The sequence below is a fragment of the Spea bombifrons genome, chromosome 9 (genome assembly GCF_027358695.1).
Source record: "Spea bombifrons isolate aSpeBom1 chromosome 9, aSpeBom1.2.pri, whole genome shotgun sequence".
Lineage (NCBI taxonomy): Eukaryota > Metazoa > Chordata > Amphibia > Anura > Pelobatidae > Spea > Spea bombifrons.
In genome coordinates, this window is record NC_071095.1 from 41,436,073 (window position 1) to 41,497,020 (window position 60,948).

General features: G+C 42.5%; 3 protein-coding genes and 1 long non-coding RNA gene across 4 annotated transcripts; 2 read left to right on the plus strand and 2 right to left on the minus strand.

Moving 5' to 3' along the window:
- Positions 1-531: 531 nt before the first annotated feature.
- WDHD1 (WD repeat and HMG-box DNA binding protein 1) lies at positions 532-36,241 on the minus strand. The gene is made up of 26 exons (XM_053475564.1): positions 35,966-36,241; positions 35,056-35,132; positions 27,033-27,144; positions 23,981-24,132; positions 23,622-23,733; positions 21,966-22,016; positions 21,660-21,755; positions 21,466-21,558; positions 19,267-19,373; positions 16,609-16,750; positions 15,009-15,198; positions 14,366-14,547; positions 14,044-14,228; positions 13,530-13,771; positions 13,056-13,193; positions 9,292-9,448; positions 9,060-9,174; positions 8,775-8,906; positions 8,158-8,390; positions 7,166-7,302; positions 6,571-6,624; positions 4,978-5,021; positions 4,714-4,887; positions 3,914-4,038; positions 1,732-1,867; positions 532-1,207 (listed from the first exon to the last, which is right to left on the minus strand). The coding sequence occupies exons 2-26, from the start codon at positions 35,130-35,132 to the stop codon at positions 1,004-1,006; spliced, it is 3,390 nt and encodes a 1,129-aa protein (XP_053331539.1). The 5' UTR covers positions 35,966-36,241; the 3' UTR covers positions 532-1,003.
- Positions 36,242-38,905: 2,664 nt separating this feature from the next.
- SOCS4 (suppressor of cytokine signaling 4) lies at positions 38,906-46,926 on the plus strand. The gene is made up of 2 exons (XM_053475562.1): positions 38,906-39,214; positions 45,549-46,926. Exon 2 carries the CDS (start codon positions 45,608-45,610, stop codon positions 46,910-46,912), a length of 1,305 nt encoding a protein of 434 aa, XP_053331537.1. The 5' UTR covers positions 38,906-39,214; positions 45,549-45,607; the 3' UTR covers positions 46,913-46,926.
- Positions 46,927-50,825: 3,899 nt separating this feature from the next.
- On the minus strand, positions 50,826-51,032 carry LOC128505255 (uncharacterized). Its single transcript, XR_008355556.1, has 2 exons — positions 50,909-51,032; positions 50,826-50,878 (listed from the first exon to the last, which is right to left on the minus strand). It is a non-coding gene; the product is annotated as an uncharacterized LOC128505255 (long non-coding RNA).
- A 7,415-nt stretch (positions 51,033-58,447) lies between these two features.
- Positions 58,448-59,965, plus strand: LOC128504430 (uncharacterized). Its single transcript, XM_053474457.1, has 2 exons — positions 58,448-59,289; positions 59,858-59,965. Exons 1-2 carry the CDS (start codon positions 58,448-58,450, stop codon positions 59,916-59,918), a joined length of 903 nt encoding a protein of 300 aa, XP_053330432.1. The 3' UTR covers positions 59,919-59,965.
- Positions 59,966-60,948: the final 983 nt, after the last annotated feature.

A 60,948-nucleotide genomic window follows, 5' to 3' on the forward strand; every position in this document is an offset into this window, starting at 1 on the left:
TCACTCAGGAAGGACCAGGCCTTTTGGATTTCTCCAGCAAGAGGAGCAGAGAATACAATATATAATTCAACGGGTGAAGAGACTCACTCCTTTAACTATACATTATACAGGGCTACCCTAGATCTTCTTGCATCAGAAGCTCACTGGGGTTGGACCTTCATAACGCGTAGCAAAGTCAAGGAGCTGAAGCCACAACTTTCTTGTCAACTCCTGGTTTAGTGAATAATGCTGAGCAGAACGAGGCTTGTATGCATATGTTCTGGCCACATGAGAAGGGGCTATACGGATTGCCAGCGTCAAGCTTAACATGTGAGAATGGAGCAGAGGGCTGCCAACCGTGGAGCATATAAGTACCTACTTTACATGTCAAAATGTACCATAACCTTCAGTGTGCTTTCACTGTATTCTTGAGTAATATTTGCAGTCGCTTGCATAGTTAACACGAGTTGCTGTGTTTTAAACGTAGCTAAATGTACTAACCAGATGAACAAGAAAGTGTCACACTCACAATGAGAAAGCTTGCAGAACGTACAATTCTTAAGTTTATTTACAACAGTTACATTTTCTCTAGAGAAGAAAAAAAAAAACTCACAACAGTAGAAGAAATACACACATGAACCTCAGACACGTATATGAGAACATTTTACAAGGGTAAAAAAAGATAACCAAGCCGTGAGGCAGATACTCAGACAATGTCCATCTTTAGTATCAGCTGGAACATCATATTTGGGGGAATTCTGTAGGCAACTAGAATGGATTGAACCCATTGTTTTAATAAGCGGTGGCATTTAACATATCGAATGAAATTCCCAACTTCCTCTGTAGTCAAGTTTGACTGTGGCCAGGGATGTCAGCTTCCATGCCAGGTTTAAAGCACCTTTCCAAAAGCACAGAGCATAACCAACGCGTGTTAACAGGTGGAGAAGCGTGTTAGAGCAAATAGCTGTTCCATGTTACACATCCATTTAATGCAGCACGATGGACCTTCCTCACAAACCTTCTCTCAATCCTTCTTAAACGCAAACGCAGAGAGTTTATTTGTTGATTGCGCAAAAGGTTTGCGCTTCTTTGAAGCTCCTGTGGCGTCCTCTGAACCTCCTTTAACACTTCCATTTAACTCGTGACCCTCTTGTTCTGGACGTTTTCGTTTTTTCCCATCAACAGCGTCTCCGCCAGCAGCATCTCCTTTGGCCTTCTCAGTCCACAGCTTATGACATTTTGGAGCAAGTGATTAGACAAAATATAAAATAAAATATGTACAGTATAATATAAAGTTAAAATGAAAGTAAAATGAAAAACATAACTTAAAGATAATACTTTTGTCTCGATGATATGCACGGAACTGAACACTTGAAGCATAGGAACCAGTAATTCTCATTTCTCAATATAGCATACTTTAGTAAACAGGTTTATATGTATATAGCGTTTTCCACAACCAGTATACATGGAAGAATAGACTCAAGTAAATTCGTTAACTTGCCCTGATTTCAAGATTGCCCTGTAGTAGAGAGAGAAAACTAAATGCAAACGTAAATTCAGAGATCTCTGCTTCGTTTTGTTGGGGGTCCTGTCTCAATTTCAAACATTTGTACAAATTAACAACATTGGCAAATTCTTCAAATTTAAATTCGTACAAATCCAAATGCACATATCCAAAGGCTAACACATCGGTAAAAAGTTAGGATGAGTTTAAAAGCTAGAGTTAATATCCCAGTAAAAATGTCTACTTACCATTCGCTCTTCAGATGCAAGGGTGCGAAACCTGCTCATCCCCTCTTTTATTATTTCAGACTCATCAAATTCCGGATTTTCTGACAATATACTTTCCCGGCTCTCATCGAGCCAAAGCTGAAAGCCAGTTTTAGGTCTGATAAGGTAAGGGGAAAAAAAGCAACGCAAGATGAGTATCTAAAAATGTAGGCATCGCGTTGTGTACACGGTGTGACCCTCTAGTAGTGTTTTTCATGGCATATGACCAATCTAAACAGGTCAAAGTTCCAACTTTACCCAGATTTCGCATCTTAAATGAAAACACATAACCCTATAGGAAAGAGGAAAGATCTATGGGTTGCGCTATGTAAAATTAAGCATAAAGTAAAACAACATTTTGCTTCTGTAGAACGAGGCAAAGGTACAAATAATCAGTGTATGATTGCCGAGAATAGACAGTCTGACTTCTTGGTTTGATTTAGCTTTTTTTTGGTTTCTCCTCAGAAGCCTACACAAATAAATCATGCTCATATTTTATCTGTCAATATGGTTTTACATAAACAAATTTATTTTAGAAATAATTCCGTTCCCACAAGTCGTTTTATATACATAAGCAAATGCATTTTGTCTATTATTCTGTTCCCAGACTTAAAGTGATTTCACTGTATCGACCCGGTCCCCCCCCCCACGCTAACTTCAGCCTTTTGATGTGACAACATTGAAAACATTTTTATGTAACCGCTCAGAAGTTTCCTTCTATTTGCTACACATGTTTACCAGGGGGAAAGCCTGGCTCTCATTACGAACAGACAAACCTAGACCTAAAAGGACTACAAGATGATTAGTTTAAGCAGGAAAAGCCAAACGTGACCAGTAATAAGATACAAAAGGCTTCCTCTCTGCAGCATAGACCATGATGCGCTGTAATGAAGAACGTCGCGTGTTCTACGCCGGTCCTTGCTATAGAGGAGTTATGACTCTAGATGTTACAGCGAGAGAGCTGTAAGAAGAAGAGTACAGGATTCCTAACAACTCAATAGAAGGTCTGCTGCCAAAACTTTATATTGGAGGAAGGTTTCAGATAGGTCAACACGAAGAGAAAGTTCCAGGGACACGTCCCCAAACGTTCTGTCTTCCTCTCAAGAGCCTTGAAGGGGGCTTAGCAATGGTAGGTGCGTAGGGAGATCTTACCACCTTAGAAATCAAAAGCTTTACAAAAATGGCACAGAGCCTTCCGGGTAAAGCCAGCAAATTGCCTAAATCACCTAAACCAAAAATAAAAATCCATTTATACAGAAACTACACAAAACACGTTAGAGTCAGCCGCAAGGTATCAAATCATGGCCAACTCCGTCCCGGATAGCCGCAGGCCTGCTACAGTTTTGGTATTTCACAAACTAGCCCATTAGCAATTTACCCCATGCGCCATGAAATGTGTTCTAGTTACATTACATTAACAATATTGTAGACAAAAGAACCAAATTCCAATATATATATATATATATATATGAATATGAAAATGCATCAAAACATTTTTATGCCTTAATTTGGATTTTGTGTATTTTCAATACAAGGTGGGCACTATACGGCAGCACACAATAAAAATGCGGCAAAATAAAGGTTAATTCCTGCTGAACTGTCATAAGTGAAAGGTAAGAGAGGCGGGTCATTTGGGGGAGTTGTTCAGCCAATAGGAAGGCAGAGTTTATGTTCAGATGCTTAAAACAAAACATTCCATGATTTAAAGCGGCTTAGATCACATACTGGCCATGTGGAAACAATAAGTGTTTGAGGCATCTCGCTCAACTATTAACTCTATCTGTATGACAGCAACAGAAAAGAGACAGAATAGTCAAGAATTAAAAATGGAAATAACAGCAATTTATAAAATCCTTAACTATTGTATGCCTAGACATTTTTTTTTACATTTTTGATATCTATTTGTTCAACTATAAATTTGCCCCAATTATATGTATCTATATAGATATATAGACATACTCACACGTATGTGCATATAATATAATTTAAAAAAAATACGGAACAAAAAAACACACAACATTGTTTAGAACTAAACGCTACGTCATGTACTACCCTGTATAAAATAAATAAAAAATAAGAAGGTTTGTTATCAGCTGAGGACTGAAATTACTCAATGCCGAAGAGTGAGGTAGAATAGAGAACCCATTACACTGGCTGCACTCACTTCTTGTTTTCCACATTGCCTGCAGCAGGGCTTGAGGAGCAATTCAAAGCAGATTTTTCCTCTCTTTCTTCGCTTTTGTTGGGCTTGGGTTTCATTTGGATAGAATGAAATAAGGAAACCTGGCCCTGGAGGAAACAAATAAAAATCAGGCTATAAAAACGTCAATAGCATAACTGAACGCTTTTGAACAGATTTAAAGAGACATTCAAGTCATCAAATGCACTTTAATGTATAGGATAGCTTATGGTTGTTTTTTTTGTTTTTTTTTACATTTTGTTACCTTGCAAATGAAAGGGGTGTACTTGTGGGCAGATTTTAACAGGCGTGCTTTCCTGCCACGTTATTCGTTTCTACAGTGTGGTAACTGCACTAAATGTTGGAACACAGAATTTGGCGGAAGAAAAACGAACGTATCCATCACGAGCCAAGAAGAATTTACAAGTCAGCCGCTGCTTATTGTGAAGGTCGGTCCGAGACCCGGTCTCTCAAAGTTTATTCAAAGAAATAATACGCTGTTATACGCTTTATTTTAGTTTCTTGTTCCCGTGCCTTTGTATGTTCGATTGAGTTTAAATTTGTTGAAAAAGCACTCAATCTTCTGACACTTGAAATAAATAGGTTGTTTTCTCCCCAATCCCCATTACTAAATGCATGCAGTATTTGTATCTCGATGATAAAGCTGTATCAAGTTCATGTTTTTTGTTGGGGAAATCAAATGGTTAAAACCCACCAGCTAATTCTGTGGACCTGAGAACACAATAAGACCTTTAAACCAAATTAGAGAGCACTGTGCCGATTACCTGCTTCGCTTTAGCCTTAGGAACCAGAGGCTTTATCACTGCAGAATCAGATTTATTTGGAACGTGACTTCCAGCAGGTGCTGGCTTCCTAGAAAATTTACTCATGTTGTCCAAGATATTGGCAGAACGCGAGAAAGTGCCAGAAACTGCGGGACTTTTCTGACTGCTCGACACCTTTGGAGAAAAGTAGAAAAAAAAATTAAGCTTCTGGGAAGGGGGGTTGACACCACATTTTTCTTCTTTTAATATATAAAGATACAATACCTTAAAAGGGTTGACTCGCCCTTGGTTACCGAGTACTATTGCCCCTAAAACAGAAAATGCGAATCTCTTAAACATAAAGCAATATTTTCATGGTTTCACAGCAAATAAAAGGCTGCGCCTGTGACAGAGTGACAGAATGACCTGTCATACAGGGCCCCAAGGTAGTCCAGCCTGGCTGTCCAACAAAGATAGCACTGGCAGGAACTCCATTGTTTAATTAATCCCATCAATAGGATTGCTGCCTGGAGATTAAAGGTTGGGTTGTCTACATGCACCTATTTATCAATGTTAATTTATGTTAATGCAGTTCTCTGGATATACGAGTCTGTTTTACATCAATAAACTGTATAAATAAAATAAAATCAATAAACTGTACTCAGTTCAAGGTTGTTGTGTCTACTTATTGGGTACACATAGCAGGGTTCCAAGGTGCACATGCTGGCTGGTGCTGGAAGTGATTCCGGGGACAACAGGAGGATACATGTGGGTGATCTCTGGGAGTTACTACAGCTCTCTTGGGGAACCCGTTACAGCGCCAATCTACAGTTTAAGTTTCTGATAACGTAAGTCTACTGTAATATTAGATAAAAAGTACAGTGTTTGCTCGATTATAAGACGACCCAACAAAATTTTAATATTTAGATGAAAAAAAAAAAAAAGCCTGAATCTAAGACTATCCTATAAGAAAAAAAGTTTAGTAAATATTAATTTACATGTAAGGTATTTTTATATTTAATAAAAACTATGATTGAGAAAAAAAAAAGCATTTTTTGTTTTTATTTCCTTTTATTTGCCAACCTGCCCCCCTGTTATGCAAATCTGCCCCACAGCCTGCTATTCTGGCACATAGGGGGTATAAGGCATATCTGGGGGGGCACTCTGCCCCCCAGATATGCCTTATACCCCTATATGCCCCATACTCCCTAAAAGCTCCCCTATATGCTACTCTGCCTCCCTGATATGGCTTTCCCACTCCGCCCCCAAGATATGCCTTATTCCCCCCTATTTGCCAATCTGCCCCCTAATATGCCCACCCCTGGACCCAACGATACATCCGTAGACTTGCCCCCCATGCTCCAGACTTTCTGGTGTTAAGTGGGGGAAGCCGGTGGACGCCTTCGCCATGCGCACAGACAACCTCCGTGGCTACCAGGGACTAGCCGGACAGCCGGCGTGACATGACCTTCCGGTGCGCCGGCGTAGAAGCCCCGGCGGGTAGCAGTGGAGGTTGCGTACACGCATCCTGCAGACGTTCACCGGCTGCCAGAGAGGAGGATCCAGGTCTCCTGCAAGCCTTGAATATAAAACGAGGGGTATTTTTCAGAGCATTTGCTCTGGAAAAAACATTGTCTTATAATCAAGCAAATACGGTATTCAGTGATAACGGAGTGGAGGTTCTTGTTCTAGGCAGGCAGAGCCTGGGGGGGGGGGGTTCCAACCACGGACAGCAAGCTCACCATGCCACACGCAAGCCTACCAAGTGTTTTTATCCACCAATTTAGCAGCACGGTACATCACAAAAGGAAGTACACATAAAGAAATGGCTGTTTGCTAAAGGAGAATCGTGCAATTCATTAAAAGTAAATAATTTACCAGATTTTGCTGCAGATTGTTCTGGCGATTTTACTTTGTTGAAAGGATTCAGCGCTGTAAAAGAAGAAGAAAAAAAAACATGAACTTTGAGGGGGGAAAAAAGGAAATTAGAACCAAATGCAAATAGTTTTATAGCATGCATACTTCATGTATTCGTACCGTCTTGCAAACAGCTCTACAGAAGGAGGTAAACATGAAACTAAAGCTGACCAGAGTAAGGAATAAGTAAATAATTAAATGAATTGGATCCAAAGCCTTGAGTTATACCTGCGCAGGCATCACTCCTACCCATGCATAGGATTCATGGCATAATATACGGGTGTCCAACCTGCGGCCCTCCAGCTGCTGCGGGACTACATCTCCCATACTACTCAGCCAGCCCCTTAGCTGAAAGAGCATTATGGGAGATGTAGTCCTGCAGCAGGTGGAGGGCCGCAGGTTGGACGCCCCTGGGCCATAACACAAGACGTGTAGAGACTTAGATCTCCCCAACTTGAAAACAAAACCTCCGCTGAACAGAAGCTGGCCACATTTATATACTGTTATATATCATGAACAGCAAACAGGTGATTCCAGCTTGCATTAAATAAATTACTTTTGCTCTTATTCGGTTTGGGAATTTCTGGAGAGCCCTCGGGTGCTGGCTGTTCGGTCTCCTCCTCCTCGTCGTTCAGTTCAGGTGCATTCGATTCGGCTCGTGCTTCTCCCCACTCGGTGGCACTCCTGCTGTAGGTAAAAGGAAACATCCCTTAACACATCTACGAGGATAAGGACTTCCAAAAGCAACTTAAACAGCCATAAAAATATTTTACTTATGGTTTAAAATCATCCCACTGAAGACAATTTTAACCCCTTAAGGACAATGGGCGGTCCCTAAACCCATTGAAAACAATGCATTTTGAGCCTGTACATGTTTGGGCTTTGTCATTAAAGGGTTAATTTAGCATTTGTAATTGAGTAATATGAGACATATATATTTACATTTTAGACATATATACATACATAGTGGCCAATACCTATTAACAGAACTATGAATTTGGAATAATCTATTTACACTAACAATACTGGTGTGCATTTTCTTCTACTGAGCCAATTAGCACTTGTCCACTTCTGTATATTGTTTTGATTAGTGATCACAGAGTACAGATTAGCACTAATCTCAAAATCTTTTCAGAGCCAGACCCTTAGCTGCTGTGATTAAACACATCTAATTAGGGATATGGGGATCTAATTTTCTAGATTAGGTCTTCCGTATTAAAATAACCAATCTGCGCAGATGACTTGCATGGTGCAAAAATAAAGCAAAAAGACGCTATTCCACATATAGCCCGCAGATCTACAGGATTCCTGCACGGCGTTCATTCCACATTGACAATCTATTAATCTCTGAGAATCTGTCATATGTATGCATTGGAATGCTGTATGCAAACATGTGAAACAGGTTAGGTTCCATTACAACCGTTCATGGGAAGCAATATAGATCTTCACCAAAAATCAAATCCACATTTGCTTTATTCTTCCTTTAAACAATGAATTTGGGGACACGCATGTATCCAAACTAGTAATTTGAAGTGGTCAGGGTATTACCCAGCATTCAGCCGGCTGCGGAAATCTTCCTCCTCCTCTTCTTCTTCTTCTTCCTCCTGTTGCATTGCAGACGCCAACTCGACTGCCTTCTCTAGAGCCATTTCACTGAGCCGCTGGGCCAGTGTTAGTCTCTTGGAGCGCGAGGCATACTTAATAGCCAGGTTCATCACATTTTGAGTCATGAACTCGGCAAGCTCCATACACCGGAATTCACGCTCTAGTTTGCAAGATAACTGTAGGTGAAAGAGAGAGAGAAACAGTTTAACCCTACGCACACCTGAGTGTTATCGCTAGCACCATTGCCAATGTAATAACTAAAATCAATCCTATCAGTGCCTTGGAATCAGCTTTATCTCTTGGAAACTACAAATTGATCATGTTTTTGGTTAACAACCACCACTTGTTAGAAGAAGTAAAAAAGCAGGCAGCCTGAAGGAGCGCTGGATAATAGTTATAAATATTCTGAAATTGTTGACTGTTGCTAGAGGCGCAGACACTTTTTGTTGTGAGATCAGGCCAATTCCAACGTGACTGGTACTAATAGCACAGTTCAAACAAAAGAACTGAAATGTAAAATGTGTTCCTAGAAATACATCAAGTAACAACATTCCACTTACTGCAAACATCTTCATTAGCAGTTCCTGCTGCTCTTTTTCAGCCTCTGTCTTAACATTTTCATTACATTCATAGCCATTTTTAGACAAGTAGTCGATGTGATTGGTGAAGAGAATAGACCGCCAATATTGTTCCTGAGCGGGGGAAAAAAATACCAACGATTACAGTACGCTATGGCAAAAACACAACACATGCTGATCTGTACTGCAACTGAAAGTATACGGCGACCCCCTAAGCGATTTCCTCAGATCTTTCACCATTCTCACTGCTTTGAAAGAAAATCATACCTCCATCTGCCCCTTCTCTGTAGTAATTTGACAGTAAGGAAGATTAAAGGGGAGAACAGCCACCGCTGGACGAGGAAGCGTTGGAGGGAAACGTGAACCTTTGCAGGGAATACATCTGCCAACAGAAGTAGAAGAAAGAGATAAATCAAACCAACAGCAACAGACAATTCAGGCGCATATCATTTGGGACGTACTTGTCCTGTCCTTCCTACGTTGAGCATGGGTTACTTACCGCAATTGTTGGGGGCTCTCGTGGACACCCACCACCCAGTAATGATCCGACTTCCCCTTGCAGTGCTCCCTGGTGTTACATACAGGAACCCACGTATTTCCGAGGCCGCGGTTTAGGAGTCTCACAACACCCTCAGAATCAACATAGCACGGTGTACCTAACACAAAAAAAAGCAATGCTGTGAAAATTACCATTAGTGATTAACATACGGCATAGGGGCGGCAAACCACCTCCACCGCTAAATGGAAATTACCGTATTGGCTCGGATATAGGCCGCCCCCGTATATAGGCCGCACCCTAAAAGTTTGGTGCTTTTTTAAAGAAAAAGTTTTTTTTCTTTAAAAAAGCACCAAAAAAAACATGCTGCCACTGTCCTCCCTCCCCGAGATATGCTACCACTGTCCTCCCCCCCGAGATACGCTGCCACTGTCCTCCCTCCCCGCGATATGCTACCACTGTCCTCCCTCCCCGAGATACGCTGCCGCTGTCCTCCCTCCCCGCGATCCGCTGCGCTCCCTCCCCGCGCTCCCTCCCCGAGATCCGCTGCCCTCCCTCCCCGAGATCCGCTGCCCTCCCTCCCCGCGATCCGCTGCCCTCCCTCCCCGCGATCCGCTGCCCTCCCTCCCCGCGATCCGCTGCCGCTGTCCTCCCTCCCCGCGATCCGCTGCTGCTGTCCTCCCTCCCCGCGATCCGCTGCTGCTGTCCTCCCTCCCCGCGATCCGCTGCCGCTGTCCTCCTCTGCCCCCCCTCCTCGACTTACCGGAGCAGACTCCCGGGTGTCTTCAGGGCCGGCGAGGGACATCTACGCAATACGCGTATGCAACTTCCGGTACCGTTACCGGAAGTTGCATTTGCGTATTGCGTAAATGTCTCCCGCCGGCCCCGCAAGACACCCGGGAGTCTGCTCCGGTAAGTCGGGGGTGGGCAGAGGTAAAACGCTTAGATAACCTCCCGTGCCGGCACCCCCCCCCCCCCGTGGGAAGTGCTGGCAGGGGAGGCTGTCTGAGCGTATCGGGGAGAAGGATGCAGGTCCCCTGCACCGCTGCGGGGGATCTGTATCTTAACCCCGCTGCCTGCCCGGCGCCCGGGACTGCATGTCCCGGGCGTCGGGCGCTAGACCCCGAATATAGGCCGCACCCCCACTTTAAAAACTTAAAGTGGGGGAAAAAAGTGCGGCCTATATTCGAGCCAATACGGTAATCAGTGCCGGGCAGACGTAATGTCCATTACACAGGGACCCCTATTATTCAAATACAAATGACACGCGACATGTCTGCCACTGGCCCCACACTAATTATACAAGTAACCGTTTCTTTTTTTTTTTTTTATTAAAGCCAGACAATTCTGCAAATATCCCCATCAAGGTCGTGTATCAAGAGAGCGCATCAGCCTCACAGGGGCAACAAATGGAAAGTAACCTCCACCACACAACATTAAGACATAATATCAGCAACAAGCACCACAAACTTATCAATCATAGACTCTAAAATCACTTTAGTCATTAGCCTTCAACTATTTCACATAATGTTACTTTTATTTTATTGAATAATTTCCACAGATGAGTTTAGTCGGTTCCCATAACTAATAGAAGGCTGCATTTGGCAGGATTTAAAAGAGCACTTGCTGCCTGCATCTGTGTTCTACTGAATTGCAGGATACAAATCAGAAAGCATCCCTTCCCATGTTTATTTTATTGCCAGTATTGCACAATCCCAAGTTTGCTTTCCTGGAATGCAGAAAACTGTTTGCCGCTTACAGGCTGTTAATTACATATAATAATTATTGAAAACACAATACAATGCCAAAAGCTTAACAAGCTCTCCCAGCATCATGTCTTTTGATCAGTGGTGCCCCCTTGTGGTAATCTGTATGTAGTAACACACGTGTTCCCAGTTCTAAAAAGGACACACCAGCCATAACATGCACTTTAACGCAGGGCTCGTTGACCCCGCAGTTGATCCCAAGGACAGGCGCAAAGAAGGTAAGTAGTGTATATGTCAGAGTCAGTGTGTATTTGTGTAGTGCTAGAGTCAGTGTGTGTATACATGTATAGCGCAAGAGTCAGAGCGTTTACTGCATCGCAGTGTCATATTCAGAGCGTATAGTGTTAGATTAAGCGTGTATATTTTATGTATGTATATTGTTAGTGAGTGTGTGTTGTTGGATAGTGTTTGCATGTGTATAAGGGTGTGGCATTAGCGCATATGGTGTGTGTTATACGACATTAGTATGAGTGTGTGTCAGCATATAGCGTTAGAGGGCGAGTGTTAGTGTTAAGTGTTAGAATTTGTGTATATTAGCATACAGTGTTAGTGGGTGAGTGTTTCTGTAAGCGTCTTTTAGTGTATGGAGTTAACATGTATGTGTATTCGTATGGTGTCCAGCGTATGCTGTTGGCATGTAGAGTGTTAGCATACAGTGTTAGCAGGAGCGTGAGCGGATGTCTGTGTATGGTGTTATCGCGAGTGTGTCAGGGGTGAGCCTAAAGTTAGTGGCACCTGGGAGATGGAGAGAAGGGGCAGGAGACTGCTCGACACGCGTATTTAAAGAACACATTTTAAAAGTACTCATTAAGTACCTTAATATACATTATTTTTGACTGGGGCCGTCAGGGACATTACACTGTCCAATTAACATAACAGGATTAGACAGAGCTGACCAGGCTGTGGCCATCTAGGTTAGGTGAGCAATACAGCTACCGTATATTCCGGCGTATAAGACGACTGGGCGTATAAGACGACCCCCAACTTTTACAGTCCAAATATAGAGTTTGGACTATACTCGCCGTATAAGACTACCACTCTACCCAGCGTACAACAACCAGCCAATCACGGCAAGCGATGTACCTTACCGGTGATTTGCTGGTTGATTTGCTGACATATACATACATGCACTGCCCTTACACACACACATATATATATAATATATATATCTATATATATATCTACACATATGCCTGTCCATACATACACATTTATACACTGCCCTCACCACACACATGTATATGTATATATATATATACACACGTGTGTGTGTGTGTGTGTGTGTATATATATTTCTCCCCCCTTTGTCCCTTTCTCCCCATCTCTTACCTTATCTTCTGTCTTCTTTCTTCCATCCAATTGTGGGAGCCCGAGGTCTGGCACTTGAGACCTCGGCTTCCCTGCTCTCTAATCACTACGCGCCGGCTATTGATGCCGGGCGCCGGGACATGACGTCATCCCTGCTCTCGGCATCAGTAGCCGGCGCCTAGTGATTAGAGAGCAGGGAAGCCGAGGTCTCAAGTGCCAGACCTCGGGCTTCCCTGCTCCCTCATCACTACGCGCCGGCAATTGATGCCGGGCGCCGGGACATGACGGCATCCCTGCGCTCGGCATCAATAGCCGGCGCGTAGTGATTAGAGAGATTGGTGGCTTCGTGGGAACCTCCGGCTTGGTAAGTACCCGGCGTATAAGACGACCCCCCTCTTATAAGAAGATTTTTTGGGGTTAAAAAGTCGTCTTATACGCCGGAATATACGGTATATCTAGGACACTAATTGTTTTTGTATGGAGGAGCGAAGAAAAAAAATCTAACACCGTAAAGACATTTTCAGAACAATTTTGATTCTATTAAAAAAGGCAGGGAGGTGTACACTATTATTTGTTAACCCTAAAGGCGAAAAAAATCTTTAAACCTGTAAAAATAAATTATAGCGTTTTAGCGTCTCTTTCTTTCAGGAAACTATTCAGATATCGGAAGAACTGCCCGTGGCGAGCACTTACCTTCAGCTGTGAACCCAAGCCAGGAAAGGCAACTTTTTCTTGAAAGAGGCAGAGGGTCACCATGCAAGACCTGTCGCTTTTTCTTTCCTACTTCTAGCAGCTGCACCCCCAGACACTGATTGCCATCAAAGCCTGTCCCTGAAGTGAAATGCATTTAGGATAGATTACCGACGATGATAAAGTAACACAAGATGCATTACATGAAATGACCTAAAACGCTAATTAAGGTCTTACAGTAATACAAATGAATTAAACCTGGAACAGCATTTAACGATAAATGTAAACATAGCAAAGAGTGAACAACAATAAAATTATTTATTAGTCTATCCCCTCTTTTGCCAAGATTTGCTATGTATCTGTGCCAGGGGATGACAACTGGGAAGCCACTGTGTGTAAAATTGCTATTCCTTGTAAACACATTGCTGGCACCTATCTGGATTTAAAACTTTACAGATGTTTTGTGAGTCTACTAACCTCCGTGATAAACTATAAGTAGCTGTTCTCCATGACCCGCCAAGCAAACGACCGGACCAAGAAGGCTTAGGATTTCCTTCTGTACACCACCGACTGAGAATATCCGAAGCACTTGGGTGCTTGTGGCACACGCCACCCACCCTTGCCCAAGGCATATAGCCTCAACATCTTCACCTTTGGGCAAATCCACTATCCATTCTTTGCTGGTATCCCAGGAGCTAAAGTGCAGACACTGAAGTTTGCTGGATAAAAGAGGAAAGAAACACAATATAATAACTTCTGAAATGTAATGTAAGTAAGGTAGCACTTTGAAGAACAGGAAAATCATCTCTAAATTCCGCTAATCAATTAGATACAAATGCAGAGACCAAAAGTTAAGTCTCAACGTTTTCACCAATACCTGTACATCACAGCGGACAAGGCAGTGCCATACTGGCTAGCAGGAAATTATATTGTAACTATCTCCTATACATTTGAATATACAAGCCATTACCTGGAAAAGCAAATCACTCACCTAGACAACTCAACTGTGCTTTCACAAGCCAGCAGCACCGCTTCCTGGGATAGATCTGCTATCGTATGGTTTAACGTGTTCGTTAGGTGGAGAGCATGGTGTATTGACGTGTCATGAAATTCCACATCTATAGCGCTGTCCTGTTCATCGTTGTAACAACGAATAACTCCAATCGAGTTCCACATCTGACACAAAAAAATGAAAGAATTAGAATCAAGAGGGAAACTTGCAGGGTGTTTACTAGTATAAGAGCGGCACAACGGAAGACTGTTTTGGCCGGAGCAAGACACTTAATGACTAATTGTCTTCTCTCTCCGTTTACCATAAAGCGATGCGTAAGGTGCGAGGGAGTAGACCCAGGCTGGAAAGGTTTCTGTGGGGCGGTTGGCAAGGGCCCATCATAGGACGGCCTTAAGGGAACACTAGAAGGAATCTGCCTGAGGCTGCTGGTCAGATCATCATCCTCTGGATTCTCGCTTTCACTAGGCTTCAAAGATGGAACATCTAACACAGAAACAGACAAGGGACAAGTAGATCAGTCATGAAACAGATGAAAATTGGTTTTAGACATTCACTTTAAAAAAAATGGTGTTGATTTAGCTCAACAGAATTTGGAGGCAAAAAAACTGTAAAAAAAAAATTTTTCTTCTTAGAAATGCTTACAATCTAAGCATTTAAACAAGCTGCTTATTACAGGATTTAAAAAAATATATTTTCTTTTTTTACAAAACTCTGTAGTTACAATATCACCAATATTATACAATATTCTAGTATTCTACAAAAATGGAAAATATTTTTCCGGTTACAATCGTTACATATTGTATGCTAATCCAAAGTTAAGTTTTTTGCCAGAATTTTTAATAAATAAATAAAAAACAGGTTTGGTTTAACACTTCCCATTGCAGGTCCTCAACACTTGTGACCAAGATCTTGCTTGGTATAGACTAAAATAAAAGTAGTCATACCAAGAGAATTATCATCATCTAATATCACCCCTCTGTTCCTAATACGTCCAGACACAGGCATGAGGTTGTCCTCGTCCTCATCATTAACAGCTGCCCCCTCATGATCAATCATGTCTCCGTTGAGAAAGTCTTCATCATCGTCGTCCCCATCAAAGAGCTCATCATAATCCTTAGCTGCAGCACTGGGGACCTAGGAAAAAAAAATAAAAAATAGAAACTTTAGCGGAAACAGAACTGCATTTTTGTCAGGACATGTTTAGTTTAACTGAAATTGTGGTAAACGATGCATCATGTGATAAGATGTCACATGACCAAAAATGGGAATGTAAATATATACATATATACACACATACACTGTTATACACAACTGCACCGAGTATAATATCATCCACATAGTTTCATGCAAGACACAAATTAGCAAATGAAGTGAAAAGCCAGCTCAAACCATATGTTTGCTGATTAATAAGCAGATGTCGGGTTGCAGTCTCTGGCAGGTTATTCAAGCTCAAAATCCAGAGCACCCACTCCAACCACAAAGTGAAATAATAACCAAAAGCTGGCACTAGCGAAACGCGTTAAGGAGGGTCTCTGTTCTGTCAGCTGGCATGTACTATTTTTTTTGCTTAAAAATCTGACAATATAAATTGTTACTACGTGATGACAGACCCTAATAAAACGAACTATTATATGATTTTAATGTTTCGTTTTAGCGTCTCAACTTTATTATCTTGCATGACAAATTACAACATAAAGTTTCCAAACAACTTACCATATTGGCTTGAATATAGGCCGCACTTTTTTCCCCCACTTTAAGTCTTTAAAGTGGGGGTGCAGCCTATATTCGGGGTCTAGCGCCCGACGGCCGCGACATGCAGTCCCGGGCGCCGGGCAGGCACCAGGGTCAGGATACAGATCCCCGGCAGCGGTGCAGGGGACCTGTATCCTGCTCTCCGATACGCCTCCCCTGCCAGCACTTTCCACGGGGGGGAGGGGGGTGCCGGCACGGGAGGTTGTCTAAGCGCATTGTGCGGACGTTCACCAGCAGCGGAGGCTGTTTATCCGCATCGCCGCAGCCGGTGACCGTCCGCACGATGCGTTTTACCTCTGCCCCCAAGACTTACCAGAGCAGACTCCCGGGTGTCTTGTGGGGCCGGCGGGGGACATCTACGCAATACACGTATCCAACTTCCAGTGCCGGCACATCCGCTGAGTGCCGGAACCGGAAGTTGTATATACATGTCCCGTATTGGGCAAAGTGGCAGCATATCTCGGGGGGGGGGGGGGAGAGTGGCAGCATAGCTCGGGGGGGGACAGTGGCAGCATAGCTCGGGGGGGAGAAGGAGGACAGTGGCAGAATATCTCGGGGGGGCAGTGGCATCATATCTCAGGGGGGGACAGACTGGCAGCATGTTTTTTTGGTGCTATTTTAAAGAAAAAAAACTTTCTTTAAAAAAGCACCAAACTTTTAGGGTGTGGCCTATATCCGAGCCAATACGGTAAATTGCGACTCTCATTCGAGACCCATACATGAGAGGTGTTAAGTCAAATAATAACAGCATAGCATACATCCTGGGCATATGGCACAAACTTCAAACCTCACCTTGGTTTCCAATGTCTTTCCATCGCTTTGGCAGACGTTTTCTAGCAGACCCAAGTTCCCTTCTGTGTCTGTGTAGGCAACCTGAGACAGTCTTGGGTGCCAGGCCAACGCGCAAATGGTGTAACCCTTTTCATGTTTGATCCTTGTATTAAAAAAAAACAAAAAAAAAACGTTAACAGCTAGTGGGTTACGGAGATATAAATAAAATATTACATACACAGTATGTATTCTAATGTATGGGTTAGACATCTACGGAATAGGTACTATTATCTCCAACTGGCTTCCCAAAACAAGTAAAAGTTCAGCCAAATGCCTAAAATGGAACAGCATTACTAACAGACTTACTAGCAAAGCATTGCGTAACTACGACAACTGGCGTTGAGAGAAACGTCATTTATTGACCTATGATGTCACCACCAAAAAGGCAGTAGTTTCCTTAACCCCAGCACTCCTTCTGCCAAAATTAAGTAACACACAATATAAATATTAAACAGTATAGTATTGTGCAAATATTTTAGACAGGTGTGAAAAAAATGCTATAAAGTAAGAATGCTTTAAAGACACGTTAATAGTTTCTTTGTATCATTTAACAAAACGCAAAGTGAGTGAACAGAATAAAAATATAAATCAATCAATATCCAGTGTGACTGCCCTTTGCTTCAAAACAGCAACTATTCTTCTAAGTCAGCGGTTCTCAACCTTCCTAATGCCGCGTACAGTTCCTCATGTTGTGGTGACCCCCAACCATAGAATTATGTCATTAGATATTGTGAAATATGTGTTTTCCGATTGTCTTAGGCGACCCCTGTGAAAGGGTTGTTCGACCCCCCAAAGGGGTCGCGACCCACAGGTTCAGAACCGCTGTTCTAAGTCAACTCACACACAGTGTAAGGGACTGAGCAGGTAGGTTGTTCCAAACATCTTGGAGAACTTATCACAGCTCTTCTGTGGATTTAGGCAGCCACAGTTGCTTATTTCTCTTCATGTAATCCCAGACAGACTAGGTGATGCTGAGATCAGGGCTCTGCGGGGGACATACCTCAAGGATGCCTCCTTTATGTTGAAGATTGTTCTTAATGACCGAGTACATGACCTGCTGCAGAATAAATTTCAGGCCGATCGGATGCCTCCCTGATGGTATTGCATGATGGAGAAGTATCTGCCTGTACGTCTTAGCACTGAGGAAACCATTACTTCTGATCCACTCAACTCCACTTTTAGCCCCAAACATGCAAGGAACCTTCACCATGCAAACACTCGTTCTTCAGCCCTTCGGCGAACAAACTGCCTTCTGCTACAGCCAAATATTTCACCCCAGTTCTTATGTTTTCATAAATAGTTCAGTCACTTGGTCTTGTTTCCACATTGGATTATGGCTTTTTGGCCACAAGCACTCCATAAAAAAACACTTCTGACCAGACGTCTCCGGACAGTAGATGGATGTACCGCTATTTTTTTTGCCAAAGATCAACATCTTCCGATTGAGAAGTGGAGTAATCATGATGTGTCCTTGGCCGACCACCCTCTACGGTGCTCAACATTGCCCGTTTCTTTACGATTTTTACAAAGAGCTTGGACAGAACATCCGGGAAACCCGTCTGCCTTGGAAGTTCTGCCTGGGAGAGAGCTTGCTGATGCAGTATAACTACCTTGTGTCTTGTTGCTGTGCTCAGTCTTGCCGAGGTGTGTGACTTTTGGCATTAAACTGTCTCCAGTGAGTTCGGCTGGTCCTCATGCAGTTTTATTTCTCCTACACAGCTGTTTCAGTTACTTATTGTATTTCAACCTACGTATTAAATGATCATTGGCACCTGTTTGGTTTAATTGTTTAACCATGCAATCTAATTATATGCATAAAAAAATCCCAGACTGCAAGTGTACCAAGAAGAATTGATGCCGTTTTGAAGAAAAAGGGCAGTCATAGCAGATATTGATTGATTTAGATTTTTCTTCTATTCACTCACTTTGCAATTTGTTAAATGATACAAAGAAACTATTAACATGTTTAGTTTTGAAAGCATTTACTTTTGGCAGGTGAAAAATGCTCTAATGTTTGTACAGTACCTATTTATACATATACACACACACTATATAGTCAAAAATCTTGGGACAGCTGACCATTACACCAACAGGGAATTTTATGACATTGCACGCTATTTAATATGTAGTTAGTCTCCCCTTTGCAGCTATAACAGCTTCCACTCTTCTGTGAAGTTTTTCCACAAGATTTGGGGGGTTTCTGTGGGAATTTTTGCCCATTCATCCAGGAGAGCATTTGTGAGGTCCGGCACTGGATGAAAAAGCCTGGCTCTCAATCTCCGCTCATACATCAAGGTGTTCGATGTATCAATTACATACTAATGTCTATGCAATTACAATGCGGTGTCATCAAAGTCCCTGTAGGTGTAATGAGCAGGTGCCCCAATATTTTTTTCCATAAAGCGTATATAATAGCGCATACTGAGAATAGGACATAGAGGAACAAACCGAAGGCATAAGGAAAAGGTTCTATCTTTACTTTTGTTAAAAGTTACTATTAAGGTCCCTACAACACTATGACATTTGTTGGGTTCAAACATGGCACAAAAATTATGTATGTGTGTACTTGTTTAACAAACATTCACTATGCAGATTATACAAAAACATTGATGAAACTACCTTTCCATGCAGGCTTTGGTAGTTATGTTCCAGGCTACTATAACACCATCCACGCTCGCTGCTATAAGATACTGTCCACAGGGAGACCACGTCACCACGTTCAAAGGCTGAGAGGCAAGAGAAATAAAATTTAAAAAAAAGAAAATTAAAAAATTAACACTTATCTTGCATCAGAGGCGGTGTAGACAGGAATACGAGCTAATTTTCCTAAACAAAGAAAATACTAACATTACAGGTTTCAGAATAACCATTTTTAAAGAACCAGTCTTGCATAAATATGGCCATTGAACAAAATAATAAAAAATCTATACAGGAGGAATGTTGGAATCTAAAGCTAGAGGGTCACATGCTTAGATTTAATTTAAGGAAGTTGTACTTTACTGAGAGGGTGGTCGGTTAGTGGAACAGCCTCCCAGCAGAAGTGGTAGAGGCTAATACAGAGAGAGAATCTAAACTTGCATGGGATAGCCATAAAGCTATCTTACAGAGGCCAAAAACGGTCGTTAAACAGGAAATATGGCCAGATTAGATGAGCCAAAGTGATTTGATGGTAGATAAGAATCTAATGAATTTTATTGTAAGCAGTTCTGAGTGCAGTAATTTACTATTTCCTCGCATGTTAGAACATCAGAGGGTGTGGTATTTTAACTAACATTGATGGTAAGAGTTGATACTCGCTTCACGGATAGGGTATGCCAAACACACACACACAAGACCACAGGACTTACAAGAACACTGCATTAGAAACTTTTAAATAGTTTAAACTAGGGCTGCAAGTAACGATTATTTTCATAATCGATTAGTTGGCCGATTTTTTCGATTTATCGATCGGATAAAAAAAAAAACTATACAAATTTTTCGTTTAAAATAAAAACTTATAATTTACATTACGATGTGTCACTATTTCTCTAAGTTTTAATACCAAAAAAGTTTTACTAGTAAATATTAATTCATGTAAAGTATATTTTTTCATATTTAATAAAGAGTATGAGAAAAATGCCTCTTGTTTATATTTTCTTTTATTTGCCAACCTGCCCCCCAGTTATGCACATCTCACTCCCAGCTTGCAACTCTGCCCCATATATGCCTTATACCTCCTATATGCCAGATTCCACTGTGCCCTCTGATATGCCTAACACCCCCGATATGCCACTGTGCCTCGATATGCCTTATATCCCCCAATATGCCACTGTGCCCCGATATGCCTTATACCCCCTGATATGCCACCATGCCCTGATATGCCTTATACCCCCTATATGCCACTGTGCCCCCTGATATGCCTTACACCTTCTATATCCCCACTGTGCCCCCTGATATGCCTCATAGCCCCTTTATCCCACTGTGCCCCCCTGATATAAAAAAAAAATGACAGCGCTAAAGTAGGCATAAAATATTTACTTTAATGAATATAGAAAAAAAAAAGGATACACAATACAATATAAATATATGGACAATACAAACAATAAATCATATATTACAGCAATCCAAAAATAAAAAACACAAATTAAAGAATGCATAATTAATAGATCCCGAAAAAATTCTACCTGCCCCACCAGGTGTTAATATATCAACAAAAGAAACACAGGGCAAATACGCATAAAAATAAAGATAATACTCCATGGTTACCTTACCCAGTGGTGCTTACTTGCTCAGTTTTTCTTCTGCTGCTATATTAACCCCTGGTGGGGAAGATAGAAGTGAAGGGAAGTAGGGAGGTTGCGCACACTGCGCACTAAAATCCACAGACAGGCGCTTCTCCCCTCCGCTTCCGTTGGGACTTCCATGATGGAAGCCGCCCCGGAAGGTCACGTGACGCCGGGTTCAGTAATAGAAGCCCCGGCGGAAGGGGAGGGGAGAAGCGGAGGATGTCTGTGCGTTTTGCACAGACCCTCACCGGGTGGCAGAGAGGATCCAGGTCTCCTGCAGCTTTGCAGGGGGTCTGGATTCTACTGTTATAATCCGATCTCTATTTGAGATCGGATTATAGAAGGACGGGAGTTTTTCAGAGCATTTGCTCTGAAAAACAATTTTATAAAATCGATAAAAATCGATTCAACTAATAGATTACGAAAATCGTTGACCGCAATTTTCATAATCGATTATTATCAATTCGTTGTTTCAGTCCTAGTTTAAACCCAAAATAGCTTTTCACAGTTGAGACCTAAAAGGAGCAGACATAAGGATCACTATTAACTGTACCTGCACTATAAAGTCATCTGTGAGAGTAAAGCTCTTCTTCCAGGTGTCTCGTTCATATAAATGAACCATTTTGTCTACTGGTACTGCAAGTAACTGAAAATCAAAAGAACAGAAAAAAAAGCAAAAAAAAAGATATATAATTCTTAAAAGATACACCATCAAAGAGAATTAATAATCTGATTAAAGACAGGTACCTTTCCACTTTTCGGTTGCCACTCCAGCCGGCAGATGGACTTTGCATTGACAACATCGTTGCATTTCTGTAGCAGGGCAAGATTTGATTCACAACTCTGGTAAAGACAGACCACAAAATTAGATCTTTGCACAACAGATAGAAAAAATAAGCTTTCTACGCGATTCCTTATTAATCAGCAAACGCCCTTGTTTTCAGGTAATGTAACAAGCCAGACAGCTAGCACACAAAATGTAAAGCAAGCAGATGGATGTATTTATCGAGGGTATTATGCAAAAGTTTCTCCAGCTTTCAGTCCTGTACTCGCCTGCTGCGTGATATTCCAAATTCTTACAGTGCCGTCACAGCTTGAAGATGCCTTGATGGAATTAAATAAAAGAAACAGATGCATATTAGAGTAGGAAAACAAAATTGAATTGTTCATTAAATCTTATTATCAAGTATTATAACTTTCCTCTGAAGAATTAATTATATAGGGCTGCAACAACTAATCGATAAAATCGATAATCGATAATGAAAATTGTTGCCAACGAATTTCATTATCGATTAGTTGAATCGATTTTTATCGATTATAAAATGAGGGTTTTTTCAGAGCAAACGCTCTGAAAAATACCCCTCATTATATAATCCGTTTGAGTGACTCACAGCAGCAGCTCCTACTTACCAGTCCCTCCCTGTAATCACTGTGACAACTGGCCCCGCCCCCTTCCTTCTCCCAGAACCACATGGCTGTGACACTCATCTAACTGTAAGTATAAAATTAATATTTGGGCTGCTGAAAGTTAGAGGAGGTGGGGGTTAATTTAGGGGCAGTTATGGTTAATGGGGTGTTTAGGGTTAATTTAGGGGCAGCTGTGGTTAATGGGGTGTTTGGGGTTAATTGAGGCAGTTGTGGTTAAGGGGGTGTTTAGGGTTAATTTAGGGGCTGTTGTGGTTGATGGAGTCTTTAGGGTTAATTTAGGGGTAGTTATGGTTAATGGGGTGTTTAGGGTTAATTTAATGAGGAGGACTGAGGGTTAATTTAATAAGGTTAACTTAAGGTGCAGTTAGAGGTAAAGGGGGGCAGACTAAGGGGAATCTAAATCCGGGGGGCAGACTAAGGGGAATCTAAATCCGGGGGGCAGTGAAGATTAACCCAGTACTTATTTATAAAAGTATGGTGTCAGTGTGCTGTGAACGAGTCTGAATCTATGAGGGGACTATGAGGTATCTGGGGGGTAAAATGCATATCTGGGGAGGATGGAGTGACATATCTGGGGGTATAAGGCATATACAGTATATAAGGCATATGTGGGGAGGGCAGCGTGGCATGTCTGGGAGGCAGTGTGGCATGTCTGGGGAGGATGGAGTGGTGTATCAGGGGGTATAAGGCGTATCAGGCAGCGTGGCATATGTGGGAGGCAGCGTGGCATATGTGGGAGGCAGCGTGGCATATGTGGGAGGCAGCGTGGCATATGTGGGAGGCAGCGTGGCATATGTGGGAGGCAGCGTGGCATATGTGGGAGGCAGCGTGGCATATGTGGGAGGCAGCGTGGCATATGTGGGAGGCAGCGTGGCAAGCCTGGGCTCAAATGTGCATAAATTGGGGGGGCTAGTTGGGAAATAAAGACAAGAAATGCATTTTATCAAAGTTTTTTTTTTATTCTGCTGTCTGTATTTAACATCATTTGTTTATTAAATTACTTTAAATAAATGAAAAATGTACATTCATTTTTTTTATCCGATTAATCGAAAAAATAAATCGGCCAACTAATCGATTATGAAAATAATCGTTAGTTACAGCCCAAGTCTACACTGCAAGCAACAGCACTGTGTGCACAGTTAAGCACCTTATATGCCAGCATAACAACGAAAAGTCTTACGGTGTGCTTGAGTACAGGTGTGCTTTAGTTTATACATAAAACATACAGAACATTAGTAACAACGTAGCCAATATCAAAAATGTAAATTTTAGCAGTCGTACCAGGTAAACATTTTTGGGATCAAACGAGACACTTAAGATTGGGGCATCGTGTCCGCGCATGGTTGTCTGCTGGCTGCTGTCTTGCACATTCACAACTTTCACCAGGAAATCCCTACAATGTAATCAAATGTTTAATGGCACACTAATGGGCAACTATTTTAACATTATCAAGAACTCAAGGAGGTTTTTAACAGTACACCCACAAAAAATTGACAGACAGGGTAGACAGGCCAAATGGTTATCTGCTGTGAAGTTAATTAAAAGAGCAAGGATGATAGGGGCACTCAATAACAAATAGTTGAGACAACTTATAAGTAGAGGATGCACTTAAGACCGTAAGACGATATTTGCTCTCTTACCCTGAGCCTGCAGCTATACTTGTACCGTCACCATTGAAGACTACGTGATTAGCATAGGTAGTGAAACGGGTCAAAATTGCATCGGGGTCCCCATCTGGATATGTGTGTAACTGTATCGAATTGTTGGAAGAGGCAGTAACAACTTTTCCATTCTACAAAACAAAAACACAGCCAATTCTTGAGGAACTTAAGTACTTTGTTCTACTGCTATGCGCTGTAAACAAATATTGCTTCGAATAATAAAATTTTGAAAATTGAGTACATTTAATTTACACGCATAAAATACACTTGGACGATGGGTATATCCCATGTCTGACAGACAGGTGGATTGTAACCCAAGACATCAAAAAAATGAGTTCAACTACGGTATTTTTCATTAACTACAGAGTGGAGACTAAACGTATCAAGAACAAGATTTCTCCCCCAGACAGTTCTATATTTTACCATCGATGTTCCCCATTCACCCCGTGCCAGAGTAATTCTGAGCAAAACAAGCTACATGACAGCTAAACACCTGCGTGCGACTAAGCGCCATTGTTGGGACTCAAAACCCGTAAGTCGGTCACCTACTGGATGTTGAGTCCTCACTGAGGTTGGCCAAACGAGGCAAATAAAATTGACCTATTGAAATAAACTACCTTGTCTGACCTTGTTATTTTTCCCTGTGCTGCAGATCTGAATCACATTGTTTGATACCTAAGCACCATGCTGTTACCTAGCACACTGGTGCGGGGATCAGTAATTAACTCTGCAGCACGGGAATGCTGCAGTGGGAACATGTGAACACACATGCGCTAACTTTCACACATGAGATACCCAACGCCGTCGACTGGCACATCATAAGCTACCACTGCTTCAATGAAAGGGAGCTTCTAAGAGGTTCCTCCACAGGTTTATATTAACCCCTTGATGACAATTGCCGGTCCGGGCACGTCACGGAAAATCAAGTCGTTAACGACAAATGACGTGCCAGGACCGGCACGCCTTTAAACGGGTGCAGAAAGCGATCTACTTTCGCTTTCTGCACCCAAACGGCGTTGCAGTAATGCCTCGACCTCGAGGCATTCAGCAACGCCACGATCGACTCTAGGGGCCATCTCTGGCCCCTCCCCGGGGCGTCAACATCCGCCATATATTGTATGGCGGCGAACGCCCGTTTTAAAAGCGTTTAGGGGGCGATCAACGATGGTGTCGCTGGAATGCCTCGATCAGGAGGCATGCAGCAACACCAAACACTTACCTCTGGATGGACTGTGACCGCTCCGGAGAGCGATCACAACCGCCGCTGCCGGTGATCTTCACCATCAGCAAGATGGTGGCGGCCCGGGAAAAAAAACAATAAAGACGAAAAACTTAGCTAGACGGTCTCCAGACCCTCGAGAGAACTCTGGCTCCACTTGCAGGTTGAATACAGGTACTGCATTCAACCATGCAAGTCAATGGAGCCCAGATTTCTAATCACAGTGTGATTAGTAAAAATAAATTAAAAAATAATAAAATTAGAAAAAAATATTTAAAAAAAAAACTGTAAAATGTAAAAATAATTTGCCACTGATGTCACTATCAGGGGAACCTTCAAGTTGAAAAATATAATTTTGTGAGCAAGTCCTAAAATTAGCATATTAGCTTAAAACAATTCTTGCATGGAAAGTTAAAATACTGGCATATTAAATGCCCATGGGGTGTCTACTTTTAAAAAATGTATGATTTGATGGGGTAAAATGAATTGGCCGGGTTCAACAATGTCCCAATATACACAGGGGGGAGGATGGCCACACATCTAATTCCCAATTAGAAAAATTCACACGTACCAAATGTGGCCTTTTAGTTCCCCCCAAAAAAATGACAAACCCATGCATGTGGGGTATCACTGTACTCAGGAGATGTTGCTGAACACACATTGGGGTGTTGTGTTACGGCAGCATAAACCAGGAGCTGTAAATTCATACTTAAAGTAGGTGTGTGGGGGGAAAATACACAAAAAAATACTACTGCAAACTTAGAAAAAATTCTGGTCGTAAAATGTGTGCATGCAAAGAGTTAAAATACCAGCATTTAAAATACCCTGGGGTGTCTAGTTTTCAAAAATATATGGTTTTGTTGGGCACACTGAAATGGCCCGGCTCAAAGATGTACCAAATAGAGCATGGGCAGTGGATCCCCAAATGCCAAAGTTCAACATTGAAAAATGTGCATGTCCCAAATGTGGCCCTTTTGCCCCCAAACAGCCAGGCAAAATCATTCATGTGAGGTATCACTGCGCTCAGGAGATATTGCTAAACACATATGATTGTGACATATACCAGAACCTGTTTATTCATACCTGAAGTAAAATGTGTGTGAAAAAACAAATGCAAAAAACATTACTACCATAAAGTTTGACAAAGGCTGATGGTAGAATAAGTGCTTGGAAAGGGTTAAAATACTAGCATTTGGAATACCCTGGGCTGTCTTGTTTTCAAAGATATATGACTTGATGGGGTAAATTGCATTGGCCGGGTTCAAAGATACCTGAAATGGCACATGGGGGGAATAATGACCAGATTTGGAAAAATGGCTTTGAAATAGCAAAACGGTACCTGTACTTATTGCCCCATAACGTGCAGAAAAAAGCAAAAAAACATTGGGTATTTCTAAACTCAGGACAAATAGTAGAATCTATTTAGGTTTTTTCATTACCTTTTATAGATGAGTAAAAGATTTTTCAACTAAAAGTTAGAAACAGTCATTTTTTTCAAAATTTTTCACCATATTTTATACTTTTTTTAATAGTAAATAATATGATACAATCAAAACAATGGCATCTAAAGAAAGCCCTTCTTGTCCTGGAAAAAAACAATATATAATGTGTGTGGGTTCAGTAAACGGGAAAGAAGAAAATTACAGCTAAACACGAGCAGCGCAGAAATGTTAAAATGGCCATTGTCACGAAGGGTACAAAAAGTAAAATCAGCCTTTGTCACGAAGGGGTTAAACAGTAAAATAAACTCAGTTGATTACACGCTAAAATAAAACAAAAAAAGAAAACCAAACCGCAAGAACGAGCATTTACCTTTAGAGCAAATGAATACGCCTTTTCTCCAATATTTATTGATTTGGGATCATCGTCATCTATATTTTCCCAAATCCTTATGTCCCCATCACTGCCACAAGTTACCAAACAGCTGGAAAAAAAAATGATACAAGGCTTGCATTACTAAATTACGTGGAATATAATTAAGGCTGCAACTAATGATCATAATCAATTAGGTGGCAGATTATTTTTTAGATGAACCTATTAATCGGATGAAATTTTTTTTTAGTTTATCCAAAAACTCACAGGATGTTTAAAACAAACAACAGAATTAAAAAAAAAAAATAAAAAGAGAAAGAAAGAATTCTTACCTGGGAATTCCTTTTCCTTGTCCATTTCCAAGGTGGCACATGAGAGAAGAAGGCTCCGCCTACCAGGTAGGGCAGGAAACACTACAAAAAAAGGAGACCTCCCCCTTCCTCCCCAGTGTGGTTAAAAAGAAAGACTCAGACAAATAAAAGCCAAACAAAGAAAATTTAATGGGTGGGAGAAAAAGTGTGCCACCTTGGAAATGGACAAGGAAAAGGAATTCCCAGGTAAGAATTCTTTCTTTCCCTTTGCCATTCCAGGTGGCACATGAGAAGAATTAGCAAGATAGGGGGGGGAGGATTCCAGTCTGTAGGACACGCCGACCAAATTGAGACTCGTCCGAGAGGTGAAGATTCAGCCTGTAGTGCCTTACGAACGTATGAATCGACCTCCAGGTCGCTGCCTTACAAATAAGAGACGGAGACACCCCGGAGAGTTCAGCCCAGGAAGTCGAGACGGATCTGGTCGAGTGAGCCTTCAGGCCGGAGGGAGGTACTCTTCCCGCGGAGACGTAACATAAAGCGATTGCGTCTTTGAGGCAGCGGCTCACGGAAGCCCTGGATACTGACCTGCCCTTGAGGGTCCCCGCAAAGGACAGAAAGAGAGAATCGGATTTCTTCCAGGCAGACGTACGTGAGAGATAGGACAGGAGACATCTCCGCAGGTCTAGCGAGTGGAGTTCCAGTTCTTTGGGATTCTTGGGATCCGGACAGAGAGTAGGCAGGACGATCTCCTGATCCGAATGGAAAGGAGAGACTACTTTAGGGAGAAACTCCGGTGGCAAACGAAGGATAATGCAGTCCGGCAGAATCCTGAGAAAAGGTTCTACTCTGGAGAGAGCCTGGAGCTCGCTCACCCTCCTAGCAGAAGTGAGGGCTACTAGGAGGACAACCTTGTAGGTGAGCAGCTTTAGAGAGGTATCCTCTAGAGGCTCGAAGGGAGACGTGGTGAGCTGATGCAACACCAGGTTAAGGTCCCAGGGCGGGACCGACGGACGGAGCCTAGGGCGAAGTCTACACATTCCCTTAGAAAATCTGGAGATCCAAGGATGGGAAGCCAGATTGAAGTCCAAGAAGTTGCTGAGAGCTGAGATCTGGACCTTGATAGTAGCAGGTTGGAATCCTTTATCAAAGCCATCTTGAAAAAAACGCAGCACCTCACAGATAGATGGAGAGGATACTTCGTGCACATTGCACCAGGCGATGAATGTTTCCCAAACCTTCTGGTACTTGGCGGTCGTAGAATTTTTGCGGCTGGAGAGAATGGTGCTCACCACTGGTGCAGCTAATCCTTTAGAGGTCAGGATCTCCCTTTCAGAAGCCATGCGGAGAGGTTGAATCGGGAGGGATCTGGGTGGAGAACAGGACCTTGAACGAGAAGATCCTTGACCTGAGGAAGAAGCATGGGTTTGTCTATGGACAAGGTGGTAAGGTCCGAGAACCAAATTCTTCGAGGCCAGAAAGGAACAACCAGGATGACTTTTTGAGGGTTTTCCCGAATTTTCCGGAGCACTCTGGAGATAAGGGGAAGCGGAGGAAAAACGTATGCGAGATCGAAATCCCAGGTCTGCGAGAGTGCTTCCAGGCCTCGGGGACGGCCGACTGGTGAAAGAGAGAAAAACTCCTTTACCTGAGTGTTCAGATGCGTGGCCATCAGGTCTATCTGGGGAGTGCCCCATTTCTTTGTGATGAAGGTGAAGACCCTTTTGTTTAAGGACCATTCTCCCGGAGGTACTGAGTTCCTGCTGAGGTAATCCGCCTCCTGATTCAGTGAACCCTTGATATGGACCGCGGAGAGAGTACAGAGACTGAACTCCGCCCATCGGCAGATCTGAGCCGTCAGGGTCTGCAGGCGTCTGCTTCTGGTGCCACCCTGCTTGGAAAGGTAGGCCACCACGGTGACGTTGTCCGAAAGGATCCTGATGGACTTGTGCCGCAGGATTGGAGACCAGAACCTTAGAGCCCTCCAGACCGCCAGCAGTTCTAGAAGATTGATGTGCAGGCTTGATTCTTGAGGAGACCAGGTTCCCTGGGTAATATGGCTTCCCATGACAGCACCCCAGCCTGTCAAACTGGCGTCGGTGGAGATTACCACCCAATCTCTCGTCTGCCAAGGGAGTCCCTGTGAAAGCTTCTTGGCTGACAGCCACCAACGGAGTGACTCCCGAACGAAGGGAGAAAGCCGGACCTTCTTGCATAGGGACGTCCCGGAGCGATCCCAGTGATCCAGTAAAAACTGTTGAAGAGGTCTTGCGTGAGCCAGTGCCCAGGGAACCGCCGAGATGGAGGAGGTCATTAGACCGAGCAAAGACATGACGGATCTGAGGGACACTGATTTGCTCTGTAGGACCGCGTGTGTGAATTCCCGTAATCTTAGGATTTTGTCCTGCGGGAGAAACGTCTTCTGTACTTGGGAATCGAGGATCATTCCCAGAAAGGTCCGACGTCTGTTTGGAAGTAACTTTGACTTTAGAGCGTTCACCAACCATCCCAGGTTGTGGAGAGTCTTGAGGGAAAACTCTAGATGTGATTGGAGCAATGATGCCGAGGCTGCAATTAGGAGCCAATCGTCCAGGTATGGGACCACTTTGATGCATCTTTGTCTCAGGAAGGCCACGACCACTGACATGAGTTTCGTGAAGATCCGTGGTGCTGAAGCAATTCCAAACGGAAGGGCCCGAAACTGAAGATGACGAACACCTTGAGGCAGTGTAACGGCCAGGCGGAGGAATCTTTGGTGGTCTTCCCTGATGAGGACATGTAGATAGGCATCCCGCAGGTCTATAGTGACCATGAAGTCCCCCGATGAAATAATCTCCGTGGCGGACTTCAGAGATTCCATCCGAAACCTGTTGTATTTTATACAGGCATTTACCAACTGTAGGTTGATTATTAACCTGAATTTCCCGGATGGTTTTGGTACGACAAAGACGTGGGAATAGGTTCCCTCTCCTATTTCTAGATGAGGCACCGGGACTAGAGCCCTCTCGTGAATTAAGTTGTTGAGTGTGGAGAAAAATCCAGCTCTTTTCCAAGGATCTGCGGGGGGCATGGACAGCAGGAATTTCTGGGCAGGTAGGCGAGTAAACTCCAGTGCATAGCCTTGATTGATGATGCGAAGGACCCAGGGGTCTGAGGTGATCTCTTCCCAGGCATGAAAGAAACCGGTTAACCTGCCCCCTACTTGAAGCCTGCTGGCGTCAGAACCTTCCTGATTTACCGTCCCTGCCTCTGCCTCTTCCTCTCTGGAATCTACCTCTTGCGTAGGGTTTACCCCGAAAGGACTGGTAGTCTAGATTGGAGGTAGAGGGCCTGTAGAACTCCCTGTCTCTTGGAGCTCTATAATAATTAGACCTGAAACGAGGTGGTCCTTTCCTCTGAGGTAACCAGTGCTTGTCGCCCGTGGTGGATTCTAAAATCGTGTCGAGGTCGCTGCCGAAGAGGTGATTCCCCTGGAACGGAATGCTGCACAGCTTGTGTTTTGAGGCATTATCTGCAGACCACGACTTAAGCCAGAGCGCTCGTCTAGAAACCGCTGAAAGTGCCGTAGCTTTAGCAGATGCACGGACAGATTCAATGGAGGCATCGGAGATGAAGTCAATTGCTAAGCAGGTGTCGGACAGGTTTCTTGCGACCTGCTCAGTCCCTGGAATAGCTGCCAGGTCTTCCACCGCTTGTTGAAGCCAGATCTTAATGGCTCTAGAAGTTGACGCTATTGCAATGGTTGGACGAAAGTTCGCCGCTGCTCCTTCAAAAGCCCTCTTGGCGGCATTCTCGGCCCGCCGGTCCATGGGGTCTTTGAAATGAGAATGAGAGTCCTCCATCGGAATGGCTGTTTTCTTCGTAGCCTTGGCTACTGCGGTGTCCACTTTCGGAACTTCCCAGGCATCAGAGTTCTTACCATCAAAAGGGAACAGCTTTTTGATTCTGGAAGATGTGAAGAATCTCCGGTCAGGATATCTCCACTGCTCCGTGATTATTGCTGAAAGTGAATCGTGAACTGGAAAGGTCTGCGGTTTCCTAGAGTGACCCTGAAAAGGATCCGGTTTTGAGACTGGTATGTCATCCTGTAGATTCAAAGTAGACCTGACTGCAGATATGAGCTTCCCTGTTTCTTCGACTGGGAAGAAAAAGGTTTCCTCTTTAATTTCCCCCTCCTCATCCGAAGACTGGGGGTCATTCGACTGGTAATCATATTCCGAAAAAGGAGCCGAATAATCTTCCAGGGTATCTGGAAGAACATTTGGTGGACCCTGCTGGTAAAGTTGATGCTGAGGCACCGGCGCCTGAGAGGAGCTTGCCATGGCCCGAAAACAGTCAAAGGTAGACTGAAGTTCCCCTTTCCATCAGGAGGTAAATTCCGTTGCGGAAACTTCTTTAGGCCGAGAGCAGGAGCTGCACATTTTGGCCGTAGGGTTGTCTTTTTACAGGAAGAGCAGGCTTTGTGTTTCGTTTTACCCACAGACTTCCTATGTGGGGAGGCCTCAGGAGGGATGTCTGGATTTTTATCTGACATGACTGAGGAGAAAAAACACAAAAATGAGACCACAGAAAGCAATGGAAATAGGCCATGGAAATCTCCTTAAAACCCAGGAGGGAAACACCTACTTGAAAAAGGCAATATACAATCCTTAGGCATAGGCAGGCACAAAAAAGGAGTAGAAAATGCAATAATACAGCACAGGAACGAGAGCAAGGAAAGATCTTACCCATTCTGGCGTTTTTATAGAGGCATTTAGGCGCCCAGGCCCGGAAAACGTCACATCCGGAAATTCCCCGTCAATTGACCTCTCGTGACCCCGGACGCAGCCGGGAGTAATGCAGAGAGGAAAATAATGAACAACGGGTGCCGTGAAACCGGCACAGCCGGCTATAAAGTCCCGCTCGCAGCGCCTCCGGAGCGCTCTCCTGCCGTGCCTCACGCTGAGGATTCCTCCTCCCCGGGACGGAGAGAACCGGAGCCCGGGGATGCACCTCCCAGTGAGCCCCCTGGGCTGTGGGCAGCATATACCGAGGACTGAGCCTCGAGTAACCGCGAGGACCGCGGAGTTACAGCCTCCGGGGCTGCCGCATCACCCTGGATCCGCCGGGATCACTATCGGGGATCGGAGAGAAGGACGCCCCCCCGGGGCTCCAAGAAAACAAAAAAGAAGAGGGAAGGTAAGCTAAAGCCTAACCGCTACCTGAGTAGGGCAGGAAACAACACTGGGGAGGAAGGGGGAGGTCTCCTTTTTTTGTAGTGTTTCCTGCCCTACCTGGTAGGCGGAGCCTTCTTCTCTCATGTGCCACCTGGAATGGCAAGGGAAAAATGCATTTCATGTTTTTATTTCCCAACCTGCCCCCCCCCAGTTATGCACATCTGAGCCCAGGCTTGCCACTCCACCCTCCCCAGATATGCCTTATAACCCCCACATGTGTCACTGCCACCCCAAAAATGCCTTTTACCCCCTATATGCCACTCTGCACCCCCCCCCAGATTTACCCCCCCCCCCCATGCGTCACATAGACAAATCTCTGCTGCTGACTGGCACTTTTGCTGGAGCTTCTATGACTGAGCACCGGAAGGTCATGCGACACCAGTGCTCCATCATAGAAGCCCCAGTGGAAGTGCCGGCAGTAGCTGAGGATGACTGCGTGCAACGCATAGAGATCCACCTCTCTGGTAGCCGGCGAACGTTGCGCAATCGGCTTCTATGGTGGAGCACTGGAAGGTAATGACACGCTGGTGCTCCATCATAGAAGCCCCGGTGGAAGTGGAGGACAGTAGCAGAGGATGTCTGTGTGCATCGCACCCCCCACCGGCTGTCAGAGAGGATCCGGGTCCCCTGCAGTACTGCGGGGGATCTGGATCTTAGTGTTATTATTCAACCTCTGTATGAGGTCGGATTTTAACCCCTTAAGGACAATGGGCGGTCCCTAAACCCATTGAAAACAATGCATTTTGTACGGGCTTTGTCATTAAGGGGTTAAAAAGATGGGTATTTTTCAGAGCATTAGACATCCATTTTTAACTACATAATATGTACTTATCTCTTTGAAGTAAAGACCTTGATTGAAATACGATTTCAAAATAACAGCTGAACTGGCAGATATTTTTCATTCTTTAATATTAGACCCTGCTGCCGTTATATATTAATATTAGCCCCTGCTGCCAATATATATATTAATATTAGCCCCTGCTGCCAATATATATATTAATATTTGCCCCTGCTGCCAATACATTTCATAGTGAAAAAAATTGGACCCTACCCAAGCATTTCCTTGGGCCCCACTCCACGTTCCCTAGCATGCAATCACTCCCTCCGCTACCACACCAACAAAAAAAAAAAAATATTTGCCATACTGACTGCAGATCAGGGGAAGACTGTGAGAGTCAGTACAGTCTTCCCTCCTTCTGACTGCACCGTGACTTTAAGAGGTCCACTCCCCGTAATCAATGTTGCAGAAAATTTCTCTTGTGCAAAAAGCTTCACAGAGCAAAAATGTTGTGCGCACAATATCCACGCCGCATAAAGTTTCAATAAAATTATTATTTTTAATACCCCCTACCCCCCTCACTGCCCCCTATCTACCCCCCTCGCTGCCCCATCTACCCCCTTTGGCCACATAGAATCTGACCAGCACCCAAAATACACACACATAGGACGTGCCATCTTTTCCCCGGAACAGCCCAGCATGAGTCAACATTGTCCCCAAACAGCCGAGTGTACGCCGTCTTTGTCCCATAAACACCCTGCTTATACCATCTTTGCCTTTTTGACAAATGAATTATACACCTATTATTTACGCAAACACTTTTACAGTCACTCACTAATTCACACAATCTATTCTTTCACAAAAATTATTCATATTCATTGATGCATTCTCTCAAATTCCCTCACTCATTCACACAATGATCAATTCATTTTCTCTCTCATTCTGACTCTATTTCAATATTCCCCTCACTGCCCCTATCTACCCCCCTCGCTGCCCCATCTACCCCCTATCTACCCCCCTCGCTGCCCCATCCAGCCCCCTATCTACCCCCTCACTGCCCCATCCAGCCCCCTCACTGCCCCATCCAACCCCCTCACTGCCCCATCCAGCCCCATCCAGCCCCCTCACTGCCCCATCCAGCCCCCTATTTACCCCCTTCTCACCTGCTTCTGCCCTATCTACGCCTTCTCACCCTCTTCTCCCTATCTACCCCTATCCCCCCCGTCTCACTCCCTTCTCCCTATCTACCCTCTCCCCCCTTTGAGGTTCACGTCCCTTCCAGGAGCCCACCGCAAGGCCTCTCTCTCCCTGCTCTGTCACAGTGTGCGCTACTTCACTGCTGTGCGCTGGAATACGACATCATATTCCGGCGCTCGGCATGAAATGCCGGCACCGCGACCAAGACAGAGGCCTCGCGGAGGAGAGTAAGAGGCGCCGAACGGTTGCTGAAAACTTATTCCAGCGCCTCTCCTCTCTATCATGATGGGGGGGGCATGGCCCCCTCTGCCGATGCCACTGTATACACACACACATATATATATATATATATTCATACACATGTTAGGAATGTTAACAATACGTGGATAACAGAAAGCTCTATACTTCACTTAGTGCCACAATTAACTTTCCAACGCTAAGCTACAAAAGGCTTAGCAGAAAAAGTCATTACATCTTGAATTAGAAGAAAAGCAATGTCATCGACCACACAAAAAAATTACCTTCCACCGTCATCAAAACAGACATCTGTGTGACCCTCGGGATGTCCATACCGCATCAGCTTCTTCAGAGCAGGCATCTTAGAAAATAAAAATCTTATTCAGTACCATTGTGAGTCTTAAACAGGACACTTAGCATATTAGTGTGAGTGCCAGTGACATTAAACTGTCCCTTTAAAGATGTCGATCCAGCCTACTTTGCAGAATGCAACACAGTAATTTAAAACATGCAACGTTACATTGGTTTTCATCACCCCAGCGGGTATAAGAAGTTTCCGTTTGTATTACCAGCCTTCTAATAAACCTCCTGCTCACAATCATCTCTTAACCCCAACCTGATTTCTAAAGCGCTGTAATGACATGCGTGAAATTAAATAATCGAGGATCGGTATACATCATTTAAACCGAATGACTATAAGAATATTTTATATATGCATATACAAAAAAAAATTACTCAACACTTGGCATGTCTAAACCTGATTATTTTATGTGAATAATAAAAAAATGAAAAGCTAATAAATCAAAATAGAAACGCACACAACTGAAGAGTGCGTAGATTGTGCCCCTGAATTATTTAGCGGTCACCAAGTAGTCAGAGGTGATGTTCGTATTAAGTCTGCTTCTGGTGTGTTCACCCCATCATCCTCATGAGTGCTTTCCTACACTCAGTAAACTCATGAGTGTGAGTGTGTGTCATTATATATATATATATATATATATATATATATATATATATATTATAACTTCAGTACAATGATGAATACAGACTGGGCCATCAGCTGCACAGCCCTAGGAGTTACTCCTCTGGAGATTACCCATCAGCTGTGCTCCCTAGCCCTGGAGGTGTGGTACACATAGGCATCTTTACTATTAGGGTGTAGTTTTGACGTTAATTAAGATGTGCCCCCCATACCTTGACAGGCGTCCGGACACGGAGAAGGAGAGGTGGCGGAGTCTGTCACACTCTACTCATGAATACTGAGCGCGCTTTAAATTTTCGCGGGAAACCCTTCCAACTTCAGCCTGCAGGCGGGAAAGTATCTGTGAACGCGATGTGTATCTCTGCAGATAAGGCGCTGGAAAACGTTCTGAGGATCCCGGATGACAGCGCACGGGACCCGGTGATGAAAGCGGAGAAATACAACGCGAAAAGCATAAAACACTGAGGAAAATCGGCGCCACTGACAGGACCGGAAGCGCCTTCGACGTGTACGCTGAATGGAGCCGGAAGTTGAGAGCGTTTCAAGCCTCGCTTTGGTTTCCATACATGCTTTGTGTACATAGTGTGAATAGTGGTTATGATGACGTAGCGGGATCCCCGGATTGCAGTGCCCGCAACAGACATATTTATCAATGAGGCTTTTGTAGGACCGTACCACTGTAATGTGGTTCCAAAAAAAATAATAATAACGTTTTATCATTAATAGCAGATACAAGATAACGCTTTATTTAAAAAAATACTTTTTTTTTTTTTTTTTTAGGTAGCTTCATGTGTGTTTTAGCTCTGTTTAATCTGCTAGACAAACACCCTGACTCTGCATTATTACCATTATTATAATAGTGCCATCAGATAGAATGGCTCTGTCTTAATCGCCAAGTCGGACACTAGGACTAAGTAAAGTATTTGGAAAACAAATTGTCGCAAATAACCAGCTCAGTGTGGTGCTTGAACAGAAGTCACCAAAACTATTACATGACTGATGACAATGGCTGCCTCAAGGTCTGCAGATGAAGCGGGTTTAGTGGAGCATACCAGGTTTTTGTCAATCGTAACCTTAGTTGCTGTCTACGGCTGTTTATTTTATGCTCAAAGAGAAAACATTTTCTTTTTTCCCCATGTAATTTCCCTATTAAATGACCTCAGTTTGACTCGTCGTTTCACCTTAGTAATCAGCAAAACTCAATACAGAATTAAGCTATTTTCCATTTCGGAGATGTGTTCGGCCAACCATATTTCCGTGCACATGATATACTCATGATAGTCAACTCCAGCAGGCGGCGGTCTTTTCAGACCCCCAAGGGCGTGTGCAGAGAGCTCTCCTATTGATTATAATGAAAAGACTTCCATTCCACTGATTGGCTGCTTGAAACAGCCAATCAGTGCCAAGCTTTGTCAGACCACAAAAGGTATTTACTATCTCAGGTAAGTGCTTTATTTTTTTATGTTTCATTTTTGAAGAACATATATTAAATTACTCGCACGGTACTTTAATATACATCCCACATTAGTGGGGCTGCCCGTAAACTGGCCCTTTAGTGTCAGTATGTGTATCGTGTAAATCCTAGTGAGCACGTGCAATAATTGTTACTTTAACGCCTCTATATGGCAGAGATGTCTTTATTTAAAAAATTGTATTATTAAAATATGACTCACTAGAGTAAAAATCCTGCCAGATAAGATTTTTATTTTTTTCCCATGGGATAAAAAGTTTACAGCTTTATGGAATAATGTACTTTTGTTATTTCTGCAAATGTAACCTTTTTCTGCTTTTTTTATAAGAAATGTGGTCTTTGTTTTTGACCAGAAAAATGTTGTACGCATTAATTTTCCTTACACAGGTTATTTATTTTATTTGACGGTCACTCGGCATGTATAAACGTGTGATATGCTGTGTCTCTGGAATGGAACTCAAGGTTTTTTTTTCATTTTTTTATTCGTTTCTTTAGAAAAGGCTTTGCACCGTCAGACATGTCCACTTCTTTGTGTAGATGTATAGGTAAGTTTTTGGTCTGTTACTAGGGGTTCACCCTAATTGCACCAAAAAAGAAAATATAATATACAATGTTATAGTTGTATTAATCCTCCTTTCCTCAAAAGGCGACAATTTAAATGCAGCAAAATGTAATTCTATTTAATATCTTACAGAAGAATAAAGAGAAAAACAACCCTAAAGCAATTTGCAATGACATCACAAAGTTACTGTATGATGCATTGCACAAAACAAAATCTCAAAGGCTATATGTAACCCAAAAATGTTACCTATTTCCCTTCCAGTTGCCTAATGTTTTGCCTATTGGTATTCCCATTTAAAAAAAGATCCTAGTCTCTTACAACGGAGAGATGTCCTCCCTTTATCATTTTGGGCCCCTTACATTGTGTGTAGCGGAGCCCACCACAGAATGTCAGGTACCTCTCTAGTGTTGGGGCGCAGCAGATGAACCCAATCTCTAGGCTACTGATACGTGTTCTCTTTAGCTCTAGTTATACTGATGGTTAAAGGTCTCAACGCCTCTGATCAGCCAGCATTTGGAAGACAGAATGCTAATAGTTCCTTCTCTTTTGACTTCTAGAAGGGCATAGCAATCACTGAAATGATCTTTGGTTATACCGAGGAAGGAACTTGTCCTCAGACGTGTCCTACTGGCCCAACCAGTGTCCCAGTTTCCCCAACAGTCTTTGAGCAAAGAGCGGAGCGGTGCGTCTGGGTCGCGGTGTTAATGCGGTTGAAACGCTGCATTCGGATGGATAAACTAGGTCTGGCCACCTTTCCTGTAATTATCTGAAATGCATTAGGGCACATGATGGATATCTGTAATAATATTAATTGCGCAACATCTTAAAAGCACTTTGTAAACCTCAATAAAATGTCTAGGCTTGGGCATCAAAAAGTGTCTCCAGTCGTGGGGTAAAGAAGAAATGAAAGGGTAAATCCAGGAGTAACATGCAATCGGTGCGCTGTTAAACACACATACTATAGGGATCCCCTATGTGGCCCTGCGTGCAATGAAGCAGTGTAGCCAAATCATCAATGGCTACTTAGTGTCACCGGATCAGGGGAAGGCACTGCATTGAAGCACTGTTGCCTTTGGCCCTGATTCGGTTAAACTTTAAAAGGACCAGGAAAATGTAATAATCATCGCATTGCTTTTATCAGCATCCTTCTTGAAGAATTCCCCTGTGTTTGCATTAAAAAGGTGACATGTATTTCCTGCTGTCTCCGCCTTTGTGAGCAATGAAATGGTTAACCCAAGCAGTCGCAGTGCATGCTGGGAGCTGCAGGCAGGCTGAGCCTGGGTAATGTAGTTGAGTGTACAGGAAATGGCTGCCTGTAGTCCGCTCAGCTGCTGCTCCCTTTCTGCGTTCAGAATTTGCCTTTTTTTTGTGTCTTTGGCTACATAGAAGCCGAGCAAAGCCTTTGGATCTGTTGACTTGTCTATCGAGGTAAGAGAGATATAATGTATCGAGTGTGGCTGAGAAGTAGGGGGCTTTTATTTGGGAAGCATGGAAGGTATCCTCCCATAGACTTTGTAGATCGGGGGCTCATCTTGTCCTTGTGCTGCAATGTTCATTATTTTATAAAGACACACATTCGACGGATTCCCTTATGAATTATGGGCTGATTTGGCGTGTTATAAGCTTGGATCTACCTCTCACCGCATATAACCCCCAATACTTTTGCACAATATTTAGAGTATATATATATATATATATATATATTTATTTTTTTACCCGGAGAAACACGCTTTATAAATTAAAGACCATTATGTTTATAAATGGTTTATTTTTTCCTCTTTTTTTTAATAAAAAATATACATAAATTGTATTTCTTCTTAGAAGTCTATTTGTCATAATGCATTATGGATTACCCTATGACCTATTAGTATATATTTTAATATTTCTAGATTTAATGTGGGTTGTTTGGGAGAATTTGTTCACTTTAAGATTGTATGCTTTTGAAACTGTTAATGTGAATTTTTTCCCAAATTGTGTTCCCTCTCTTTAAAGCTGTAACACGATCAATGATGACAAAATACACCTTTGCCTATTATTTTTATTGCGCTACGGTTTCTTCCAATATGAGTTTTTGGGTTTATTTTACCCCGTTAAGGTATTGTTCGATATCCTCTGTTGGAGTTTTCATACAGAGCAAATGTAAACTACGGCAACCGAATCAAAGATCCTTTAGCTGCAGTCACTAAATACAGTGAACTTATCGTCACATTGTGTCACGCGCTCACAATGTGTGTTCTGTGGGGATACGGTGTATCTGGAACGGCAGCTGTCAGGATCTAGAACTCACAGAGTGCTCAGATAAAATCTAGTAGCGAAGCATTGTGGGATTTGTAGTCCACAGCAGCAGGAGTTCCAGAAGGTAATCGCCTATAGGTCATATGATATAATATTATGAGACGGTTCTAGTTCGTAAACTAACCTCCCGAGTATGGAAAGGTACAAAAGACACACAAAGCACAGAAATGGCTGCTTCTGCATATCGTCTTTTAAAGAAAACAGACTGTCGGGGATGTACTGCTTTGGGACATTAATACAAGAAATGTTAACATCAGGTGGAAATCCTGGGGCGTCCCAAACATCAGTGGCATCCCGCTGCTAAACCCATAATAATGAATTTCTCATTGCTGTTGAGGCATGCGGAACAATGAATAATAGTTTGTCCTGTTATTGTTTGTGGGAATTGATATATTCGATGTTCTCTGTCCTGGGTCCTACCACTAGCCTTGCTGGCTTTATGTAAATTCAGATCCTTTAAATCATTCCACACAAAGAAGCCTGGCCTGGATTTGTATGATAAAGCATACTATGGGTTATACTATATGTTATACTGCTGTACCTTGGGATCACTCATCTTTGTAGTTTGTACTAAAGTAATATAGAAACATAGAATATGTCAAACATTCAGCCCATCCACTTTGCGGTATATAGTGGCACAGTGTATCGGTCACACGGAGTATACATTCAGTATATAGTGGCACAGTGCATCGGTCACACGGAGTATACTTACAGTATTTAAAGGCGCAGTACATCAGTCACACGGAGTATACTTGCAGTATATAGTTTATACTGCTCCTATATATATATATATATATATATATATATATATATAATATAATATAATAGTCGTCTCGTTTCTGCACTGGAGGTATGTGCAAGCTGTCACTCAGAGCCTGGCAGTCACATGGTTAAACAAGTCACGTTTTTAGAACGCATTTAAACACCTACTAGTTACATCACCGGATTTCGAGACACGGGAAAGGTACATTTTACAGCCTTTCTTATGAATAAAGGTTTTTAGCGCAGTTATGTCCGATATTCTGGTGTCTAATAGTAACGCGATCCTCTGGGAAAAGCTTATTGAGTAGAATGCTATTTTTATGAATGAGCTAAGCGTCGACTTATAATTCATGGATTCCTTTTCTCATTCAGAGATCTGCCGTTCTATGCTGCGGCCGCCAGTGCTTCCAGTCAGTTAAATATTTTCTCTTCTCCTTTTGTCTGTGTCGGAAACGCGGGGTGTTTTCACCGGTTTATGAAATCACTCGCTGTGATGCTAATAAAATCCAAGCAGGTCCCTTCATCACATGCAAAAAAAACAATATTGTGTTTATTTGTTGGTCATTGAGAAGCACCTCTTTACCCTGCAAATCATGTCTGTAGGGGATCAACTGTTTAGGGATCAACCATGTGACTGCCAGGCTCTGAGTGACAGGTTGCACATACCTCTGGTGCAGAAACCAGATGGATATATTTATATATATATATATATTTATAGAGAATGTGGGAGCACTATATACTGCAAGTATACTCTGTGTGACCGATGCACTGACGATACCACTATATACTGCAAAGTGGATGGGCCCAATGGTTTTCAGGATACCTGGAAACTCTCTGGGTTTGACACAGAGATTGCGGGTGAAGCACCGCTTCTCTGGGTCAAGACGTGAATCATTTGGGTCGCGGAAGCGGGGTCTTGACACTCCCCACTCCCCGCCCAAAGGGGGGGGTTTCCACTGCCGTCAGCGAGACCGCCCACCGACGTTAGTCGGCGGTTCTTGCCGCGTTCAGGAGACCAGAAGTTCCCAGATATGGTAATCTGCCGACACATTCTATGTTTCTACGTTACTTTAGAACACAGCACTGTTCCACCTTCTCTGCTGAGTTTACCATTTTTAGAACTACAAGTAGAAACAGGCTTGGACTAGCCATTTGGCACACCAGGCAGACCACGGCACTCCAGCAGCAGATTCAATGCTGTGCTGTGTGCCCCCCAGCTGAATATGTCGCCATGTGATCGTAAAAATCCAGCATATCCAGCTGGCGGTGGCACTGATGTAATTTATTGGCAGCCTTGCAGTCCCAGGGCTGCTGTCCGCCAGATCCCAGTACTGTTAAATGTCCAAACACTTCCTAGAAATATTTGTTTAATCAAATAAAAGTTGGTATCGTTTGTCTTTTTTGCCTGGGAACAGTTAATTCTCATGTGACACCAAAGCACACACTGATTGGTTATTGCCATAGAAATTTGAAAAAGCTTCTTGATCTTGTGGTTTGTTTCTGATGACACCTTCAGAATAAAAATAACAGATCTTCTGAGGTTCTTCTTCTCAACAATGAATGTTTTGTGTAACGGAGCCTGTTTTGAGAGATATTAATATTTTAGTTGTATAATTAGTGGAATTATACTAATTATACACATTCTTCAGTATGTTGTGTGTACAAATCTAATATTCCTCGTAGAGCCTTTTAGGGGAAACCCATGATGGCATTAATCAGTTGACATATTTTGACATGAAATATATGCGTGTTATGTTCCAGACACCATATGCGATATTATAACATATGTGCAATAGAAAAAGCTGTTCTCCTGAGTACCGTATTGTCCCGATTATAGGCCATAACCCCCCTAGTTTCAAATCTTTAAATCGGGAGTGCGGACAATAATTGGGGTTTAGATATTCAAGATAGCTTTTTTACCTTTCCCGGGTGCTGATCCCAAATAAATGAATACTTCCTGTGTTGCGGTCCGCTCATAACACGGTCCCCCACGCAACATGAGCTGATAAAATAGTTCCACCTTGGCTCATTCTTGGTTAGAGGGTGCAATGTGTACAAAAGGAGGGGGCTTAATAGTATTGTAGCCCCATATTTTAGGGCTATCTTAAAGTTCCCCCCTTAATTTATGATGAAGTTAGAGGCTATATCGTGAATTAAGGGAGACCCTTACAAAGGCTATAAATTATTGTATTATATAGCATTTTAAGGTCCTTTTTCCCTTTAAAATGGCACCACACATAATATTGTGGCCTATAACCGGGTCAGTATGGTATTTCTATAAGAGGTACTCGGCAGGACTCTATCTTGTACAGCACGTTAACGTATGCAACAAATACTACTGTCATACCTGGGAACTTGGCTCCGGCTACCCGGAGCCTTCCCTTGCGGGCCGTGGCCAGGACTACCCACTGACGCCGGTGGGCGGTCCCGCTGACGCTGGCAGCGTTCCCATTGACGGCAATGGAAGACACCCCCATTTAATGGAAAAAATGGGCGGGGAGCAGGGCATGTCAAGACCCCGCTCCCGCGACCCGGAGGATTCGGGTCTTGAACCAGAGAAGCAGCGCTCACCCATCAATCTCCGGGTGAAACCCGGAGAGTACCCGGGTATGACTATTGTACATGCCCGAAATGGTGTGTGCGTGTGCAAACGGCCAACAACGGTACCAAACCAGCATGAATTGGGTGAATCACAGAGATAATGAAAATCCACTATTAAGACCTTGAAGCATCATCTGGGCCGTTTCCTTGAATAAATTCTGTGTTCTTTTTGGTGACCGGTCAGATTATTCGAGATGGGGGGGGGAATCCTTTCTCGTATATGCCTAGAATATGCCATAAAGTACACCGCGTGTCCACTGCTGCAAATGACTCATACATGCAAATGACACCCGCAGGAAATTCCATACAATGGATGCACATACTGTATAGCTGAGCGTTTAACCCTCGGATTACTGGAGGGCCGGCTGATACATTGCTTTCACATCCATTACTCTGACGTGACCTGATGTCCTCCGCACAATGGCATTAACTGAGCAATGAAATGAAACGCCGTTCACCGTGGTCTAGAAATTCTCCAGAGCATCAGTTGAGTCACCCTCATGTTGATTTTGTCCGGGAGATTTTTAGACAGCTATACGGTGTTTTTGGCATGACGTCTAGCCAAGTCAGCTCATCTTTAAAAAGACTAAGATCTTTTAAGGAAACGCATGTTTATTCTTTAGATAACGTCTTCAAAATCCTTTAGATACTTGGTAGAATTTAAGACTGACAATGATCCAGTAGCACCGGTGATTTTATATTATGACAGGAACCAGCATTTGCAAAGTATAATAAATAATGGTCAGTCCAGTGTCCCAGCCAGCCCCTCGAATAATGAATGCATATGATGACCGGAGTCTCCAGTTACATGCTTATTAAAAAAAAATAATCTTCAGTAAGCTTTTAGAAGTTTATTGCATTGATCAAATGCTTTGATTTTGTCGTTTTTGTTTTTTGTTGTTTAATAGAAACTGCTTGAAAATCTGTTGTATCTAAAGCGCTGAATAGGAAATTACTAAGCAATACAGGCAGTGCCGCTGTGTAATTTTGTGAGTCATATATGTTATCTTGAGATTAGATTTTTGGGTGCCTGGCACAAGGCTTTCCAATATTTCCTTTCATCGCTTATCTCTAATTAGTCTAACTGTACCAACCAGATACATGTTATTTCTGGGGGTACATCTGTACACATGTTATATGAAGAGCTACAGGGCATGCGGTTCCATGTGAGACTCCCAAATCCCAACTGATCCATTTAACCTGGTGGTCTGATGGGCAAGCAGATCAGTGGGTCCCTAGCAGGGTGCGGAAGTGATATTTATGAATATGGGGGCATTGACCTCCCTGTTCCAGCAATAGATCACCATTTCTAGTGACCTCTGGACTCATTCACTCTCTGTATAGGACATGAGCCTTCCCATCCGTGTTTACACACCTCTTCTCATGCAGGGAGCTCATGTTAGAAATTGTTGGGGTAACTGTGGTTAAAAGTGACTCATTTCATGTACCTGACAGCAGTGTTTTTTCTGACTTATTGAAAATAATATTTTTAACGTATTGCTACATGTTGAGTGATTCTGTGTCTTAAACAAGCGATAGGGATACCAGAAAGCTTTTATGGAAACCGGAGCTCTGTGACTAATTTGTCAGCAGGAGGTCACTTGAGTTCTATTAACTCATTAGTCCATCAGTTGGTCAGAACAGAAACCCGGATGAGTCGTCTTCCTGTGCTTTTCAGTACATCAGGCTCAGTGAAGGGGGGGGGCAAAGTACTGGTATGAGGCTAGGATTGCCATATCTGCATCTAATCATCACATGTTGCTGACTGCTACTTACAAAGTACCTCCCAGCATTATAGGTCATTTATAAACTAAAGTAATCGCTTGTGTTCGCTTATACACCCTACATACTGCACATCGGCACCATAGTTGTTGGTCAGCAAGATATAAAAATTAAATGTGGACAGAAGAAAGAACAATTTAAAGTATTACTAGTTAAGTAATTTCCCCTAAATGAAAAAACATGTTCCAACTACTCCAAAACTTGCCCTTTTATCGATGTTCATAATTGTAAAGCAGTAGATTTATGGAATTCTGCTGGTTTTCATGAAACAATTCTAATAACCAATTATATTGATATACATTTTTCTTTCTTCAACATACAGATACTTCCAGATACACCTTAAAACTCCCCGCCACATCCGCGGATACCTCTTTGGTGAATATGGCTGAAAATATTGAGAATAAACTCAACAACCTTGATGTCAGACCCAAAAGCACTCGCAGTCGCAGCGCAGACAGGAAAGACGGATATGTATGGAGCGGAAAGAAACTGTCCTGGTCGAATAAGAGCGGCCACTCGTCCGATGGGGATGCTGTGAATGTTCCTGAGAAATCAGATGGGGCCACCAGGAGCCAGGAAAGGAAACACAGTTGCACTTCTATTGAACTTGACTTGGATCGTTCTTGTGGACACAAGTTGTTAGGCCGGTCTTTGAAACAGAAGCTTCAGGATGCTGTGGGACAGTGTTTCCCCATAAAGACTTGCAGCAGCCGTCACTCGTCTACATTGTCTTCCAAGAGAAAAATTCATATCAGTGAACTGATGTTGGACAAGTGTCCCTTCCCGCCCAAGTCTGATCTTGCGTATAGGTGGCATTTAATTAAAAGGCACACCGCTCCGGTGAATCAATCTCAAGAGGAGTGGGTGATCAACGACGTTCCTCAAAAGAGCGAAAAGGAGAGGCAAGCCGGGGAGAAATCCTGCTGTGGAGGAGATGACGTGTTTTCAGAAGTGAACGCTTCAGCATGTGAAGTGAGTATGAGCATTGTGGACTCTGTTACAACAAAAGCCACAAGGACTGCTAAGGAGGACAGCGATATTGACTCTGATGACGAGGTTATAACATTGTGCACAAGCTCCAGGAAGAGGAACAAGCCCAAATGGGAGACGGATGATGAGGCTTTCCAGGCAGAAACGCCTCCTAAATATCACACACAGATTGACTATGTACACTGCCTGGTGCCGGACCTCTTTCAGATCAATAATAACCCATGTTACTGGGGAGTAATGGATAGATACGCAGCTGAAGCCCTCCTAGAAGGAAAGCCAGAGGGTACTTTTTTACTGCGGGATTCAGCACAAGAAGATTACTTGTTTTCCGTTAGTTTCAGACGGTACAGCCGTTCGCTACACGCTCGGATTGAGCAGTGGAACCATAACTTCAGTTTTGACGCCCATGACCCGTGTGTTTTTCATGCACCCAATGTCACGGGTTTGCTAGAACATTACAAAGACCCCAGCTCGTGTATGTTTTTTGAACCCCTCCTATCCAGTCCTTTAAACAGAACTTTCCCTTTTACTCTGCAACACATATGTAGAACAGTTATTTGCAGTTGTACGAGTTATGATGGCATCGATGCACTTCCCGTACCTTCTTCCATGAACCTGTATCTGAAAGAATATCATTATAAATCCAAGGTGCGCGTGCGCAGAGTAGATGCACCAGAACAAAGAAGTCAGAAGTGACATCAGGATTATTGCCGTTATTGGACACAGTTAATATAATGTCTTTAGCCCTCCTGATTGAAAGGGGGGGGTCAGTAACACATTGTAATGCATTCTTGACACCTTTGCCATTTAAAGGGAAGCTATACCTTATATGCAAATATATTCAAATGAAAGAGCGTTTTACGATACATATAGCATATATATGAAAACCTTTCCATACTTTGAACTATGGCTTTTTTGGTCTTTTTATTCCACTTTTGGGGGCATTTGGCTGTTCTAACACAAGAAGTATCCATTTAATATCAATATATTAAGCTCCAGTCTCCCATTGCTCTGCTAAGGGTTTCCATGTACAAGATTCTGTACGGCCCCGTGGTTCTACCTACTCTGGTCTATCGATCAGGCCAATGTGCCACGGGCGCAGACAATAACTGGCAGGACCCAGTCTAGTAAAGTGAAAGAAGGGCATCATCGAAGCCAATAGTGTCTACCTCATTGGTGCCTGAAAAAAGGCATTACAGCTCCTTTACTCTTACATATATATATATCACAAATGTAGCACTTTAAATGTTGACAACGGTGCACGCTTTGTTCTCTCAAAGTCTGGAAATGCTTGATGTGTATATATATGTTTTGTGTGCCTTTTAAGGCAAAACCTTAATTTTAGTTAAAACTCCAGGTAAACCGTCAGAAGGCAACGAAGAGGCTTTCTAATGTGTCAATTTGCATTGTTCTTCCGGGACTTCGGCGATTATTCCTATTGGTGCCAAAGACACTTGGAATTACACGATTTTTAAAGTTCCTCTGGCAGGATAGGCTAATACAATAAAAATGATTAAATTGTCCAATCCATTTCGAAATGTCCCAGGAACCTACCATAGTTTACTTCTTAGCCGTCTTCCCATACTCCTCCTTAACTTCCGCGAACTCGTTTGTAGATTAAACCCCCGTCAATGAATGAGGGATAGCCATGTGTTTTAATCTTCTTCACTCCTTTGACATAAAAGGAGAGTGCACAGTAGTTTTTAATATAGCAAGAAAAATGTATATCCATGTATTACTGCCTTCTTTCAGTTAGTGAATTCCGCACTTACAATGGAAAATTGTATATGGTGAACTAACCAAGTTGTGTATCCCAAATCTATAGCACACCTAACTCAAACCACATTGCTGCATTTACTATGTAATACTTAGTTTTCCAAGAGAGAACAAAATAAACAATCTCAATGGAATTTTAATGAATTCTGTCTTGTATGTAAATTTGTTTATTTTACACCGGCACCCACCTGCAGATATCCACGTCTGCAGAGCTCACATCTCGCTTCCCCCTCCAAGGTGCGTTGGGGTTGCAAGGGGTTGTGGACCTCCTGGGACTCCTGCTTTCCAGACTTTGCACAAAGACTCCAGCTGGATTTCAGTTTCAACCAAATGCCGTGACCCGGGTGGGAGGAAAGGACCCCTTACAAAGGGTGATGGTGAGTGTGAAGTCCCAGATTCCAACTTGAGTCACCACAACTGACTCAACACAAGCAGTTTCTGAATGCAGTTAGAGAATTTTTAACTATTTGACCATCAGGGTGAATTATAAAGCAGTAAACAATTATATTTTAGAAGTACCAGATTTAATTAACATTGAAAATTGGTGCCCTTGTAGCTTGGATATTGGTAACAACACCAAGTGGCTCAGAGTACCTTTTAAGTGTAAAGGACCAGTAATTCCCATTGTTCTGTAGGCATTAATACTTTAGTCGCTGTCCGCCTTCCGGCAGGCAGTGCCACGTGATGTTCTGCGTATGTATAAAACACTGCATGCACGTGTATTCTGAGCCCTTGGTCTTGCACCCAAACCTCTCTTTTGTTTTGGCTAACGTGTCTTCAAATGAAAAGGGTAGAAGCGAGGCAACTCTGCATAATGTAATTATAATAAAGGAACAGTAAGTTTAAGTTTAGACTGTGTATGTTTAGCACTAGATAAATGCTACGTGTAAGGATGGAACATGGGATTATTTCTTGTATAAGCTACCTTAACATTCCAAACCTTAAAACAAATATCACTTTCTTATTGTATAAGTCCCGTTGTTTCTTTGACCACTTTATGAGCTGCCTATATGTTTAGCAAACACAATTCTTGACATGGCTGTCCCTTTAAAAACCTATAATTTAGGCTTACTAGGTGATGGAGGGATTGCTTTTGTAGCAGACCACCATCTAGAGGGCTTATTTCCAACTTGCAATGACCATACCTGGGAATTCTCCGGGTTTGACCTGAAGATCTCCGGGTGAAGCTCCGCTTCTCTGGTTCTCCAGGTCAAGACCCCAATACTGCGGGTCGCGGGAGCGGGGTCTTGACACGCCCCACTCCCCGCCCATTTTCTTTTTAAATGGGGTGTTTCTCGCTGATGTCAGTGGGACCGCCCACCGACGTCAGTGGGCAGTCCTGACAGCGTCTCACAATGACTTTTAACATTCTGCAATCTATTAAATTTCAGTCTAAATGGTGTTTCCTTACAGACTTAGTAGAAGTATTATTAAACACTCATCTACAGACACCAGACAAGCCAGAAGGCTTGTTTTTCCCTCAGATATCTCATGGTGCATCCACAACCACAAGGGATTCTGGGTAGGCGCATGCAAATAAGGTTAACAATTATCACCTTTGCCTCTATATCCACTTTATACATGGATCCCTTGAAAGTAATTGCCCGCTGTACAGGACAGCCTTTAGACAGAACTCGGGAAGAGGTACAATAGCCAGATCACCACTCATGGACAGCTGTTTCATCCTACATGGTATTCTTACAGACTTAAGAATGATAGAAACATAAAATCATAGAATTTGACGGCAGATAAGACCCACCTAGTCTGCCCATTTGATGAAAGACTTGTGTCTTGATCAGTCCTTGATCTTGTTGTAGACTTCTATAATAATAAATTCTATAATAAATTTAACATTAGTAAAATGTATTTCAGACAAAAAAAGCTGAAAATGATGGAAACCAGACATTACATTAATGCTGAGGCATCAAGGTTTTTTTATTTTATTTTTATTGTTTTTTGTTTACATCAATCTCAAAATCTCTCAAGTGTCAGTTATTTTGGTGAATATTTTTGGGTATTAGAAAATTAAAATTAATAATTAAAATTAGATTATTGCCTTTTCTAGAGACAGATTTTCATAAAAATTTTCCAAAAGCTCCAAAATCTAAGGGTGATTAATAATAAGCTTCGATAGTTGTATAGATTAGTCAGTAGAAACAGCATTCCAGAAATGTATGTATTGTGTGAATAAAGGATTCACTTACTGCATAAGGGCGTTAAATGGCAGAGGATTCCCCCGATACTTTATATTATAGGGAACAGACAACTTGTGTAGTGGATTTCAATACCACAATCTAGGGAAACACACGGATAATTTGACTTCCTGGAAACGCAATCCCAACGGGAGACTTTCTGGTGGTCCCGGAGTCATAGCTTTATTGATTAAGCAATTCCGCATCATTTCCAGAATTTACACCCACTCGCCCATCGTGATCGCTGTTCATCGAGGATATGAAGACACAGTTTGTATCATAAGACCAGAATACTTCTTACTCAATTTAACCCTTTCATCGTCTAAAAAAAAAAAACTGGCGTCCTATCAACATAGGACTTTTCTATACTTGATCCTGAATCTCAGGGAGAGCATCTAGAACAGTGGTTCTTAACCTGGGTTCGATCGAACACCAGGGGTTCGGAGAGTCAGTCTTGTGGGTTCGGCGGAGGTCAAGACACACACCCCACAATGACATGAGAGTGGCACTTGCCAAGGTAAAGCCGCGCATTCCTGAACTGGTCTCTGAAAGGCAACAGCAGAAGTCGCACTGATTTGCAGTAAATATTCATTATTATGGTTTTGTTTTTGTGTGAAAATCATGTTTTAATGTTTTAATGGTTTTGTTCTTTAATGGTTTTGTTCATTTTGTGCACCTATGTATAAAAATATACCTATGTACAAATATATACCTAAATATATACCTATGTTTTGAATTTGAATAAATCATATTTTATTTTTCAAATTAAGAAGGGTTCAGTGAATGCGCATATGAAACTGGTGGGGGTCAGTACCTCCAACAAGGTTAAGAACCACTGATCTAGAATGTCTGAAATTGATTCTATTTTTTTCTGATCCTGATTTTTTTTTATATATATATATATTTTTCATTTCTGACACCTTAGATATTTCCGCTCATACAAGTGGCTGAATGAAATCAGTTTAAAACTAAAGGTTTCGTGTGAAAAGTGATCCCTGATCCCGTCGGAAGAAACGTGATTGGGATTGGGTGGCTGGGTGAGCAGGAGACAAATCTGGGCTTTACTAACAGCTCCAATGATGGGAACTGACATAGGACATGCTGTAGGCTATGTAAAGAGGGTGGATTGTGTGTCTCCCCACTATTCATTTCCATGATATTTTATTATGTGTACAATGTATACTCCGGGGTGACTTTCTATTTGTAAAATTTATAAAAAAATGATATTCGAAAAAAAAAATGCCGCCTTCCTCCACGATCCGACATTTCTTGCCGCCGATTGAAGCTGTCAATCAGTGGTGGGAAAGTGATCCTATTAAAGTCAATGGGACGACTTTGCACATTGCGCTATAGAGACCCCGACAGTCCGTGTTCACCAGAGCCTGTGGTGGAGCTCACTATGGATGAGGTGGAAGCCTATGTGCTTCTATCAGGCTGGCAGGTTGTGTTCCTTAAATCAAAGAAAGTCTGCTACAGTTTCAAGCAAATATGGAAACTTAAAAGGAAAATGTTGTACCGATGCAGCTAATTTTCTCCCCCTTTCAGCTGTTTTACAGGAAAGATGAATAGAATCTGCTATTATTTATTCATGATTCCCTTCCATTAAGACAATAAATCAAATTATCAGCTTCCTGCCTTGCTCGTGTTACACATTTGTATGGATCGCGTAATGTAACGACAATTTCCTTCCTGTGACCTATCGAGACCTCCTTGTAAACGGAGACATATTTCCATTCTCCCCAAAGTGGCCGGGACTAATTCTTTGTTTTCTTATATCCGTTTCTTTACCAATTTTTAAAACTAATCACATGACTGGACACCATTTCCTAAAATGTTTTCTTCAATCCATACCTGGGTGCACCTTTAGACCAAAATCCATGTATGCTAAAGTTAAGGAGAAGCCTTAATGCGCTTATTTACGTTCTCGTTCCTTATGGAAAAAATGATTATAGCCAGCGGGTCTGAATCGAAAAGAATCTTCAGATGATCTGTGATATTTTCCATGGCGTATGCCATTTAATTATATTGTGGTCTAGGAATACCCACCACAATTTAGATAATAATGACTATTAGGGTCACCTAGGGTAGTATTAAAACACATTTTAGTGCATTGGTGGATGGAGGCAATTTCCGATTTGCTCCAGCGATGTAAATTGGAATTTGAAAAGTGTAATTTTAGAACTATTGTCAGCAGGAACATACGAGAAAATCAGGATGGTGTAATGAACCTGTTATGAGCAGAATAACCATGGTTTCCGTTTTCTAACTGACTGCTTCTTCCCAGTGATCCAGTTAATGAAGTGTTTAGGAGATACAGAGCTCTGGCAGAGGACCCAGCTGGCAGCTGGTTTTGCCGTCATTTGGCTTCGGTCTCCCTGAAGTTAATAGGAAATTATAGAATAGGAATCTCTATATTGTCAAAATGCTGCCTTTTCCCAAGGTCTCCTTTTATATACATCCACTTCTGGCTGCTCAGCTGAAATGTGTTGCAAAGTGCCCACCTAGTTGCTGTGGTTGATGCTGTTGTGCTGCAAAAGCAGGGCTGGAACTCATAAATGCCTAAGTCCAGGGCTGGACTGGAAACGATGAGTCGGCTTGGGCACTTTAATGCCAGCGGCTGGAGATGACAAGCCACGTATTATGCTTTTAAATTATGTGACCGGGCGGTCACACTTCAGCACCCGATCTACCTCTGAAGCTCCACAATAGGTGCCAGCAGCCCACCGAGCATTTGCCCAATGTGCCAGATATAGGCTGACCACATCGGCCATGTTTTACAGTACACATTTAATTTTTACATATTGCTGACCAGCTCAGATAAAATGCTGCCCTGCAGTATGGGGGATGTATAACTGACTAATTGGTTCCTTTCCATAAGCCTATACATCCCACTTGCTGCAGGGCAGCATTTTATCCGGGCTGGTCAGCAATATGTACAAATTATATTTGTCCTGGAAAAAATGGCCGCTGAGGCCACCCTAGCCAGATGTCCAGTCCTGACCTGCCTAAACCACGATAAGGTATAGCGGGATTCTACATCCCTTCTGTCGCTCACCGACTTTCGATCTCTTATTTAAATTAAGTTTCATGATGGCCTTAATTTAACAGTATTTTTAACTAGAGATAGACAATCTCTGTTTTCACGTTGTTCTACCATCATTTTAGCGCATGCGCCCCATGTGCCCGAGAGATGTATTTAGTGAATAGACCAGTGATAGGAACAAATTTTTGGAAATCGCTTTTCAAGAACTCTCTCCATTTTGCCGGATGTTTTGCGCCACCTGCTGTTGCCTTCTGGTAGTGTAGCGAATGGAACATCTAAAAATCTACTTAATTCTACGTGTCAATAATAACTACATGTAACAGGTTACCTAAAGCCATCGGTGACTACGCACAAAGCACTATTGGGGTAACGCGCTCCATGAACGTACCTATTAACCCTTTAATCAACCATTGTGAAAATTCTATGACTTAAACGCTGTTGCTCATGGAAACCGGCACCGGTTTATTTATCGATAAACGTACAAAGAAGCAAGAAGCGCAAATAAACATCATACGCGCTCCTTGCCTCTTTATATGTAAAAGAAGATAATCAGTGAGCAGAATCCAATCAATTCAAATCAACTATTTCTTCTTATTATTATTTTCCCTTAGCACTTTATTACCTCCTTAAATTGTTTATTATTTAAAGATACACTTAACTGAGACACCTGCATTCAAGCAGAGATAAGGAATTGGAATTTGAGTCAGCTTTAGGCTCTGGGGCCTTAGAGAATCTGCCTCTTCACCCTGAGGTTGGGGTAAAATTCCCAGGTCTGTAAATGGGGAGCAGCCAGCAGTAAAGCTCCGTGTCTCACACGCCTAATTACGGTGTCAGACAGCAGGAAATGATGTGCAGGAATCCGGCTCTCTCATCCACACACCGGGCTTTGTGCGCATTACAGTAAAGCTTGTTCCAGCGACGTTTGATCCCTGCCCGGGCGTGTGCTCCGCGCAGTTTCCGGTTCCGGGGAGTTTTCCCCCACTACTCTCCTGTCTTCCAGTGCGCGCTGACTGCAGCTGTCTCCGCTTGTCACCGAGGTATTTATATTGACATTCACTACCGAGGGGGTCCCTCTATATTGTGTTTTAGCCGACCCTGTAACGGAATAAAGACCCAAAACAAAGTACGAGGAGGGCTTCTCGTATTACCGGGATATATATATATATAAAACACTTACTGGTTAACACCTTTTAAAGACATGGGGAAACTTTTGACAGCCTAATGTACTGCAACTCCCATCATGCCGAGAGGGTCCTAGCCCACAGTAGCACCTTTGTTGTAAGGTTTCCTCTTATTTCGTATTAAAGGGTGAGCGTTAAACATAGCCGCCCTTTTCCTCCTTTTCAATTGGCTGCTTCTTCGCAGGTGTCCTCTCTGCAGGTTTTAATACTTTATTATTATTATTATTATTTTATGTAGCGCTGTCTTATTCCATAGCGTCGTACAATGGGTAGACAGGATATAACAAACTACAGTTCTTGGGGTAGGTTAGTAAATCTCGGGTCATTCGGATTATATACATGCAAAGCATGAACTTTACCTTGCAAACCTTTGGCTACCTGCATTATTATTATTATCTTTTACTTCTATATAACAGATGTATATAATTGAGGTTTTATATAAAACGTAGAGACGGAATCTGATCTGAAAAACAGGCTAACAGGGTCTCTAAAGGGGATTACCGCCAGATTTTCTATTTTTAATTTGCCGTGCTGTGCACTTGGAATAAGGGTTAGGACAATTGATTGATGTGAAAATGTTCTTGCGTGCGTGGGTTTTTTTTTTATCATCGCTACATTACTAATTTATTTTATATTTGAGAATGTTTACTGGTGAGATGCGGGTGGTTGGTGCCAGGATTGATGGATATTTTCTCAGGTGGTCTTAAAGGGGGAGTCTATTAAATAAACCATGAGTTATAGGTCGTTTTCATCACGGGCCTAACTATACATTATAAATGGCCACGAGTTTTACACTGGCCCTGCGTAATGTGTAGTTAAATGAGATTTAAAAGTTCATTATGAAATATTTTCAGTAAGTAGAGCCATTCCATTGGTTGCTATGGTGATAAGATCGCTTCCCAAACTTTGCACCAGCATCAGTTTTAACGTGTGACCATTGGATACCTACTCAGGGGCCTTATGATGAAATTATGTCATGGGACATTTCCACCTCGTGTCAGCCCTCCCTGCTACATGCAATTTGGACACATGCACACAAGAGCTCTAAAGAGTTGGTGCTTTTCTAACACATTTCCACTATGATTGCAAGGCATCCTTGTCTAAATGTATATATTATAACGAGGGAGTGCTTATAATTGCATAACCTCCATGCCTTTGGGATAATTAGGTTTGTCAATGCAAAACAAAGTTATTTTTATAATAAGTCTTAAGCAAGATGTAAAAAAAAGTCGGTAAAAAGTCCTCTGTTTCATACGCCGGCGCCCGTTAGCATAAATGCGGCTTTTCACCCCTGGCCATGCACCGATGAGTACGTTATGTCATGTCAGATGGATCCAGACAGCAGAAGAGATGCTGACTCTCTCTTTTGGTTCAACAGCGCTCCCGTTTAAACAGGTTTTTTTAAAAAATTCTTAACAAAAGTTATTTGGATGGACGGGTCAGAGCGGCTGTGTTACAGAATCATCCAGCCTTCTCTTGCAGCCGGTCACGTAGCCGGTTACTGAACTGGCATTGCGTGGATTTGAAATAGACGAGTCAGGCACCTCCTCTCCGGAATAAAATGTCCAGGCTGCTACTATTAATGCGCGATGCAACCAAATGTAGTTCTTTGCTTTATAAAGATGTGGAGATAAAGCTGTGTATTTTCTCTGGTTGTGTGTATTTGCTTAAATTGGGGGTACTTTATTTGTTATAGTTATATATGTGATACCCCCGGAATTACAGGTACCCTCCAGCCGTCGTATGAGTGTTAAAGGGGGAATCCCACTGCTTAGTTATTCTGTAGGTATGGTGCGTAGTAATGAGTGGAAGCAGAACAGCAGGGAAATTAATTTGCGGAACACTTTGCATGGCTGTTCTTCTTTGCTCTTTTCTCCCTGGGAATAACCGGCTGTACACAGTGTTTGCTACACACAACATCGTTTGTGGCCATCTATATTTTCTTGACTACATTGCATGCGACGGGGTAACTGATACAGTTAGTCGTTAGGGGGTTTGAACGGCAGCATTAAGTATGCATTGCTTGTATATATAATGATTTAACAGAGTTCTTTTGCATTGGAATAGAGGGATTCATCAGTACCTTCTCAATACATTTGCTCCGTTATCGGCAGTGCGCATGCGCTGATACTCGCCCCAGCCAGCCGGCTCCAGCAGTGGTCGGTACGAGGGGGGTTATGAGACCACGTGCATCTTCTGTTGGTGTTATTTTTTTATGTTTGTATATTAAAGTACTAAGTAATTAGATTTCTGTTTGGGGCAGCTGATTTGTCCATTTGGGACTGGCCATGTTTGAATTTGGTAGCCGGGGAATGCCGCTAGTTACGTATTACAGGCAGACCAACCTTAGAAACCAGTTTTTCACTGTTTGTGTTTTAGACATTTTCTAGATAGGAACACACCCAGGTCGCTGAGTAATAACCAGACCCCGCTTGGATCAGACTCCTGCTAAGTTATGAAGTTGGAAATTAATCGATGCGGATCTATCTTTTTTCAGATGGCCTAATGTATATTTTTTGTGTCGCCTCCTGTTTACCCTTTTAGTGTAATATTATTACTAATAATAAAAATAACATTTTATTCATCATATAAATAGAATGCAACTGAAAATACAAGTCAGATGCAGCAAGTTTATTTTTGTAGGTACCATGTGTTGCATTGAACAATAGGTAAAGGGGATGAAAAATGTACCCCCAACATCTGGGAAGAGAACGCCGTCCGAAGAATTGTATCTTTAGGAGGGCAAGCTTTTTATGTGATGGATTCTGTACACTCAAAATGTAACATCTCTGAGCATATTATTTCGCACATCGCCTGTTTTAGTGAGACTCTAAAGTTATAGGAAGAATGATAGAAATAAAATATTTTCCTTATTAACATTTTTATATTTATATATATGCACATATATATTTTTCTTTCTATGCCATTCTGCCAGCCGTGTTAAAATGAATAGTTTCTGCAAGCATCCATGAGGTCATCCGGTAGAACGTTTTACTAATTCTGTATTTTTATTGTTCCTTCAGTGCGATGTCTGGCACAGATGAATTCTCGGTAAGCTTTAAATTTAATCATAAAACCCTAATTTCTAACAAATGCATTTCAAACAAAAAAGCACAGTAGATGGTTTTTAAGAAACAGGCGCGCCATATTTTTTACAAAAAAATATTCATCCTCCAGACTTTTTCAGCCATGTAGCTTTTTCATTCACTTGTGCAATAAGGCAGAGATCAGTGAAGCTAACCTATGCTTAAATATGGTGCTTTTAGTGTTTTTAATGCTAATTAAAGATGTTTACATCTGCTTTGCATTAACCATTAACAGTTCTGTTGCGTGTGGTAATATGCTCATGCAATACATGCAATATAATATATTTAGAAATGTGTCCTCATTGTGTAAGTTGTGTGTAGGCGAGAGGCTGCTATGTGAATATGGGATGGAGAAGTGTAAACTCAGATAAGGCAGCTGAAACTGAGTCAGCATTAGCTAGCAATCAATTCACACACCCATATTCTGTAAATGTCATTAGGTTCTACGTGGTGACTCTGTACTTTGAGCTCTGATCCGAAAATTAAAGAGCCAACATGTTCTATATATTGTACCCCATCATAGACTGCTGCCTCCAACCTTAGTTGATCACCATGGACTTGCCAAAAGAACAAGTCCTTAATGGTTTCCCAAATTGCTGATATACTAAATGCAGTCAATGAAGTGGGTATTAGTGGTATATCTTTGTTTTTTTGGACAGTTAATTCTCTAGTCTGATGGATTTTGTGAATTTATAGGGGATGTGAAACATATGAATATACATGTCCGGTGCAAAGTTGCAAATCAATGTCATTGTCTCTTATGATGTCACTTGTATATTATCTCTTTTTTCAGTTGGCAGATGCGTTATCTGACACCACACCTGCCAAAACGCAGAATATAAGCAACCCTAGAGACGGTCAACAGCCTGGTGGTTGGTCAGGATCTAATACCTGGGGCTCAGGCCCTAGTGCTCCTCCCGCTGCTCCTGGTGCTGCACCTTCCGGTGCACCTTATGGACAAGGAACACCAGGACTCTACCCAGGACTTCCTGGGGGTCCTCAGCCAACTGCACCTACTGGACCCTATCCTACAGGACCGAATGCCCCAGCAGGATCCACTGGTCCTTACCCTGGAGCTCCTGCTGGTCAGCCCCCTGCAGGACCCAATGCCCCATACCCATCTGGACCTGCTGGATCATACCCTGGAGCTGGGCAACACCCATCAGCACCAAATGCTCCCACAGGTCCATATCCAGGTGCTCCTGCTGGTCAAAACCCAGCTGCACCAAATGCCCCATATGCTTCAGCCCCCACAGGTCCCTATCCAGGAGCACCAGCAGGACCACACCAGGGAGCACATTCAGGCCCTTATCCAGCAGCCCCAACTGGTCCCTATCCTTCAGCACCCTATCCTTCAGGCCCTTCAGTGCCACATAGAATGCCATCATCCTATCCTAACCCTTCTAGTGGTCCTGGCCCATCTTATCCAAATCCTACTGGCCCCCACCCTGGTGGTCCAAACCCTGCACCAGGTATGCCTTACCCAACCCCATATGGTCAGTCAGGACCTTCACCTGCAGCACCATGGGGCTCTGGATCTTGGGGATCGCAGGGCGGCCAGTATCCCACAAACCCAAATCTGCCATATCCAGCTACTGGTCCGTACTCCGCTCCTAGCCAAGCTCCTGGTGCTATGCCATCTGTACCCTGGGGAACTGTACCTCCAGGCCAGTGGGGACCTGCACCATCTGCTCCTTTTCCCGGAGCTCCTGGATCATATCCACCAAGACCATATCCCTGAAGTTGCCGACGTCCGATGCCTTCTGGTTGAGCTCATGTGCAAAGTGGCCAACTTGTAAGTAAATAATATTTTGGCTGAGCAATGAAACATTGCCCCTTTCTGTACTGTCTCGCCAACAAATAATGCATATTAAGGAAATTTGGAAGAACTTTAATATGCAATCTTCAACCATTTTCAAAACCAGTGGTAGCACTTTGAATGCATGCGCGCAGCGGGCCTCGTGGGCGCTCTCCTGAACCAGCACTATTGCACTACGTGGGCGCAGACAGCGGGAGATGTGTTTGGTCAAAGTCATCTCCTGCAAGCCCTGAACCTGTGTAGTGGGCCCTTTTTCATACTTAATGTACAAAACAATTGGAATAATAATAAAAAAAAAATTCCAACACATTTCAGACTGTTTTACCAACTTCTAATACAATGAAACAAAGCCCATTAAATATATTAATAATAAACAATGTTAAAACAAAATGGAAAGCTTTAAGAATTAAAAATACACGCAATGTTTTTATGACTCAAAATAACATTTACATATGTCCAAATATTAAAAAATCAGCCATGCAAAATCAGAATGGTGTCTGTGTACTAGAACTGAATCTCTAGGTCTCTTTTTTTCTTTTTTCAGGTACTCCTTATTTAATCAAGAAATACTTTTGGAAGCGTTGAAGTATCCATGTAAAGAATAGAGGCTTCTAAGATCCACGGCTCAATATGCTCACATCACCAAAGAAAATAGATTAGATATGATGTGTCTTGAATATATTGGCATGTTGTATACCTGAGTGAGTGCCCAAAGCACCAATCTGACACCGTAACCAAGTCATAACCTTCCTAGAAAAAAAAATCTTTTTATTTAGAAATTATTTACAAATGTTAATACAGATTTCTTATTTTTCTATATCCGATTAACTTTATAAATATCTTGGTGACTTTAAAGGTGATTTTTTTTTTTTTGTTGTTGTTTGTTAGAAACGGTGTGATCGGGCTCTTAAGTGGTATATTACATATTTTGGGGATTTGATATATACCTCACCTTTATTAATTTTGATGCCTTTTGTATTATTGTTGAAATCTGATATGATCCAGAAATGACGACAATTAAGAAGTTATATGGATACGAATTCCCTTAATGGTTTATGTATATTTTTATAACTTATAATAAACAGTGTTGCAGACTTGCTTGGCAAAAAAAAAAGCCAAATATTTGCTGTGTTTTTTTGTTTTTTTTTATAGTAAATTTTTACTTGAATGTTTGGGTGATTTATATAACCTGGAGATGCATTTAGAAGTTAAACCTGAACAAAACCTAGAATGGTTTTGTACCTATAAGCTAGTATAACTCAAAACTTTATGGGTAATGAACGTATCTCCCAAGCCTCCTTTTTTATGCACAGTCCTGATTTTAGGGCACCAAAGCTGTCTATCTACCCCACTGTCCTGGTTTTGTGGGCATCATGGGCCGGGGGCCGGGTATAGAGATCCTTTGTGTATAGTCAGTGGTCCAGCCCCTGACCACGCACTGCCTCTAGCCACATTAACTAACACAGATTTGGGGGTAGACATTTAAGGGTGTATATAAATGTGGTGAAACGGTTCGTGAGCGACCAAATTTGCCCCCTTGGCCCAGGGTAAAACTTAACTACCTCCAAAGAGGACCGTAGTTAATACAAACTGCAAGATTTGTGAATCTGTATTATTACTCCACCTGTATTTGCA

What these genes read in the sequence shown, in the direction of transcription:
- WDHD1 (XM_053475564.1), bottom strand. Translation starts at nt 35,132, where the DNA reads ATGCCTGCTCTGAAGAAGCTGATGCGGTATGGACATCCCGAGGGTCAC. An exon ending in GAAAGACATTGGAAACCAAG is followed by an intron (nt 15,199 to 16,608) that starts GTGAGGTTTGAA and finishes TTTTTTTCCTAG; the next exon opens with GTCCCCAGTGCTGCAGCTAA. An exon ending in GGCGAGTCAACCCTTTTAAG is followed by an intron (nt 4,888 to 4,977) that starts GTATTGTATCTT and finishes TTTTCTCCAAAG; the next exon opens with GTGTCGAGCAGTCAGAAAAG.
- SOCS4 (XM_053475562.1), top strand. Translation starts at nt 45,608, where the DNA reads ATGGCTGAAAATATTGAGAATAAACTCAACAACCTTGATGTCAGACCC.
- LOC128504430 (XM_053474457.1), top strand. Translation starts at nt 58,448, where the DNA reads ATGGACAAGGAACACCAGGACTCTACCCAGGACTTCCTGGGGGTCCTC. An exon ending in ATGTGCAAAGTGGCCAACTT is followed by an intron (nt 59,290 to 59,857) that starts GTAAGTAAATAA and finishes TTCTTTTTTCAG; the next exon opens with GTACTCCTTATTTAATCAAG.